Genomic DNA, 61,279 nt, shown 5'->3' on the forward strand with positions numbered 1-61,279 from the left:
CCCAGCAACGATGGCAGCAGTCAGTGCTTGCGTGACATCAACCTGAGACCACATGAGAGCAGTCTGAGACTGGATGGCAGCAGCCAGTGACTGAATTGAAGCACTAAGCCATTGCATTGCGTTGGCCTGTGCTGCAGCGGAGTGCTCCACACTCCTTGCCAGTCCATCAATGCTTTTGGGCACCCTTACCATTGCACCCATGAGCTCAGTGTGCATGCTCAAGGCCTGGCTATTCATTTCCGCGATGATGCGCTCCTCCTCTGCGTCCAGTGCAGCAGGACTCCCTTGCCTATTTGCCCTCCGGGGAGATGGCCCCCCGAGCTTCCCTACCCCCATGGCATTGCTGCAGTCCGCTGGGTTCTGGAGCTTCGTCCTCATCAGACCCTTCCCCCCTGCTCCCCTCCATGGAAGGCATGGTCCCAGTGTGGGCATGGACTCCCTCAGGAGACGCAGGCGGTGAGGCTCCGGCTTCCTCTGCCTCCTCGCCTGGGGCGTCGCTGCCACTGGTTGGTTGAGAGACAGGCTGGTCAGCTGGTGGTTCACTATCTGAAAGCAGGGAGGTACAAGAGTGGCTTTAGCGTCAGGACAGGGGGGCAGTAAGGGAGCAAGGACTAGAGACATTTAGTAAGTTGGATTGAAAGTGTAAAAGGCTGGTGTTGTGAGGGGCAAGTGGAATGAGAGAGGAGAGAAAGCTGATGAACTTACCATTGCTATCCCCAAGGGGGTCGACCTCTCCAGCGGCCACAGCACCTAACACCTGGCTGGCAATGATCCTGTGCACGCGCGCCTCCAAATCGCTGAAGGTCTGCAGCTCAGCCGGTCCTCCTCCCGTGCGTTGTTGCTGGCACCTGTTATGAGATAGTTTGGCCTGCAAGAAAAGGGACAGCGTCTGAGTGAATGTGCAGCCATGTGCTTGCCTGATGTGCCTCCCATAGTTGAATAGCCCTTAATGTATGCAAGGTGTGGCATGTGCGTGTGTGTTTTATGAGATGGCCATAGGTCTTGAATGAGTGTTGGGCATTTGGGGTTTTTAAACCCTCTGGGCACAGAGTGAAGTTGAGATGGAGGGATGGAGAGGTATTGAAAAGCAGCCACTCACCCTGACCAATCGAGTGAGTTCGTTGAACTTCTTCCGACATTGGGTGTGGGTCCTGGGCACCAGGCTCCTGGAGGAGAAGTGCTGAGCCACCTCCCTCCAGACTCTTCTGTATTCGCGTGGCAATGGCCTCCTGCCACTCTGTGGGTAGAGCACTGCCCTTCACCGCTTCACAGTGCCAACCAGAGCCACCAAGGCCCGGTCGCTGAAGCGCTGAGCTCTTTCCCTGGGCCTCTCCATTGTTGGTTCCAGCAGAATTGATGTACAGGTCTGTCCAGGCCAAGATTCAAGACTGCAATGAGCAGGGTGTGGCTGGAGAGCAAGATCGACCCTCCCCTTTAAGAACTGGCCGGCGCCAGTCTGTCTGTGTTCCATAGCTAACTGACATCACCTGAGCTTCGCCAGCGCTCTGAGGTAGCGCCTTGCGCCTCAGCGTTAGCGCCTTAAGACAGGTGTGTAGCGCCTGATTTAGCGCTCAAATCACCTCCAGGGGCGATAGAGGCCAAGTTTGCAGTCGGAAGCGATAGTTAGTGCCAGGCGCTAAACTTTACGCCTGACCAATAATTGCGCCCCAAACGGGGCGATACTGAATTTCCCCCCCCAACATTTTAATTGTTGGAGACAACCAGGATCCATTGCCAAAGTCATCAATTTTTTTAGTAAGCTCTATTCCCAGGGTGGTTAAGTGTCTATTGAATGGAGTCAGCTAGAGTAATGAACCTTTCATATATGTTCTGACGAAAGCGCATCAACCTGAAACGTTAACTCTGTTTCTCTCTCCACAGATGCTGCCTGACCTGCTGAGTATTTCCAGCATTTTCTGTTTTTATTTAATGAACCTTACATCTGTTGCAGCAGGTGGCATGCTAGGATCCAATGTTTCAGTCACTGGAACCACACTGCCATTCTTGATATACAGACAGAAAACTGTATTTCAACCAGCTTGAAAACCAGGCAGGGCAACTGCCCACCTAGCCAGTCAGTTTTCTGGCTGAGATCCACATTTGATATAATTAAGTTTCCATTCATTGCAGCCAGTTTAGTGGCCTTAACTTACAACTAGAAGAAGCAACTTTCCAGGCATTGAAGCCAGATAGGGCCACAAACCTTTATTGCAGCTAACCCACCTTCTAGGATCCACAACCAACCAGAATCTACAACTTTAGGAGCTAAATTTCCAGCTACTGGAGTCAGCCAGCATCTATACCTAGAGGAATTAACTTTCCAGCCATATGGGCAGCTAGGGTCTATAACTAGGATAGTCAACCTTCCAATCATTGGAGCCAGCCTTACAATGGCTATGTAATGCAAGTGGAACTACATTTTTGACCAATAGAGCCAGCTAGGATCTACATCAAGAGTAACTAGCCTTTCAGTCGTTACAGCCAGCCAACCTTCCTTGCAGCCAAGATATATACCTAAGGTAATTAACCTTCCATTCATTTGAGCCACCTTGCCTTCAGGCATTTACATCCAATAAAATCAATCTTAGAAGAATATAAGAATTAGGAGCAGGAGTAGGCCATCCATTGAAGCCACTAAGCCAATGGAGGCGAGGCGAGGCGAGGCGTGGCGTGGTGTTAGAGTAGGATAGTGGTCGATCATGTCAAAGGCTGCAGAGAGGTTGAGGAGGCAAAGTGCACCATGGTTGCAGTCACAGAGGATGTAATTTGTGACTTTGATTAGTGCTGTTTCAGTGCTATGGCAGGGGTGGAAATCTGATTGGAGAGATTCAAACATGGAATTACGGGAAAGATGAGCACGGATTTGGGACTAACGTTCAAGGACTTTGGAGAGGAAAAGGAGGTTGGAGATGGGGCGGGGGTTTGCAAGAAAAGGGGTCAAGGGTGGATTTTTTTGAGGAGGGTGGTGATGGCATATTTGGGAGGGGGAGAGTACTTGCGGAGAGGCAACTGTTTGCATCAGCTAGCAAAATGTATAAACTTTCTTATAATTGCCCTTTGCCATATCCTAAGATCAATTAAAGGGTGTAGATTGGCAGCTTGTGAATTTGCAACTGCTCCCTAAAGTCAGGAGATACCACCACAAAATAAGTGGCATTTTTTAAGAGAACAGAAACAAATATCAAAACATTTGTATATACTATATCTCCCATGGTATGATTGGTAGTAAGTCAGAGAATACACTGTTTAATAAGGGCAATAGCATTATTCTATGTAAAGCACTGTATTATTCTGCAGCTAAAGAAAGACTTGCATTTATATGGCGCTTTTCACGACCTCAGGACATCCCAAAGTGCTTTAGAGCTAATGAAGTACTTTTGAAGCATTGTTATTTGTAATGTAGGAAACACGCAGCCAATTTGTGCACAGCAAGCTCCCACAAACAGCAATGTGAGAATGACCAGATAATCTGTTTTAGTAATGTTGATTGAGGGATAAATATTGGCCACTTGAGAGAGCAAACGGGGCCTCGGTTTAATGTCTCATCTGAAAGACGGCACCTCTGACAGTGCAACATTCCCTTACTACTGCACTAGAATGTCAGCCTAGTCTTTTGTGCTCAAGTCTCTGGAGTGAGATTTGAACCCACAAGATAGTTAGATAGGTAAAAATATATGATGGGTAGTTAAATAGACAGGTAGATGAATATTAGATAATACAGATGGTTAGATAGGCAAACAAATAGATAAATGGTCAGATAGACAGACAGGTGCATTGCCAACTTTCAAAAGGCAATTGGATATATATTTGAAAAGGAAATCATTTGCAGGGCTATGGGGAAAGAACAGGGGAGAGTGGGTCTAATTGGATAGCTCTTTCAAAAGAGCAGGCACAGGCACGATGGGCCGAATGGCCTCCTCCTTTGCTGCATGATAAATCACAGAAATTACCACGGAATCAGGCTGTTCAGCTTTATTACTGCAGACATTATAATTATGTGCATCACTGATACTTTATTATAGTATATCTAGCACTATATATTAATGTACATTACTAACATTACTGTGTATCTGGCACTATATTAATATACTTCACTAACATTATTATAAATCTGACACTATATTAATATACATCACTAACATTACTGCATATTGAGCACTATATATTAATGCATATCACTAATCTTACTGTATACCTCGCATTATATTAATGTATATCACTAATCTTACTGTATACCTCGCATTATATTAATGTATATCACTAATCTTACTGTATACCTCGCATTATATTAATGTATATCACTAATCTTACTGTAAATTTGGCACTATATATTAATGTACATCACTGAAGTTACTGCATATTGAGCACTATATATTAACAATGTACGACAAATTATGAGGTTCTGTAACTTTAATCAAGATATTATTATTATTTATTACATATAACAAAGCAACAAGTGCAAATGGTGCCTGTAGCCCTCCAACATCTCCAGCAGACAGGCCCAATCAATGATTGACAGTGCCTCGGAGCGCGTGCACGCAGAGTGGCGCGGGCACGGGTGGCTTTGGTTAGATCATTTCCGCGGGTGTGGGAGGGCCGTTTCCGGGTGAGAGGGTAGAGCAGAATGGCAGAGGCGAGAGGTGAGCAAGCGGGACGGCAGCTGGGCTGTTAGTGTTTGTAACTCGGGCAGAGAGAGATCGCAGGAGATAAGCGAGAGGGGGCGGGAAAAGATCAGCCGGTAGGAGGCCGAGAATATGGGGCTGGAGAGGAGGTTGCACCGGAGGGCTCTCCATTGACAGGCCTGGTGGGCGGGGCCAAACTCGGCTTTTTATGCAGCCCTCAACATAACGTCTCGGCGATGTAGATTATCGATTAATATAATAGTGACTGTATAGTAATGTAGTGTCCGTGCCTAATACACTATTATAGTTCCAGTGATGTACATTATAGTGCCTAATATAGAGTAATGTAGTGTCAGTGTACATTATGGTGTGGAGATGCCGGTGTTGGACTGGGGTGGACAAATGTAAGAAATCACACAACACCAGGTTATAGTCCAACAGCTTGTGATTTCAAATAAAGCTGTTGGACTATAACCTGGTGTTGTGTGATTTCTTACAAGTGTACATTATATAATGCCTCATATCAATGATGTACATTATAGTGTCTGATACAATAATAGTGTCAGTGATGTACTTTATAATGACTGATGTACAGTGATGGAGTGTCAGTGATGTACATTATAGTGCCTGATATACAATAGTAAGGTATTGGTGTATATTATGTGATGCTTCATATGTATCAGTGATATACATTATAGTGTCTGATATACAATAATAGTGTCAGTGATGTATTTTCTTAATCTATAGTCCCTGATGTACAGTAATCGCACCTGATCTCCAGTGAGCAACATTTTGTGATGGGGGTTAACTGTTAAATGTAGGCATGCTAACCCATAAATGGGGTGCATCAGGGTGCAGGTTTCAGTTCCTAGAAGACTTGGTTTCTTTGGTGTGATAATGGCAACAGTCTTCGAACCATCAATTCAAGATCAACTATTGGAGGGAAAAGCCTGACCTATAACCCACATTAACAGATCAGTTGCAAGTGGAGATACACGAGTCATATCTGTAAACTTGATGCATTCTTTATCTGAAAACAGAAAAAACTGGAAATATTTGGAGAAACAGAGTTCAGTCAGTTGACTTTTTTAGGTCTGAAACATTGACTGATTCTCCACAGATGCTGTCTGACCTGCTGAGTATTTCCAGCTTATGAAAACAAAATCAGATTTCCAGCGTCTTCAGTATCTTGCCTTTTGCCTACCTTCTTTACTGACTTACAGGGGGCTGATTGATTCTTTGTTGACTTAGTTAGAGCAATTGAGGAAGAAAACCTGTTTTTCAGTCGAATAGAGTTTGCTAATTGAGCTGCGATAAAATGTAACAGGCTTATTTATAATAGACTGGTTTGCATACGGGTGTTTTGTCTTTATTGTGATCGTTTGGGCAATCATTTGTTCTGATTGGCTGCTGAACAAGCGTTTGTATGTAATTTGAGGACAGTTAAATGCTGTATATCCTGAATAATATGTGCTGCTGCTAAACTTTATCATGGCCTGCATTAAGCTTAATATGAAACCAATGCTCTTTTTAAAGAAGAAGCATCCAGTGGTTAGTGCATAATTGTCCTTAGTGTCACTTATAATTGCACTTTCAAGGTGTCAACTGCCTAGCCTTTGCCCTTCCATTTGCCACAATATTTCTGGAGCTATCGATCTGCTTAAGCACTCCCTCATCTCCACTTATGATGCCTTTGTACCCAATAAAACCTTTACTCTCTCCCATCCTGGTTGTTCCAACTGGTATTGCCACCACAGTCCTCCAGTTAAATATTGAGAAGACTGAAGCCTTCAGCCTCCGCCAAAAACTCCGTACCCCTGCCGATTCTATCCCCCTCCTCGACCACTATCTAGAGTTGAACCAGAATACTTGCAATATTGGCGTCCTATTAGACCATGAGCTGAGCTTCTAACACCTCTGGACTTGACTATTCCAATGCTCTCCTCCAATCCTCTGCACTCTGTGAACTCCAGCTCACCCAAAACTCTGCTGCACATATTGTATCACACACCAAGATCTGCTGACCCATCACTCCTGTCCTTGCTGACTGACATTGGCTCCTGGTTCCCTAACGCCTCTAATTTAAAATTCTCATCCCTGTATTTAAATCCCTACGTGGCCTCACCCCTCCCTATCACTGTAACCACCCCCCCCCCGAACTCTGTGTTGCTCCAGTTCTGGCCTCTTGTAGGTCTGTGCCTTCAGTTGTGTAGGCCCCACACTGTGGAATTTCTTCCTGAATCCCTCACTTTCATCAAGCTTTTGATTACCCCCTAACATGTCCTAGTTTGGCTCAGCATCCATTTTTGTCTGATTTTGCCTCTGTGAAGCACCTTGGAATGGTTTTCTATGTTAAAGGTGCTATATAAATGCAAGTTGTTATGGTTAGTGCTCCTGGGCTAAGGGAGAAAAGTCAGCCAAGGTTACTGGTCTTGATGGCTGTTGGATGACCTCTATTATGAAGTGTGAAGGATTAGACTTGGTTTTGATTGTCTCCTTGTTGTCTTGCTTACTAACGCTCGTTTTCCTCATCGGCATGCTTTAAAAATGGGCACATGGGATACTGGATGCTACTAAGATACAGGGATGATTGGTTTGGGGACAAATGGAGCACTGTACTTTTTTTGGAAGGAATTCTGGAGCTGACACAAGAATGTCCCAAGAAATGTTTTTCCCCTCCCCCTCCACCCCCCCCCCCCCCCATCCCTACGTTTGATGGCACACAGACCTACTTTGACTGTATGTACAAACAGCAGCTGCTAATGTCTGTCATTTTACAGTTGCTGAATTGAAATCCTGCAAGAATTCCTTTCATAGTTTGAGCTTGCTGGAAAGTGACAGCTGATTTGGGTGCTTGGGATTAAACAACAGGATCAAATCTTCTTTATGATCTTTCCCTTCGGAGGCTGAAATGATTCAAGGCAGCAGTTTTGTTTGTGAACTCTTTAAAGTGGAATGGACTGCACACAGAATCGGGGTCAATACACCCCAGACTCACTCAGTTTTAGTGGTATCCTGTCCTCTAAAATGTAGATGTTAGTTGACCAATAAGTATAATTGCCTCATTATTTTTGTTTTACTTGTTCAATCATTTTACTGAATAAAAATCCTTCACATCTCTGTTTAGTGCTAGTGACCTCAGTTGTTTTTTGTTGTCCTACTATTCAGTGGCAAAGTGAAATAGTGGCATGTTATGACACCGTAGCTGTGTCTGTCTGTGTGCTCAAAACTGCAAGAACAATTTAAGAAAAATGATCTCCTGATAACCCATCAGAGCATTTCTGAACTGAGATCTAAAATGTGACCACCTCGGGACTGTCCTTTGTGGCTCTTTGTGTTTCTTTATTGATGTAATTTTGTGTTTTGCTTTGAAAGCTTAAAAGGTCAAAGTTAAAGAACAACCTGAAACTGAAAATAAATTCTTGTACAGGCTAGGGCTGTTCATATTATCCCTAGTTGTATACAGTGATTGTGCTGTCCTGGATTCAGTGGGTCTTTTGTGACTACCATGATGCACAGTGCAGTATTACAGGATTTATAGCCCACGATGGGGAAATTGTTCAGAACAAGAGTACCCACTAAGGTTTGGGTTTTGTTGCCTGTCGATTTAATCATCCCTCCTATTTAAAAACAAAAACTGGTGGACTGTGCCTGTAACTGCCACAGTGAGGTTCTGTCAGGTGCTCCAGTGAGGACTGAACTGTGACTCAACCATGCTCTGCTGTGCAAACATTTGTCAAATCAATTATTAAGTAATGTACATCGTTTTGGCATTGTTGGAGGTTAAAAAATGTTTCCTGTACCTTCAGGTTAGTTATTGTTTTTCCAAATGTATATATTGGGATGCGGCACCTTCAAATGTTCCAACACTTTTTGGGTACAGGAGCAAATGTGTCTTTAGGCCTGTTTGTAAGTGTCTTTTATACAATGCACTATGATGGAGAGCAGGTCAAGCAATATTGAGAGGGGAAGAAAGAGAAAGGAGAGGGGAATGTACAGTTAGTGTTCTCTTTGTTCCCTTCCAAGATGTCTGATTTACTAGGCCAAATGGTCTTCTGGGTATTTTGTAAATGAACACATCAAAAAATGCAGATTTGCCAGGAAGTATTAAATCTGAACACCATGCCATAATAATGAAGGATGTAACTGTTGACCTGAGGAGTAACATCATTACATGCCACTTGTTTCCATCGTTCAGAATGACTGGCGGAATGTGCAGTGGTACCAACTGCACCAATGAGAAGACTGTCCATCCAATAATATGCATGTGGGAGGACAGCAGCTATCAGAGTTGACACCTGTTCATCCATCATTCTAGTGGATGATTGTGTAGCTTGGAAGAATGTACCACGGATAGTGGATGGCATATCTCTCTCTTCTCTACAAAAAAACTGAGATTTTATTGTTTCTCTCTAGAACAGGGCAAGGATAATGATCAGTTTGAGGTGTTAGATTTGGCTGAATATGCCAAACGACAAAGATGGTGGAACCGATTCTTTGGAAGAAACTCTGGGCCAATTGCTGAGAAATATACAGTAGCAACACAGCTGATGATTGGAGGAGCCAGTGGTTGGTAAGCTTTCCACTTTTAATATTGGCCTTAAGCAGAAGGTACTTTTCTGTTCATTGTGTTTCAACTGGCAACAATTTAAGGAGGGATAGTGGGAAGAGGTTGTGACGTTGCAGATTGTATTAGAAAGATCGTGTTGTCCTCTGATAGTAGATTAACATAGCTAATTGTAAAGAGGTGTCATTGTTGCCAGATGAAGTCACTTCCTTTGCAAGAAACATTGAGACAGAACCTACGTAAATTCATTCTGATGGAGATGTGAAATGGGAGAATTTCCTTTCCACTGCGATGTCCTAGTGAATGGGTTCCGAGTGTAATCTGTCTCTGAACTAAAGAATGGTTTGAAGAAAGTGACTGGAGTATCACATCCATTGTGAACTGCACCAACCGAAATGACTATCAAGGCGGTTCAAATAGCTGTCGGCTACCTGAATAAAATAGAAAGAGACTGTTTTATAACACTGAGACTCAATATCCCCAGTTGGGAGTATCTGGCTGTTCCTTAAATCACTTCTAATTACACAAAATATCTTCTTTTATTGTTGTCCCGGTGTGCTCCCAGTGGATTCCATTAGTAAACTTAGTATTTAGAACAAATTCCAAATCTCTAGCTGGAGAGGAGTGCTTTCAAGACTAGGGATTTTAGTGCTGGAAAATGGAACACTTCCCACTTTTTGTATTTAGTGTCAGCATCAAGCACACTCAGTTCAAGTAGCCAATAATGTGGAATAACTTCAACCTCAATCACCTCCTATACCCGCCATCCTTGACCTCTGATTGAGGCCCTGAATTCGTACTGAATTTTGGATAGTTTGGTGTGGGCCCATGTGGCCACCAGGAACTAGGTTGATTCTGCTCAGTTCAGTTCACTTGGGGTCCTTTTTAGTTGTCAGGTAACTCTTTCACCCTGTTAGTCTAAACTGCATTCAGATTCATTTTCGGTATTGTCCAACTGCAATACACAGACCCGTATTTCCTTGGTTACTTTGTTACTCTCCTGCTGTAACTTGTAAATGTTCAGTTTTCTACAAAAGAACTTGCACTGGAAGCCCTCACTTTCAGCCTCAACTGAATTTAAGATATAATGCCACCTCTTTTAGGAAGAGATGAAGGGCTAGATTTTCAGTTGCTTGCGCCAGCAGTTAGCGCCTTAAGAGAAGTGATTTTCGGGCGCTATGTGTGTAGCGCCTGGGCGCAGCGCAGTTTGCGCCCCGCCCCAAATTAAGTTGCCCGTTAGCGCCGGCGCAAAGTTTAGCGCCCGCCCGGATGCGCGTGCAGAAAATGACGTCACATCCTCGTGCAACGCCCTTTGGCCGCCCCGAATCCAAACTTCAGTCGGACCGCCCCATTGTGCGCCTGGCGTCCAGAGCGTTTGTAAAATGGAACGCAACACACCCTGGGGAGCGCAAATTAAAGGGCACACGTACAAAAGGCACTCTGCATGTGTTGTGTGGAAGTAAGCTATGTGTTGTTCTGAACAGTCTATTTTATTTATGTTTCCGGGCACCAATTCCTCCTCCTCCTCCTCCTCCTCCTCCTCCTCCTCCTCCTCGTCCTCCTCCTCGTTTCTCCCCAGACTTTGCATTTGAAAAAAATACATGCACCCTTCCCCTTTAAGAGCTCACTGGCACCAGTGTCTGCCGTGCGCTGCGCCCGAGCTCGGGTGTTGCGCTCTCCACCGCCGGCTTAGCGCCTAAAGATACTAGTGGAACGCCTCTTTTAGCGCTCCACCAACCTCTTAGGGCGAAGCCACTGAATTTCCGGCAACGGGGCGCTACTTTGGGGCGGGCGATAACTGCGGGCGCTAAGCTTAGCGCCCCAAAACTGTCTATACTGAAAATCTAGCCCAATGAGTCTGCCTTTTTTCTCCTCTGCATATCATTTTTAAATGATAATTTTCTGCCACTTCTCTTTTGCAGGTGTGCGGGATTCCTGTTTCAGAAGGTTGGAAAGTTGGCTGCAACAGCAGTTGGTGGAGGCTTCTTCATGCTCCAGGTGAGACTCGGTCGTTGACTTGGTAAATCAAGTGTCTTCTGTGAGTGATGGAATGATTTACTTCATATCTGAGGCTGAGGTACTTCAGGAAGAGGATACAACTGTGGGGAGGACCTGAAAAGCTGGGTGAATATTTAAACTGGCCTATCATAACCCATGTACCAAGTGCATGTATATTTTGGGGCTTAGATATGTATTTGTTGATCTAGGAATTCAATCCTGTAGAAAAATAAACAATCTTAACACATTTGATAGTTTTTGTGATATTCAACCCACATGTAAACGTAAAACACTTGCAACAATTAGGGCATCGTGTATACATTCGTTCATCCCTGGCTGGCTGTGACAATGCATTTGCCTTATTGTCTTTGAAAGATGCCCAATCAGGTGACTAGCCTGCATGGTGGAGCACAGTTAGTCCTATTAGATTACAGATGTATGATGTGAGTTATTAATTGCATAATATTTTTTGCATGGCATTTATGTCCCCACATTTCATAATATATATCGAGGGGTTTAGAGTGAAGTCTGCACAGTAGGGGTAAATCTTCAGTGGCTTGTAACTATCATCTAAAACCCCCAAATTAAATCACAACATTGGATTTGCTTCTGCAGTGTATTATTTTTTTTTCTGTGGGGTTTTTGTTCTGTTGCTCTACACTGGTGGCAGCTGCCCCAGTGCTTCTATTTCACTATCCATCTAACTGCAGATTTTCCTGTATGCATGGTGAAGCCTGTTTTGTGTGTGCTGTAGTGTTTGAGGGAAGGGAAGGATGAGGCAAGAAAGTAAACAAGCCAACAAACCAAAAACCAGAGTCTCATAGAATCATACAGCACAGAAGGAGGCCATTCAGCCCATTGTGACTGTGCCAGCTCTTTGAAAGAGCAGTGCATTCCAGATCATCATAACTCACTGCATAAAAAGAATTCTCCTCATCTTGCATCTGGTTCTTTAGCCAATCACCTTAAATCTGTGTCCTCTGGTTACTGACCCTTCTACCACTGGAAACAGTTTCTCCTTATTTACTTCTTTCAAAACCCTTCATAATTTTGAACACCTTTTATCAAATCTCCCGTTAACCTTCTCTTCTTTAAGGAGAACAACCCCAGCTTCTCTAGTCTCTCCACATAACTGAAGTCCCGCTGGTACCATTCTAGTAAATCTCCTCTGCACCCTCTCTAAGGCCTTGACATGCTTCTTAAAGTGTGGTGCCAAGAATTGAACACAATACTCCAGCTGCAGCCTAACCAGGCTAGCATAACTTCCTCGCTTTTGTACTCTATGCCAAGGATCCCGCATACTTTTTAAAATTCTTCTCAACTTGTTCTGCCACCTTCAAAGACTTGTGTACGTACACCCCCAGGTCTCTCTGTTCCTGCCCTTTAAAATTATACCATTTAGTTTATATTGCCTCGCCTCATTCTTTCTACCAAAATGCATAATTTCACATGTCTCTGCGTTAAATTGCACCTGTGATATGTCTACCCATTTTACCAGTCTGTCTGTGTCCTCCTGAAGTCTGTTAGTATCCTCCTCACTGTTTACTACATTACCACGTTTTGTGCTATCTGCAAACTTTGTCTATTTGAAAACTTTTTATTCAAGCAGTTGAGATCGGTGTCTGTAAAACTGCAAAGAGAGGCTGCAAAAAGTGTTAAAAGGTGAAGCTAGAAACTCGAGCTTTTGAGAATGTCCAGTTTTCCTCTTTCAGCCAGTGGATGACATAGCATGTCGAGATAAAAGGCCAGGCAGTTGGGGCAACTTCCCCCCCCCCCCCCCCCCTTGTCCTTTCTTCCTTTGCGTTGTGATTTTGTTTGCCTGCGTTTCTCAATCTGTACACCTGCATATAATGTTTGTGCTATCCCCTCTCACCTGGAGAGAGAGCAAAATGAATGTTGTTGAGAGAAGTTAATCCAATCACCAGAACACAAGTAAAAAGGTTTTATTACCACTGCCCCCTTTCTCTTCTGCTGCGGAAACTGTGATGACCAACTTCCTAATAACACATCATTGTTTCTTCTTGGTATGGGGAGGAAGAGAAAAACTATATTGACAAGTGTGTGGCAAGAAACAGGCATACAGACACATTTCACATGGCTTAGTACCACACCAAATGGTGCATTTATCCACTAGGAGAATGTTACTCTAAGTCTTAACATGGAAACCCTGTGGTAAGTTGTGATTGTTAGAGCCTCCTCAAAGGTGGATGTGATGATACTTTAGTTTTCCTTTCAGATTGCCAATCACACAGGGTACATCACTGTTGACTGGAAGCGAGTGGAGAGAGATGTGAACAAGGCAAAGAAACAGTTGAAACTTGGCAAGAATAAGATCGCTCCGGAAGTACATGGCGCGTTTGATGAGGTAGGGAGATGATGACACAGTGGTGTACCTATGTTAATGCAGTACAGTTTCATTAACCAAATAAAAGTCAGGGTGGTGAAAACAATTGACCCTTTTCGGGACTTTCCTTGGTTTTTCAGTTGCACCTCTTTAATGGAGCTGTATGCTTTAATTTTGGTCTAAGTGAGACTTTTAAATTAAAGGTAAGAAACTCTATAGGTTGCTGTAGTTGTGAACTATAAGCAGGAATAGCCTTGTTTAGCTTCCAGATTCCAAAATGGTAGCTTTGATAAAGCTAGGCAGCTAGTTTTTTGTTTCTGTAAGAACAATGTAATTTCTTTTAGTTATGGCCTGGATACCTGATTTTTGTTTCAGCATCAAGTTGCTTTAATGGTGTAATCTTTCCCAAGAGCACTTTGCCCTGTTCACAACCCTGCTAAAAATCGTCCTTAATCTGTGTCGGTCAAGTTCCCAGCTCCCGATTTAAAAAAAAAAAAAAAAAAAAAAAAAAATCTCTCTGCCTTGTCTTTCCCACCACATTAAATACTCAGTAATATTTTCTTGCATATGAGAAGCAATTATACAGAAGGAAACTGCTGGGTATATATTTATTTATATATATATTCACATGTTTTCAAAAGAGAACTATTATGGAAAATATGATGCCATAATTGTGGTGTAATTGGATTCAGTCACGGTCAGTGTGGAGGGGGAGAGCTATAAATACATCTGTGTTTGATGTACAATATGGATACATCAGACACAGTGAGTACATTTATCCCATGGGCAGATCTGAGTAGGTTGCTATAATGTATTGGATATATTTTAAATGCAAAAATCTGGAACAAAAATATACTAATGGTGATCAGTATGTTTGTACCCAGATATATAGTAGCTTTTGTTTTAAACTTGATGACATTGGCCCATAAATTCCATTCCCTACGGGTGTGTACGCGCTGTGTACTCACCCGTAGGGCCAACGGAAGTGCCGGTTTTAGGCATGCGCTGCGCTGGAAAACGGAACTTCCGTTCTTTGAAGAAAGGGCTTCACGGGTCAAACGCCTGCGCTGGAGAGGCAGCGCGTACGGCTGAAACTTCTATTTTTTTCACAGTTGCTTCAGTCCAGGTAAGTCTGAAACAGCTGCGCCTGGAAAAGCAGGCGCAAGGCCTTCTTTTACCAGGCTAACAGTTGAAGAAAGTTTAAAAAAAAAAAAAAAAAATTTCCACTGATTTATCATTTTAAAATACTTTAAAGAAAAGTAAGTTTATTTTTAGCCCCATTTAAAAACTTTAATTATTTTTAACAAAAATTAAAATTTTTGTTTAAAATAGTTAATTTATGTAATTTATAGTCATTTTGAAAATGTGATTTAAAAAAAAATGTATTTGAAGTTTTACTTATGTTTTGGTGGTGATCTCTATTCATAGAGTTGACAGGTCTTCCTGTCAACTCTATGAATGGAGATTCCCTACTCTAATTGGCTTCCCATGGCCCACGTGATCCCAGGGACGCTGTGAACTACCTGTGCCCCTGGGATACGCATGCCCTGCACACCGGCAGTTTGAAGAGGTACAGCAATGGAATTCTGTGCCTCCCGGGAGCCCTCTGGTCCAGGCGGAGATTTTTCCAAATCGCAGCCCCTGCGTACGGAATTTCTGGGCATTGTGTTGACTTGAATTAGTGTCTCCTAATTGTCAGTTAATTCTTCAAAATGTTCCCTCCTGCCCCCCAATAATTGGGAACACTAGAGATTTAACTTTTGTTTTCTTTCCAGTTTCTCTCCTTTTATGTCTAGTCTGTATCCGAATTATCTCCTCTCTGAAGGCCTCCCATTGCTCATTTACTGTTTTACCTGCTAATCTTTGTTTTCAAACCACCTGGGCTCAATCCCTTTCAGCTCACTGAAATCAGTACTCTTCCAGTTAAGTATCTTCACCTTTGATTGTTCTTTGTCCCTTTCCAAAACTACTCTAAACCTGATGATATTTGAGGGGTTTATTTTTTATTTTAAACTTGATTGCTAAGCTTTGCTTGGTTAAATGCTCCCAAACAAAATTTAACAGTTTGGCATTCAAAAAAAAAAGTGATGTGTACATTTGTTATAGCTCTATCACAGATTTATGGTTTGCATCCTGTCAGAAATTACTGTTTTGGGAACAACTTACATTATGGAACAGGGCTCCAAATTTAAGGTGTCCTTTGCTCCTCCACAGATGCTGTGAAATGTTAAAGAATGCTAACCGTTCTATCCTTTTTCTTCCCCCCCCCCCCCCCCCACACAGGTGACTGTGTTTGTGAAGAAGAACATCGTCCTCACAGGGGGTTTTGTTGGCGGCTTCCTAATTGGACTTGCATCATGAAGATTAGTTAAAGATGTTACTTTGATTGAAGAATGAAAGTCCATAATTACTTCGCTCCCTGCCCTCAACCATTGATAGATTGTATGTGTTTGTATGAGTGACGCACAGAGTGCTGAGCTAGTGGCTTCAGTATATTGTACTGGAAGCGATTTGCATTACTGAATTGACTCTTGGCCTCACTATTCTTCATATGTGACTCAGAAGTCCATCAACAATTGCTTTTGCCCTGGTTTATAACCATAATCAAAATGCTGGTAAAATATTATAGTATATTTGGTTGCACTGAGGAGTGGGACTTACATTCACAATATAATCACACATCCTAGTAAATAAAAATCTTGTGACAGCTTGTGCTTGACAATATTGAACATTTTACCACCAAATGTAACTTCTGTGTTTGCATGTTTGTTGTGCTATATGCTACACAATGCTAACAATATGTATTTGCTAAATGTTGAGATGTTTGTGAAGACTGGACACTCCCCACAATGACACTAGAAGGACTGGAACTTATGTCACTTGCTTGTGCTACACCACATGCTGCAGTTGGCAGCATTGCACAAGTATATCAACAGATTCAATGTGATGTTGAGTTTTAAAGACTGGATGCCTGGGAGTATTGCAAGGTTAAAACAAAGTCTTCCGATTTCAGATGACTTTTTATAAGCACTCTTTCTTGTTTTGCTTTGTCCTTTGAGCATCTTGATTTATATTCTAGCTTTTGAAGTTACTCCTAGGTGTCTGCTCTGTCTTATTAATTGCTTTGCCATAAGTGTTTTCAGATCATGTCGCTCATAAGCATGATGTTCTTTCCCAGAGGTTGATGTTTACGGTTCAATTGCTACAGTGCACCTAGGGGCTAGAACTTGTTATGCCTCAGCAGAAGGCAGTAAAAGATTCACAACACTGGGACCTCAAGAACCTGGTGTCATGGTAAAAGGAAAAGTACTGTATGTATTTCTGATGCTATATATTTAGTATGGAGCTATGAATGTCATATTACTGTTTTTTATGACTGTTTTCCACACTTGCACTGCAGTACCACTGCTTCTAAAGCTAAGACTCACTTTTGAGTCAGAAGGTCATGTGTTCATTTCCCGCTCCAGTGACTTCAGCATAAAATCTAGGTTAACTGGAGTGCAGTACTGAGGGAGTGCTGCACTGGTGGAGGTGCTGTCTTTCAGATGAGATGTTAAACCGAAGCCCTGTATTCCTTCTAGGGTGGATGTAAAAGATCACATGGTACTTTTCAAAAAAGAGCAGGGGAGTTCTCCTGGTGTCCTGGCCTATATTTATCCGTCAGCCAGCAACAGAAATACAGATTATCTGGTCACTTACGGGACCTTGCTGTGCAAATTTGGCTGCTGTTGACTACATTACAACAGTGACTTCAGAAGTACTTCATTACCTGTGAAGGGCTTTGGGACGTCCTGAGAACATGAAAGGTGTTATATAAATGCAAGTTTGTCTAAAAAAAACCTTTAAAAGCCTCCTAGTCACTGGGCGGGCTAAGTTAAAATTCCCATTTACTATTTATGAGAATGGAAGGTAGGAGAGTAACATGCATTTTTGGTGTAGGCTATAAAACCCGTACTCTCATATATTTACATACCTGATTGCTGGATGAACTAGTGAATTTGCTTTAAAAATACAGCTATCCACTTAGAGCAGATGGTAGTTTTTGCCTGCAGTACTCAGAATGAACTCCAAACATAATTTTTCACTGACCTAAATTCTTCTGATTTGTTGTTCTGTACGTCTGTGAGTTTCCAGTATTTAATTTCTCATTTACTCATTGACAGAAATTTAGATATTGCCACTTTCAGCGTAGTGGGCACAGTGCATTTTCTGTCCTCGGTTGGTTGGCTATTTGAACTCCACCTCTGCCCCCCCCACCCTCGCCCCCACCCACCAACTCCTTTTCAGAATTTGGATGGAATAGAAACAGAAGTGAATTGAAATGTAAGTTCTGTCATTGTTTGCATCATTAATTTATTACCTGTCTGGGAATTGTGTTTTCAACTTGAGGAAATTTAAGCCCACAGGACAGCTATATCTGTGCCTCCCTCTGCCCACCAAACAAAAAGTGCTGACTGTAATTACAATTCCTAAGTTGAAGACCTTATCCTACCATGGAAATAAGGTTTACCAACAATATTTTTGAAGATGCTTGTTATTTAGTCACTGAGATAGATGATCTGAAATGGGGAGTCTTTTTCTTTAAAGCTTGATGCACCCTTTGCTCCTGATTCTTTGGCAAAATTTCTGAGTGAAGGGGAAGGGTCACTGCAGTAAGTTTACAGAATGTGTCCTAGTCTTCAATCACTGATTCTAAAAAGATAATGCCTTGCAAATTAAGCGTTAAAATGTAATTTTATATTATTTTCCCCATCTACCCCACCACCATGGTTAAGTTTCTGTCCTATTCACAGATAAATATAATTTGGGGGGGCTACAGCTGCAGTCTGTACAGTCATTCAGTAGAAATACAGTATTGTTTTTTCATTTTTAAACTGGTATTTGCTAGTGTTTATCGCCAAATGGCAATATTTTCAGATAGGCAGTTTTCTTTGTGGAAAAAATTAATGTTAGAGATTGTGTTGATCGATTTGTCTCCCTGATTTGAATTTTAAAATGCAGCTGATGGGCAACTTATGATGATGTTGCACTAGTGTATTGTACTGAAATGCATTTGTAAGAGTGCCAAGATGAAGGCAGTGCTATGGCCTGCAATCTGATGTGTTCAAGAAACTGTTGATAATTTGTAGTACAATCTCATGTATGTATAGATTTATTTAAAAATATACACTGTTAATTCTTGCTTAGTTACAGGTATCTGCTTTACTGAATGTTTTGCCACTTTGTGCCTCCTATTTACATTATGTTCACTTTGATTGTACTTTAGGTAATTGTATTGTTTCTTGAAAAACAGTGCACTATTCTGATAACTTGGTGTTGAAAGTGCACCATAAAGGTGTTTTATCAAGTGTGTATCTCATTTCCTTTTGTATTCATCCCCATCTACAGTGAAATCCCAATCGTGCCAGGAGCCCATGTTCATTCATAATGACAATCTAGTGCCAGGCTTCACCAGTGTGGGTCCTGCACCTAATAGCTAATGTGGACAATACCAAGCTGTGAAGTTACCGCAGCAGTCCTGTTTGAGGTTTTTGGACAGTGGTACTTATGATATTCTGATGGGATTGCCACTGGGCTGCCAGAAGTGCTTTTGATGCAGCCTCCTTTTACAGGTAACTCTGGAGAGCTATAAGAAGTGCCAGTAGATCTTGGAGGTAATCCCTGGGATGGTAATAGTAGCTTAAGCAAAGCCAACACCCAATCACAGTAAAAAGGCAATCATACTTCCCATCTGTGTGAGGGGGGTGGAGGGAAAGAATCATAGAATGATACAGCACAGAGGAGGCCATTCAGCCGATCGTACCTGTGCTGGTTCTTTGGTAGAGCTATCAAATTAGTCTCTTTCCCCATAGATCTCTAATTTTTTCCCTTCAAGTATTTATTCAGTGTACTTGGGGATCCAAAAATCCTTGTCAGGGAGGCTTTTTTCTGATGCCTCTACAGCGTCTTGACTCCCTACTACAACTTCCCTACAGTAGGAGGGGATGCCTCCATTACACTGGTGCTTTTCTCTGGTTCAATGTGGTTGTTTTCTCTGGCCAAGCAGAATTCACAGGATCTACTGTGTGACAAGGTACAGAAACCATTGGTAATTGTGGTTAGTGAAGAGGTTTGATCAAGATAATTTTTTTTAAATTAAAGCACTGTCATGCACAGGGCACTAGTATTTTATGCAGATAGGGTAAGATGTGGCAACCGGCAATTTTAAAATTTTCTTTTGAAAGGACATTTAGGTAAAACCATTACATAGGACCGTATACTATTGAGCCCTGGTGTACTGATTCTCTGGATTTACTGAGAGGTCCTGAATGACTCCCCTGCCTGCAAGCATATTACACACAATACCTCATTCCTGAATTCTTTTTATTCATTCTCGGGATTTAGGTATTTCTGGCAATGCTGTCATTTCTTGCCCATCCCTAGTTGCCTGAAGAAGTAGTTGATGAACCTGTTTGAAGCATTACAGGTGGTGAAAGTGCTCCCAGAATGCTGTTGGGTAAGGACCCCAGGGTTTTGACCCAGTGGCCGGGAACAACACTAAGTCCAAGTCCATGTCCATATGGTGTATGACTTGGAGGTGATGGGGTTCCCATGCATCTGCCTGTGTCCTAGGTGGTGGAGGTTGCGGGTTTGAGAGGTGCATCATGAGAAACCTCGGTGAGTTTCTGCCTCTCGAGGAACAAGACGTAATTCTTGCAATCTTTGTCTTCCATGCCATTGGCCATTTATGATTTGGTAGCAAGAGGATGAGAAATGTAGTTTGAGAATAGGTGGAAATAACATGCTGTAAGGAAACTGTCCACTTGTGAGGAGAACCTATTATCTAACTCTGGTATTGTGGGCTGCTGTCAGGAAGGTCACACAGAATAAGCAACACGTGCAGTGGGCTTCTGGATATGATATTGGAGGCAAAAGACTTGGAATCATTTAAGAAGCAGTTGGATGCTGTGATGGGCAGGGATTTATAAGATGGACCAAATTGCCTCCATCATATCTTGTGCCTCCTTCAAGAAAAAGATATAGAAAAGTGAAAAAGAAAACCTGTCCCCAGAACAGGTCTACGCTGGGACGGAGCCTGTTCTACAAAATGCAGCCCAACAGGAAGTTTGCACGTGTAGCATTGGCATAGCTTCTCACAATTGTAGCAATGCCAATCAGACACATTGAGCCTCCATGTACTGGGGAAAGATGGAGCTGTTCTAGTGGGACAGGCTCCACTTAAACCGGGCTGGGATCAGTGTCCTGGCAAATTAAATAATTAGGGTAGTAGATAGGGCTTTAAACTAATGTGGGGGGGGGGGGGTTAGGAGGATTCAGGAAAGGGTAAATTCCTAGTAAGAGAAATGTCAAGGTTGTAGAGCAGAGTAGCTATTTCAATAAAAAATAAGTTGAGTGGGTCAGGAAGGGACAGAGCTTAATAGGGCATTAGTGACATCAGGGGAAAAATAGAAAAAAAGTTAGTTAAAGGTACTATATCTGAATGCATGAAGCATTCACAAAAAAATAGCACAGATAGAAATAAATGGGTTTGATCTAATAGCCATTATGGAGATGTGGTTGCAGAGTGACCATGGTTGGGAACTAAATATTCCAGGATACTTGATTGTTAGAAGAGATAGGCAAAATGGAAATGGTGGCGGTGGGTAGCCCTGATAATAAAGGATGGGATAAATACAGTAGAGAGAAAGGATCTTAGCTCAGAAAATCAGTAGAATCACTTTGGGTGGAGCTAAGAAACAAGGGGGCAGCAAACACTGGTGGGAGTAGGTTATAGGCCCCCTAACAGTAGTTGTAGTGTCGCGTAGAGTATAAATCAGGAAATTAGAGGTGCATGTAACAAGGGTAATACAGTAATCATAGGGGACTTTAATCTTCATATAGACTGGGGAAACCAAATTTGCAGTAATACTGTGGAGGATGAGTTCATGGAATGCATTCAAGATAGCTTTCTAGATCAGTATGTCGAGGAACCAACTAGGGAATAGGCTATTTTAGATCTAGTATTGTGCACTGAGAGGGGGTTAATTAATAATCTTGTAGTAAAGGAGCCTCTAGGGAAGAGTGATCATAATATGATAGAATTTTACATTGCATTTGAGAGTGATTTAGTTAAGTCTGAAACTAGGGTCTTAAATCTGAACAAAGCAAACTACGTAGGTATGAGGGCCGAGTTGGCTAAGGTAGATTGGGAAACTAGATTAAAAGATATGATGGTAGCAATGGCAAACATTTAATAAAGAATTCATAATTCGCAACGAATATACATTCCCCTAAGGAATAAAAACCCCACGGGAAAATTGGTCCAACCATGGCTAACATGAGAAATTAAAGATAGTATTAGATTAAAGGAAGAGGCTTATAATGTTGCCAAAGAGGAGTAAGCCTGAGGATTTAGAATTCAGCAAAGGATGACTAAAAAATTGATTGAGGGAAAAGAATAAGAGTAAACTAGCAAGAAACATAAAAACAGATTGTAAAAGCTTCTATAGGTATGTAAAAAGGAAGAGATCAGCGAAAGTAAACGTGGGTCCCTTACAGCAAAGTCAGGAGAAATTATAATGGGCAATAATGAAATGGCAGAGACATTAAACAAATACTTTGTATCTGTCTTCACAGTTGAAGACACAAAAAATATTCCGGAAATAGTGGGGAACCAAGGGTCTAGTAAGAATGAGGAACTTAAAGAAATTAATATTAGTAAAGAAATAGTACTGGATAAATTAATGGGATTAAAAACTGACAAATCTCTTGGACCTGAAGGTCTTCATCCTAGGGTTTTAAAAGAGGTGGCTACAGAGATAGTGGATCATTAGTTTTGATCTTCCAGAAATCCCTAGATTCTAGAACAGTCCCTGTGGATTGGAAGGTAGCAAATGTAATCCCACTATTTAAGAAAGGAGGGAGAGAGAAAACGGAACTATAGACCAGTTAGCCTGACATCAGCAGTAGGGAAAATGCTAGAATCTATTATTAGGAACGTGGTAACAGGGCACTTAGAAATCCTAATATGAATGGGCAGAGTCAACATGAATTTATGAAAGGGAAATCAGCTTTGACAAATCTGTTGGAGTTTTGAGGTTGTAACCAATGTTCCCTTTAATTTTATATGATAGCAAAATACTGCGGATGCTGGAAATCTGAAATAACAACAGAAAATGCTGGAAAAACTCAGCAGGCCAGGCAACATCCGTGGAGAGAGAAATAGAGTCAACATTTCAGGTCAAAACCCTTCGTCAGGACAAAGGGTTTCGACCTGAAACATTGACTCTATTTTTCTCTCCACGGATGTTGCCTGGCCTGCTGAGTATTTCCAGCATTTTCTGTTGCTATTTCCCTTTAATTTTGTTTGGTCCTGCGTAGCCCCTTTAAGGGACTGCGCGTGCCATTCAAAATACCGTACATGCGTGGTTTTTGTATTGAGAAGCTGGCAAGCCAACAGTGCGGGTTCCCTGGAGCGCTGCGCAGCCGTGCAGCTTTTGGGAAACATTGGCTGTAACTAGCAGGGTAGATGAGGGGAGAACCAGTGGATGTAGCGTATTTTTCAAAAAGCATTTGATAAGGTGCCACACAAGAGGTTATTACACTAAATTAGAGCTCATGGGATTGAGGATTGGTTAACGGACAGAAAACAGAGAGTAGGACTAAATGGGTCATTTTCGGGTTGGCAGGCTGTAACTAGTGGGATACGGCAAGGTTCAGTGCTTGGGCCTCAGCTATTTACAATCTATATTAATGACTTAGATGAGGGGATTGAGTGTAATGTATCCAAGTTTGCCAACGATAACAATAATAACAAGTTGTATTTATTGCCTCTGGAGGGAGCTAAGAGAATATATAGGCAAGTATCACTGCTGCTAGTAAAAATCTATATAGGCATTCGGACATATACAGATTAACAGGAAGCAATTTACATTAATCTAATTGAGGGGTTCAGATGTTCTTGTTTATTCTGAAGGGTGGTTTGTAACAACTGTGATCACTGCATTTGAGTTGGGTGAGGAGTGGAAGGAGGAGCTCCCTTGTTTCGCCTTTGTTTTTCCTAACTTTTCACCCTGTAGGAATTGGTTCTTACTTTACACCGAGGAAAGAGTCCGAGAGCGGGAGCAGTCAAACAACAACAACTGCGAAACCGCTAAAGTGACGTCACAACCAGGGAAGGAGCTGATTGGTAAGTAGGACCTGGTGAGTATTTCTACAGTCCAGTCGTTAAAGTCAAAGCAAGGTCTCTAGTTTAGAGTAAGTAGTGTTTAAAGGGAAATAAGGTCCCTAGCATATTTAATATTCTTTAATTTAAAGGAAGTAAAGGGAGTAAATTAAGGGTAGGGCATGGCAGGGCAGCTCGGCTGCGTGGAGTGCTCCTCCTGTGCTATGTGGGAAGTCAGGGACACTTTTAAGTGTCCAGGGCGAACACATGCAGGAAGTGTCTCCAGCTGCAGCTACTCAAAATCCGCGTTTCAGAACTGGAGCTGTGGCTGGAGTCACTGTGGAGCATCCGCGAAGCTGAAATCTTCGTGGATAGCACGTTTAACGAGGTGGTCACACTGCAGGTAAAGAGTGCACAGGCAGACAGGAAATGAGTAACTGCCAGACAGAGTAAAAGAACTAGGAAGGTATTGCAGGAGTCCCCTGGGCCCATCTCACTCTCCAACAGATTTTCCGTTCTGGATACTGCTGGGGGAGATGGTTTCTCGGGAATGCAGCAAGAGCCAAGTCCGTGGCACTACGAGTGGCTCAGCTGCACAGGAGGGGAGGAAAAAGAGTGGGAGAGCAATAGTGATAGGGGATTCTATCGTAAGGGGAACAGATAGATGTTTCTGTGGCCGCAGACATGACTCCAGGATGGTATGTTGACTCCCTGGTGCCAGGGTCAAGGATGTCACTGAATGGCTGCAGGGCATTCTGAAGGGGGAGGGCGAACAGTCAGAGGTCGTGGTTCACATTGGTACCAATGACATGGGTGGAAAGAGGGATGAGGTCCTGCAACAAGAATTTAGGGAGCTAGGTAGCAGATTAAAAAGCAGGACCTCAAAGGTTGTAATCTCTGGATTACTCCCAGTGCCACGTGCTAGTGAGTATAGGAATAGGAGGATGGAGCAGATGAATGCGTGGCTAAAGAGTTGGTGCAGGAGGGAGGGCTTTAGTTTCCTGGATCACTGGGTCTGCTTCCGGGGAAGGTGGGACCTGTACAAGTCGGACGGGTTACACCTGAACCGGAACGGGACCAACATCCTTGCGGGAAGGTTTGCTAGTACTGTTGGGGGGGGGAGGGAAACTAACTTGGCAGGGGGGTTGGATACGGAGTGGAGCTATAGTAGGGGGTGATGCACAGCCAAATATAGAGGAAAATACAAGTCAGCCTGGAAGGCAGAGCAAATATGTAACAGCACAAGGGAGTATGGCAAGGCTGGATGGCATTTATTTTAATGCAAGGAGTCTTGCGAGTAAGGCAGATAAATTGAAGGTGTTGATGAACACATGGGAGTATGATATTGTTGCCATCACAGAGACATGGTTGCGGGGCAGGACTAGCAGCTCAATATTCCGGGGTATGGAATCTTCAGGCGAGACAGAGGGGGTGTAAAATAGGAGGGGGTGTCGCAATATTAATTAAGGAGTCAATTACTGCTGTAAGGAGGGATGATATCTTAGCAGGTTCCTCTAATGAGGCCATATGGGTAGAACTTAAAAACAAAAAGGAGGCAAGCATATTGCTGGGAGTGTACTATATGCCCCCAAACAGTCAGGGGGAGATAGAGGAACAGATATGTAGGCAAATCTGAGAAGTGTAGAAATAATAGGGTAATAATAGTAGGGGATTTCAACTTCCCCAATATTAACTGGGATAGTCAGAGTGTGAAAGGCTTCGAGGGTGCGGAATTCTTAAAGTGCATCCAGGAGAGCTTTTTGAGCCAGCATGTAGAAAGTCCTACAAGAGAGGGGGCGGTACTGGACCTAATTCTGGGGAATGTAGCCAGGCAAGTGGTAGAAGTGTCAGTAGGAGAGCATTTTGGTGACAGTGACCATAATTCGGTGAGATTTAAGGTAGTCATGGAAAAGGACAAAGATGGACCGGAAATAAAGTTTCTAAATTGGGGACAGGCCGATTTTAATATGATAAGGCAGGATCTGGCCAAAGTAGACTGGGATCAGCTACTTGTAGGAAAATCCACATCAGAGCAGTGGGAGTCTTTCAGAAAGGAAAGAGAGTACAACGCCAACATGTTCCTGTAAAGGTCAAGGGTGGGACCAACAAAACCAGGGAACCCTGGATGTCAGGGATATACAAGAATGGATTAGGGAAAAAAAGGGAGGCTTTTGGCAGATACAAAGGACTAAAAACAGTGGAAGCCCTAGAGGAGTATAGAAAGTGCAGGGAGAGGGAGGGGGGGGTACTTAAAAAAGAAATTAGGAGAGCAAAGAGGGGGCATGAAAAAACACTGGTGGGCAAAATAAAGGAAAATCCCAAGGTGTTTTATAAGTATATTAAGGGCAAGAGCGATAACCAGGGAAAGAGTAGGGCCTGTTAGGGACCAAAGTGGCAATCTGTGTGTAGAGTCGGAAGATGTAGGTGAGGTTTTAAATGAATATTTTGCATCTGTGTTCACTATGGAGAAGGACGATGTAGGCATAGAAATCAGGCAGGGAGATTGTGATATACTTGAACAAATTAGTATTGAGAGGGAGGAGGTACTAGCGGTTTTAGGGGGCTTAAAAGTGGATAAATCCCCAGGTCCTGATGAGATGTATCCCAGGCTGCTGTGTGAGGCAAGGGAGGAGATTGCAGGGGCTCTGACACAAATTTTCAGAACCTCTCTGGCCACAGGGGAGGTGCCAGAGGACTGGAGGACAGCTAATGTAGTACCATTATTCAGGAAGGGTAGTAGGGATAAACCAGTGAATTACAGGCCAGTGAGCTTAACATCAGTGGTAGGGAAATTATTGGAAAAAATTCTGAGGGACAGAATTAGTCTCCACTTGGAGAGGCAAGGATTAATCAAGGATAGTCAGCATAGCTTTGTCAGGGGGAGATCATGTCTAACCAATTTGATTGAATTTTTCGAGGGGGTGACTAGGTGTGTGGATGAGGGTAGTGCAGTTGATGTAGTCTACATGGACTTCAGTAAGGCTTTTGACAAAGTCCCACATGGGAGACTGGTCAAGAAGGTAAGAGCCCATGGGATCCAGGGCAATTTGACACATTGGATCCAAAATTGGCTTAGTGGCAGGAGGCAGATGGTGATGGTCGAAGGTTGTTTTTGTGACTGGAAGCCTGTGTCCAGTGGTGTACTGCAGGGATCGGTGCTGGGTCCTTTGCTGTTTGTAGTGTACATTAATGATTTAGATATGAATGTAGGAGGTATGATCAGTAAGTTCGCAGATGACACAAAAATTGGTGGAGTGGTAAACAGCAAGGAGGGAAGCCTCAGGCTACAGGATGATATAGACGGGTTGGTTAGATGGGCAGAACAGTGGTAAATGGAATTTAACTCTGAAAAGTGTGAGGTGATGCATTTTGGGCGGACTAACAAGGCAAGGGAATACAGAATGAATGGTAGGGCCCTAGGAAGGAGAGAGGATCAGAGGGACCTTGGTGTGCATGTACATTAGATCCCTGAAGGCAGCAGAACAGGTAGATAAGGTGGTTAAAAACGTATATGGGATACTTGCCTTCATTAGCCGAGGCATAGAATATATGAGCAGAGAGGTTATGATGGAGCTGTACAAAATGCTAGTTAGGCCACAGCTGGAATACTGTGTGCAGTTCTGGTCGCCACACTATCGGAGGGATGTGATTGCATTGGAGAGGGTGCAGAGGAGATTCACCAGGATGTTACTTGGGCTGGAACGCTTCAGCTATGAAGAGAGACTGGACAGGCTGGGGTTGTTTTCCTTAGAGCAGAGAAGGCTGAGAGGGGACCTGATTGAAGTGTACAAAATTATGAGGGGGATAGATAGAAAGGAACTTTTCCCCCTAATAGAGGGGTCAATAACCAGGGGGCATAGTTTCAAGGTAAGGGGCAGGAGGTTTAGAGGGGATTTGAGGAAAAACTTTTTCACCCAGAGGGTGGTTGGAATCTGGAACTCACTGCCTGAAAGGGTGGTAGAGGCAGGAACCCTCACAACATTCAAGAAGCATTTAGATGAGCACTTGAAATGCCATAGCATACAAGGCTACGGGCCAAGTGCTGGAAAATGGGATTAGAATAGACAGGGCTTGATGGCCGGCGTGGACACGATGGGCCAAAGGGCCTCTTTCTGTGCTGTATAACTCTATGCATTGATTGCATCCCCACTTTTATAATCAATGTATTAAATGGTTTAAATCTTACACAGAGAGTTTGCCTCCATCATTAGGATGCTCATGGTAATACATGAGATTCACATTCTAGGATTAAATAACTAACAGTTTACCAAGAAATAATGTACAACTGATTGCCAGAAAATTGTCATGTGTGAAATTTTAATACATTATTAAATTCAATTTTTCTGCCATTCTGTACATTTCTGATTTATTATTTGACTGGGAGTGGATTTCAGGACATGTGCTCGTTATACCCTCTTGCCAATCCTGAGTGCTCGGTAATGATGTGACTTAGAGTCAAATGTCTTATGCAGTACCTTGGCAATCTGAAATGGTGAGGCTTGAGCAAAGGGTTTGCACCCACTGGTGGATATCTGTCAGCTTTTCTTTTCTTCTTTCAAAAAGCCTGAACAGCAAACTGATGTCTTTCCATGTGTCTTACAGCACTTGTGCATTTCTTGGATCACGTGCTGACATTTGCTTTCCTGATAATGATGAGCTGTAAAAGAAACATGAAAAACGGTGAATCATCCCGTGATCATAGATGTTCATCCAGTTTGGCTCTCGTACAGGAGCTTCTACCAGTGCCCCCAGCTGGTCCTCTTTGGCAGCAGGGAAAGGAGGGGAAAAACCTCTATCCTCTAGGAGTTACTGTTGATTATTGGTGGTACTTCTGGGGGAGGAGTTACTCAGCTGAACGATGTGATGGAGCTGAAGCTGCGGCACCATGTGTGTTTTAGAAACATAGAAGATAGGAGCAGGAGTAGGCCATTTGGCCCCTCTAGCCTGCTCCGCCATTTAATGTGATCATGGCTGATCATCCAAATTCAGTACCCCGTCCCTGCTTTTTCCCCATATCCCTTGATCCCTTTAGCCTTAAGAAATATATCTAACTCTTTCTTGAATATATTTAATGAATTGGCCTCAACTGCCTTCTGTGGTAGAGAATTCCACAGGTTCACCACTCTCTGGGTGAAGAAATTCCTCCTCATCTCTGTCCTAAATGGCTTACCCCTTATCTTTAGACTGTGACCCCTGGTTCTGGACTCCCCCGCCATCGGCAACATCCTTCCTGCATCTAGTCCCTTTAGAATTTTATAAGTTTCAATGAGATCCCCGCTCATTCTTCTAAACTCTAGCGAATATAATGCCTAATCGACCCAATCTCTCTTCATACGTCATTCCTGCCATCCCAGGTATTAGTCTGGTGAATCTTCGCTGCACTCCCTCCATGGCAAGAACATCCTTCCTCAGATAAGGCGACCAAAACTGCACACAATACTCAATGTGTGGTCTCACCAAGGCCCTGTACAACTGCAGCAAGACATCCTTGCTCCTGTACTCGAATCCTCTCGCTATGAAGGCCAACATACCATTTGCCTTCTTAACCGCCTGCTGCACCTGCATGCTTACCATCAGCAATTGGTGCACAAGGACACCCAGGTCTTGTTGCACTTCCCCTTTTCCCAATCTACTGACGTTCAGATAATAATCTGCCTTCCTGTTTTTGCCACCAAAGTGGATAACCTCACATTTATCCACATTATGCTGCATCTGCCATGCATCTGCCCAATCACCCAACCTGCCCAAATCATACTGGAGTTTCTCTGCATCCTCCTCACAGCACACACGCACACCCAGCTTTGTGTCGTCTGCAAACTTGGAGATATTACATCTAGTTCCCTCGTCTAGATCATTAATATATATTGTGAATAGCTGGGGTCCTAGGACCGATCCCTGAGGTACCCCACTAGTCACTGCCTGCCACTCGGAAAAAGACCCGTTTATTCCAACTCTTTGCTTCCTGTCTGCCAACCAGTTCTCTATCCAAGTCAGTACCTTACCCCCAATCCCATGTGCTTTAACTTTGCACGCTAATCTCTTATGCGGGACCTTATCGAAAGCCTTCTGAAAGTCCAAATACACATCCACTGGTTCTTCCTCATTATTTCTACCAGTTACATCCTCAAAAAATTCCAGTAGATTAATCAAGCATGATTTACCTTTTGTAAATCCATGTTGACTTTGTCTGATCCTGTCACTGTTTCCAAGTGCTCTGCTATTACATCTTTTATAATGGACTCTAGCATTTTCCCCACTACCGATGTCAGGCTTACCAGTCTATAATTCCCATTTTCTCTCTACCATCTTTTTTAAATAGTGGGGTTACATTAGCTACCCTCCAATCCATGGGAACTGTGCCAGAGTCTATAGAATTTTGGAAGATGACCAGCAATGCATCTACTATTTCTCGGGCCACTTCCTTAAGTACCCTAGGATGTAGAATATCAGGCCCTGGGGATTTATTGGCCTTCAATCCCGTCAATTTCCCCAACACCATTTCCCTACAAATACTGATTTCATTCAGTTCCTCCCTCTCATTAGACTCTATGTTCCCCGACATCTCTGGGAGGTTATTTGTGTCCTCCTTTGTGAAGACAGAACCAAAGGCTAAGGGGATTAAGGGTTACGGAGAAAAGGCGGGGACGGGGTACTGAACTGGTAAGATCAGCTATGATCTCAGACGAAGATCAGCCATGATCTCATTGAATGGCGGAGCAGGCTCGAAGGGCCGAATGGCCTACTCCTGTTCCTATCTCTATGTATCTATGTATCTAAAGTATGTATTTAATTGGATAGCAAAATACTGCGGATGCTGGAAATCCGAAATAACAACAGAAAATGCTGGAAAAACTCAGCATGCCAGGCAGCATCCGTGGAGAGAGAAACAGAGTTAACCTTTCAGGTCGAAGACCTTTCGTCAGAACTGGAAAAAAAAAACAGGAAAAAAAAAATTAATTGGTCTGCCATTTCTTTGTTCCCCATTATAAATTCTCCTGATTCTGACTGCAAGGGACCTACGCTTGACTTCACCAACCTTTTTCACTTCACATATCTTATAGAAGCTTTTACAGTCAGTTTTTATGTTCTCTGCAAGCTTACTCTCATATTCTATTTTCCCCTTCTTAATTAATCCCATTGTCCTCCTTTGCTGAATCCTAAACTGCTCCCAATCCTCAGGTTTGCTGCTTTTTCTGGCCAATTTATATGTCCTCTCCTTGGATCTTATGCTATCCCTAATTTCCCTTGTTAGCAATACAGGATATGCCAAATAGAAGGTACAATGGGAGACTAATGGATCATCTCTCCCACTGTTGAAGTAAGTTTTGGGTAAGTGATGGTCTGGTTAGTCTGTAGAAACTCCAAACATCACTTTCTTTTTCCTTTTTCTAAAATTAAAAATCCTATTGTGAAGTATAAAAGTGCTTTGCCTTATCAACTTTTTGGAAGCTATTTGTTATCCTTTGCCAGTCAGTTTTTTGTAAGGGAAACGCACAAAAGTATGAAGTTGTTTTCAGTGTTGGAAACTAAACTTCACACCAGACCAATGTTGTATTGCACAACTGAATTTGTTTTATGTTCGATCATTTACAAGTTGTATTGTAGCTGATAAAATGTCAAACACCATGTGAGGCTGTTCAATAATAGTCAGAACCAAGCTGCATTACCTTAGTGTCTCAATGAGATTAAACAGTTATGTAATAAACAAACTAATTTATGATAGGTGATACAGGATATAGTCCGAGTATCAGACTGAGATGCTTCAAACTAAGCACACTAAAGGAAATGGGAAAACTCCTAAATTTCACCTTGTAAACACTTCTGTATTTCACAGGCCTGTTTCTGGCAGGGGTCTTTGGTAGACATAGCAGTGTGCCTGAAAAAGAAAAAGGGCATATATGGGATTTTTTTCCATTTTTGTACGGTTGTTTCTTTCTTTGGTTCCTCTAAATGGAGAGATTGATCCTCATGGAAAGTACCTGTTTAACAAATCTATGTTAAGCAGCATACACACACAATTGGAGATACAAATGTGCCCAGCTTATTAAACTAGTCTAATAACTGGTCGATCCATCCCTAGAACGTGCTTTTGAAACCAGGCCAAACTGAGACGAAACTCTCCTCTGTTAGCTGAGAGATTGCTGGCACCTTTATTGAGCTTGGGACTAAATTGACAATCTTATCGAGAGAGCCTAAAAGGACAGTTGAAGAGAGAAGTGAAAATGTGTGTATTGGAGGATATTTTTCTGTGCTAGCAGTAAAGATACCTTGGCCTTGAAATTGCAATGTGTATTATGGCGTACTCTCCATCTGCGGGGGTCATAAAAAAGCAATCGCTGGCACAGAGTTGGGCTACTTGCCCTGCGACTGGCCAGCAATTGCCCACATAAGTCTTACAGTTGATGCATGCAGGTGCAAGGCCTGTTTGCATCAGCATAAGGGAATAGCTAAGGCATTAAACATTTTCATATCCTAAATTATGCACATACACTATTAAATGAGTTTATGCAAATATTGGCCTGGATTCGTTTTAATTATGTATAAAATTATCAAAAAATTAAATTTTTATTGAATTTGGTGGAATGAAGGTAATTATGAAAAATTCCAATTCTATTAATTGTATAATTATTACATTTTGGGATTCCATTGCATCTCATTAGGGGATTCCCTTCGTAAATGATTGAAATTGAATTCTGCTTATTGTTTGGAGGACTAGGCCCACATGATCCCAGGTATGCTTCTGTACCGCCTGCGTCCCTGAGATTCGTGGGCCATTACGCTGCCCTCCGCCTCGAGGCCTGAGACCGCATGTTTTCGCAGCCTGGCTGGCAGCAGGTACTTTCGTAATTGTTTTGCGGGTCGGATGCCTACTCCGGATGTACGCCTCCGACCACAATTGTTGGGATAAAATAGAGAGCTCTATCCTACATCTAACCTGTGAATGTGTGGTCTGGGAAACAAAAGTGGGAAAATGTTCCTCTTTTAATGTTTACAATTGGAAACATTGACCCCCAGAGTAGAAAAAAATCTTCCTGTATGATAATTAAGCTAATCAGGTGCAAATGTGACATATTTTGCATGTGTAACATTTTCACGTGTGATACTTTTGGTTGTGATGGCCACATGAAAAATGCAAGACTTTTAAGTATTTGGATATTTAGAGAAACAATAACTATCCAGGGGAGGTTTAGAAGTTGGCTTGTTTTGTTAGAACTAAATAAGGTCATGACCAACACCACAGCACAAAGTTGCCAGTGCTGAAGCAAGATTTCCATGTTTACGTTAGAAATAAGAGAGCTACATTTAACAGTTTTGCCATTCTGTTTCAATCCAAAAAAAACTAAGTGCAAACTAACTGCAAATTTTCAGTTTCTGCTTCACAGTAATGCTAAAGTTTCAGTATCATTCCAGAGTTGGGGCCTGAACTGACTCGAATGATATGGGACTCCCCAGAGTAGGTACTTTGACACTGCATGGAGTGTAACTCAGGTGTCAAACCAGTGGGACACTTTTTAAAGCTATCTGCAGCTAATTTAAATGTTTTAACTACTGGCAGAGAAGAGAACTGAAGTACCAGCCAGGCAGTGTAAACAGGACTGTTTGGAACTGGTAGCTACAGTAAATACAGCATTACATTCTCAACACGTTTGGGACAAAACAGTTCATCTTTGAGTGATGTACAGAAATTTTGAAAATGTAAGTTAGGTACCCAAAGTCCACTTTTTAAAACAGAACTCCCCACTTCTTGTGTCTTATGACAATGAAAACACAAATTTTCAAAGAATTTATATCAGCTCCAAAGGAAACATTAAAACCCAAGTTGGGACTCTATCCCTGCCCAATACTTTGTTTTGGACGTGGCAAAAAATGTCAACTCTATCTTGAACCAGGTTCCAGAACATGCACCATGCTCCATGAATCTATGACATGTCTGCTGATGCCTCAATGTATTGCAATTCCCCCAAGACACTTTCTGTTCCCAACCATGGACCTATTACGTAGTAGTCTCAGTGACTTTGGTTTGAAAATACCTATTTTGGTGTATCTCATTTATATTTAAAAAAGACTTCTATGTGTTTACATCCAGTTTCTCTCTTTGGTCACAGACTCACTCTAAGGTTGACAGATCTACAATCACCAGGATTAATATTCTTGTTCCACTGTCTCTATCTGTACTTCTTAAAATGGCCATGGCTGTGGGGAGGCTTATGCAAACGCAGCTTCCTGGAGTCTCAAGTTTAATTTAGGAGGTTTGTTAACAAGTGCCGCAAACCAACTATTTAAGTCACTTTAACTTACCGTTTCAACTGTGATGTATTTTCCCACAAAGCCGACTGTACACTGGGGATGGGGGTGGGGTAAAATACAACATCGGCGGAGGGGTAAAACGGGCGGTAGTGGATCGGCCGCTATTACTGATATGGTAAATGTTAGTAAATATATAAATTCACAGTTATAACACACTAATGAGCACATGAAGTTTAATTATCAAGATGAACAATTTCTCAAGTATAAGGAGAACCTAATGAAAAAATGACAGTAGTACATTTTAAAATAACAGTGCTTTACGTTTTGGTAAGGAAAATTGTTCTAAAATCAAACAATATTAGAAGACACGTGAATCAAAAATGAAAGCCGACTTTACACTGTGATTAGCCAGATGTCGTCCTGCCCTTTACCTGCGCTGAGGAGCCCGTGTCACCGAATAATCTGTTCGGGTTCATCGCAGACGTGGCTGCAGAGCGAACCGCTGAGAAGTAAATATTAACACCTTCTCAAACCTGCGTTACAACCACAGACGTAAATAATGTGAATTTCTTCAACCGTAAACACATTGCGTTATCCCTGGGTTTTAGTGCCATTGCTGCAATTTCACTCGGCGAACGGCCCGGAACCTAGTGGCGAGGCGCGCTTTCCGCCCGGCGCCGACTGTTTTCTGTGTGGTCGGGCAGGAAGAGGATCCGGTTTGATTAAATTGAGCTTAGATTGGGATTCGCAGCATTGGCCGGGCGGACATGGCGGTGTGCGGGGTCCATCTGGACTCGGATGCGTTCCTCGTATGTTTGAATCACGCTCTGTCCACGGAAAAGGAAGAAGTGATGGGCCTCTGTATTGGAGAGGTAGAGATCGCGCCTTCCCTTAGCAACCGGCCCGGGAGACCGTCACCCTAGCAACCGCGGCCCCCTCCCTCCAGCAACGGGGCCGGGAACTGTTACCCTAGCAACCGGGTCTCCTTCTCCTCCTCCCAGTGATCAAAGCCCTCACCTGAGTAAGAGAGGCCCTGTCTCTGCCTCTCGGCACTGGGGCACTGCCTGAGGGACTGGGCCTGGGGCCATCATGGTAAAGGCTGCTGTATCCTGGACCCTATGGTAAACCAGGACAAGTACTGCCTGAGTTTCTACTGGACTGTCAGTTCTTCAATGAGCTGCTCATGATGGAATCCTCGAGCACAGCAGGAAGCCATTCGGCCCATGGTGCCTGTGCTGGCATTTTGAAAGAGCTATCCAATTAGTCCCACCCAATTAATTCGCGGGAATTAACTACTGGGGTTATGGATATTTCAACAAAGCAAATCTCAAGCTAAAAAACCCAACCCCTGCGGAAACAATATTTCAGTGAGCGAGTGGTTTATCTATGGAACAGGCTCCCTAGAGAGATGGTGGAAGCAGTTATTATTGATTCATTCAAATGCAAATTCGATTTCTTTCAGAAAATAGTATTTTGGGATACAGTATACGAGTAACTTGAGACCTGGTATATGTTAAGTGTAGCATTCTTGGAAGGAACAGGTGACTTTGGACCTATGGTTCCCAAAGCTCTCTACTACTTGTGTTTTCCTCATGCCATGGTGTGGATTAATTACTAGAGAGTAATTGCTATGATTATAGTCAACGACTCCACTATCGTTGTATCCTGCGTCTACCAGGATGATAGAAGGCGAGCTAGATGAACCTTTGTCTTTCTTTGTCAAATAATTCTTATGTTCCCTGCCTGGCTTGCTATCCAGTTTTAGACTTGGGGAAAAGGTGGCAGTCCTCGTACCATCATCCCTCAGTAACTGGACCTCATAGCAGGATTCATAGGTCCTGATGGGATTCTTAGTTTGTGTGTAGTTTTACACTTTTTTTTCCTCCAAGTAATTTTCCTGTGTATTGCCAAAAACAAAATGCAGCCATAAAATAAAGTATGGAAACATTGGTATAGTGGTGCTTGGTGCTATTTTGATAAGTAACATATAGTTGGTTTTGTAGTTGGTTTCTCATTGTTAGTTTGTGTTGAAAAGCTCCTCAGTTACAGAGATTGTATGTGCTTAAAAAGGACTGACTTAGGCTGTAGATGGGGGTAGGGGGAAAATGTAAATAGTATTTTTATGTGCATGGAGAAATCCCAGTGGTGTCTGGGAACCCCACTACTGTGCATAGACCTAGGAATTGATAGAATTACATAGAATATACAGCACAGAAAGAGGCCATTCAACCCAACAGTTCCATGCTGGCGGTTATACTCCACTCGAGCCTCCTCTCATCCTTCCTCACTTAACTATCAGCATAACCCTCTACTCCCTTCTCCCTCATACAAATCATAGACATTTATGGCACAGAAGGAGACCATTGTGTTTGTGCTGGCCAAAAAATAGCTATCCAGCCTAATCCCATTTTCCAGCTCTTGGTCCATAGCCTTATAGGTTACGGCACTTCACATGCATATCCAGTACTTTTAAAATGTGATGAGGGTTTCTGCCTCTACCACCCTTTCAGGCAGTGAGTTCCAGACCCCCACCACCCTCTGGATAGAAAAAGTTCTCCTTGACTCCCCTCTAATCCTTCTACCAATTACTTTAAATCTATGCCCCAGGTTATTGACCTCTCTGCTAAGGGAAATAGGTGCTTCCTATCTACTCCCCTCATAATTTTTTACACCTCAATTAAGTCTCTCCTCGGCCTCCTCTGTTCCAAAGCAAACAACCCCAGCCTACCCAATCTTTCCACATAGCCAAAATTCTCCAGTCCTGGCACCATCCTCACAAATCTCCTCTGTACCCTCTCTAGTGCAATCACATCTTTCCTGTAATGTAATGACCAGAACTGTACACAGTACTCTAGCTGTGGCCTAACTAGTGTTTTATACAGTTCAAGTATAACCTCCCTGCTCTTATATTCTATGCCTCGGCTAATAAAAGAAAGCATCCCGTATGCCTTCTTAACCACTTTATCTACCTGTCCTGCTACCTACAGGGATCAGTGGACATGCACTGCAAGGGGTCTCTGTTCCTCTGCGCTTCTCAGTATCCTACCATTTATTGTGTTTTTTTTTTACATTTGTTTATGGGATCAAGGCATCGCTGGCAATGCCAGCATTTATTGCCCATCCCTAGTTGCCCTTGAGAAGGTGCTGGTGAGCCGCCTTCTTGAACCGCTGCAGTCCGTGTGGTGAAGGTACTCCCACAGTGCTGTTAGGTAGGGAGTTCCAGGATTTTGACCCAGCAACGATGAAGGATCGGCGATATACTTCTAAGTCAGGATGGTGTGTGACTTGGAGGTGGTGGTGTTCCCATGCGCCTGCTGCCCTTGTCCTTCTAGGTGGAAGAGGTTGCGGGTTTGGGAGGTGCTGCCGAAGAAGCCTTGGTGAGTTGCTGCAGTGCATCTTGTAACTGGTACACACTGCAGCCATGGTATGCCGGTGGTGGAGGGAGTGAATGTTTAAGGTGGTGGATGGGGTGCCAATCAAGCGACAGCTTTGTCCTGGATAGTGTCGAGCTTCTTGAGTGTTGTTGGAGCTGCACTCATCCAGGCAAGTGGAGAGTATTCCATCACACTCCTTATTTGTGCCTTGTAGATGGTGGAAAGGCTTTGGGGAGTCAGGAGGTGAGACACTCGCCACAGGATACCTAGCCCCTGACCTGCTCTTGTTCCCACAGTATTTATGTGGCTGGTCCAGTTAAGTTTCTGGTTAATGGTGACCCCCAGGATGTTGATAGTGGGGGATTCGGCGATGGTGATGCCATTGAATATCAAGGGGCAATGGTAAGACTCTCGCTTGTTGGAGATGGTCATTGCCTGGCACTTCTGTGACGCGAATGTTACCTGCCACCTATCAGCCCAAGCCTGAACGTCATCCAGGTCTTGTTGCATGCGGGCATGGACTGCTTCATTATCTGTGGAGTTGCGAATGGCGCTGAACACTGTGCAGTCATCAACGAACATCCCCATTTCTGACCTTATGTTGGAGGGAAGGTAATTGATGAAGCAGCTGAAGATGGTTGGGCCTAGGACATTGCCCTGAGGAACTCCTGCAGCGATGTCCTGGGGCTGTGATGATTGACCTTCAACTACCACAACCATCTTCCTTTGTGCTAGGTATGACTCCAGCCAGTGGTGCGTTTTCCCCCTGATTCCCATTGACTTCAGTTTTACTAGGGCTCCTTGATGCCAGACTCGGTCAAATGCTGCCTTGATGTCAAGGGCAGTCACTCTTCCCTTGCCTTATTAGCCCTCCCTAAATGCATCACCTCACACTTCTCCGGATTGAATTCCATTTGCCACTTTTCTGCCCACCTGACCAGTCCATTGATACCTTCCTGCAATCTACAGCTTTCTTCCTCACTATCAACCACACGGCCAATTTTTGTATCATCTGAAAATGTCTTAATGATGCTTATCTAGCTTCCCCATAAATGCATCTATACGAGTTGCCTCAACAGCTCCCTGTGGTAGTGAGTCCCACATTCTCACCACTGTCTGAGTAAAGAAGCTTCTTCTGAATTCCCTATTAGCTACTTTGCATTTCACCTTTGGAGAAGAGGAATCTGTTTTATGTCATTTTACACCATTCTTGAATAGTCAGTAATGATTTTGCGATTTTATATAGTATTAAAGTTCTAAGAAATGTCTTGATATAGCATTACCTCCAGCAAAGGGATTTCAGTCATCATCTCAGCAGCAGACCAAGGTTACTGATTGAACTCAACAACTGAGTAACTTGGCTTAGAAACTAGCTATTAACCATCAATGTTCACAACTGGTTAAAGGGGTAACAAGGTCAGTTGCCTTTGTAACCAAATCAGAGGACTTAGCTATGTAGCCAATGGCAACCAGGCCTCACCCCTGCCTCTCCCTCCCAGAACAACGATGGGGTTCCCCTTGTCCTCACCTTTCACCCCACCAGCCTCCACATTCAGCGGATCATCCTCCGCCATTTCCGCTACCTCCAAAGTGATCCCACCACCAAACGCATCTTCCCCTCCCCTCCCCTTTCAGCATTCCGTAGGGACCGCTCCCTCCGAGACACCCTAGTCCACTCCTCTATCACCCCCAACAGCCCTTCCCCTTCGCCTGGCACCTTCCCGTGCAAGCGCAGGAGATGTAACACCTGCCCCTATACCTCCCCCCTTCCCACTGTCCAGGGCCCCAAACACCCCTTCCAGGTGAAACAGCGATTTACTTGTACTTCTTGCAATCTAGTATACTGTATTCGCTGCTCACGATGCGGTCTCCTCTACATTGGGGAGACCAAACGCAGATTGGGTGACCGTTTTGCGGAACACCTCCGTTCAGCCCGTAAGGGTGACCCCGAGCTTCCGGTCGCCTGTTATTTTAATTCACCACTCCATTCCCACTCGGACCTCACCGTCCTTGGCCTCTTGCATTGTTCCACGGAAGCTCAACGTAAACTCGAGGAACAGCACCTTATCTTCCGATTAGGCACTTTGCAGCCTTCCGGACTCAATATCGAGTTCAACAATTTCAGATCATAACCTCGGCCCCTATTACATTTTTACTTATATATTTCTTTTCCACCCCTTTGTTTTGGGTCTTCCCTTTTTCCCCCCCCCCCCTTTCCTTTTTTTTCTGTTTCCCACATGGCAGCTGTTTCTCATCCTGCCCGTACACTTCACACCTAATCTGAGCCGTCTTTGTCTCCTCTGTCCTATTACCATCTCGTCTCGTTTTGAATACCTCTTAATGTCTCTTTACTTCTCTTTTGTTCGATCGCAGCCCTGCCTTCGATCTATTTTATTTCCTTTCCAGTTTTGAAAAAGGGTTCACCCGAAACATCGACTTTTAATTTCTCTCCACAGATGTTGCCTGGCCTGCTGAGTTTTTCCAGCATTTTCTGTTGTTATCTCAGTTTATGTTCTCCTTGTTGTCTCTCAATCGCCTGGGTCTCTATCTTCCTCACTGTTCCTTAGCAGCTTGCAATTCTGTACTTGTGTTGGTAGTTTCGTTTATGAGAACATTCAGATATTTGACAAGAAAATATGTAGAGTTGATTTAAAGCTGACAAATGAGAGCCAGAGAACAACACAAGAAATTGATTCAGGGGGTTAATCCCAGATAAGATTTATGATTTGGGTTGGGAGGGTTCGGGGAGGAAGATAATTAGTGAGCGCATTTTGTTTTACTTAATCTTGCATTAATAGTTAAATTCGTGGTTAGGTACCAGGACAGGTGCCACTTTAAATGATGTCTGAAATTATATTTGAAGTCTTGACATATTTCAAGATTCTTATATAAATGTGAAAAATGCTATGTTTATTTAGCTGCACACTAATCATGTGATATTTGGCCCACGAGGGTTTTCGGGTAAAGGGAGTTTTGGTTGAATTAAATGCAAGTGCACTTTCTCAAAACAATTGACGGCAGTTATCAGCTTTAATGGACAACTGAAGATCAAGATTTTAAAAATTCAAAATGTGTCCAAGAGCCACAATAATTTACCTCAATCTGACACTGTTGTAAGTGTAAATAATTTATTTTCAGTTGCTGCTTTACTGAGAGAAGAAATACTTAACTGGAGAAAATGCTTGGAAACCAGCATGGTTGGGCAACTGCTATATAACTATTTCCAGGCATTGCAAGACAACTATAGTATCTAGATTCAATCGGATCAGCCATGACCTCATTAAATGGCGGAGCAGGCTCGAGGGGCCGAATGGCCTGCTCCTGCTCCTATTTCTTATTTATGTTCAATCTAAAAAAGACAAACCCTCTTTGGGAATTTCCTCAGAGCTTCTCCCAATCGTCTGCCTCAACTTCAAGATTGGTTGAAACACAGTTTACCCCGCATAAACAGCGTTCCGCCAAAGTTATGATGGTCGATCGGAGAACCACCGAGAAAATTCCCAGCATCTGTCAATATTTTTGTGTTACGTTTCTTTTTAAAAATTAGAACTAAATGTTTTATTCAGTTTTTTTTTAGTAAGGTGAAGCACGCTACCAGTGGGGAAATAGAACACGTTCCATTTTAGTTATCCAGCGTCAGCATCAAGCACTCCTAGGTCAGGTAGAACATGGATTAAATGCAGAGTTCTCTCTATCCTGCTCCAATTATATGTCTTAATCGGAATCTCAGTAGAACACCCTGTACTACACCAGTGTGACATTTATTTTTCTCGTACTAGTCTTCAGTTTGCACAAACTCATTTCAGTTAGGACCTTCACATTCAATAGAGAGAGAGAGATTTTCATCTGTTCTGTCTGGCTGGATGTGAAGCCAGGTTCTAGAGATGAGAGACAGTGTGCCACCAATTCCCTTTGATAGGCTAGGAACTAAACAGAAGATAATGGAATCTCTTCATTTTTTCCTTAGGTTGACACGAGCAGGATCGTTCACATTCATTCTGTCATCATCCTCCGCCGCTCGGACAAGCGCAAGGATCGGGTGGAAATTTCTCCAGAGCAACTTTCTGCAGCCTCTACTGAAGCTGAGATATCCTTTCAATTACCTCACAATAGAGATTCCTATCAGGACAGGCTCTGAGATTCACGTAGAATCACGATATTGTTGGCCAGCAGTTGCAACATTACCTACTGCAAATGTTGTCAGATAATATTTTTTTCATGTTTTATCAAGATGAGGCATCTAAATACTGGGGAATAAGGATCTTTTGCACCCAGTGTCCTCATTAGGCAGTTCCAGATTGGATACAACACTGGTTAGATGGAGAGTAAAACTCCCCCTCCATCGCCTTGTCAGGCAGCCCCAAGTCAGGTACAGCATTTGTTACCATATTTAATCACGTACAAGGCGACCCACAATTTCCACCCAAAAGAATCCATGACCTCCGTTATAAATTGAAGGCCGAAATGACAAAGCTTCTAATAACCTAAATTCTCCCTTTTCATGTCGGCTGGCAGATCCACAGATACATTGTCCCTCACTCATTTCATGCAGTGCATTCCCATCAGCTTGTTGCTCCACTACACCAGTGTTGTGCTATTTCAGTGACAGTTCTACCTCCTGATTTCAGTCCTGCCTCCTGTTGTTGATTTTGTATTTCTCCCTGCATCTATCCTGCTGGGCTGTCAGAAAATCAGAGGCAGAAGCCTGGACAGGAGTGAGAAGGGAAAGTTGTCATTTAAATATCACAGTACTAGAGCAGCAAAGCAACAGTTGTCAGTAATAGTCGATAAGAATGCATTGATATACTGCTGCTGGGTCCATTGTCTTTAGAGAAATTGCTCCACTAGAGGGAAACCCGAGGAAAGACGGGATCTACTTACAAAATGCCCCCCCCCCCACCCATTCTTGGTTCTAAATAAGGACATAAAAATTTTAGTCTTATACTGTACATGGGTTTATAATAGTGTACACTGGTTTATAAGTTAGATGCAAAATAAAACTCCTAGAAGGTGCAGAGTAAAGCTTCCTCTATACTACTACATCAAAATATGAAACAAACAAATTTAAACCTTTTTTGCCTATTGAACTGGAAGGTACTGGGAGAAGACAGGAAAATATCTTTAAAAAACTCATAACATTCCTTCACCACCTTATTTTTCTATATTTATAAACTAGGAGAAGTTCACTTATTTTTGCTTTGCTTTAAGGTTTTGATGTCAGGGTTCTAGGGAGGGTTGCATTACAACAACAACAACTACTTGTATTTATATCGCACCTTTAACGTAGTAAAACGACCCAAGGCGCTGCACAGGAGTGTTGTAAGACAAAAAAAATTTAGACACCGAGCCACACAAGGCAAAATTAGGGCAGGTGACCAAAAGCTTGGTCAAAGAGGTAGGTTTTAAGAAGTGTCTTAAAGCAGGAAAGAGAGGTAGCAAAGCGGAGAGGTTTAGGCAGGGAATTCCAGAGCTTAGGGCCTAGGCAACAGAAGGCACGGCCACCAACGGTTGAGCGATTATAATCAGGGATGCTCGAGAGCAGAATTAGAGAAGCGCAGATATCTCTGAGTTGTGGGGCTGAAGGAGATTAGAGATAGGGAGGGGCGAGGCCATGGAAGGATTTGAAATCAAGGATGAGAATTTTGAAATTGAGGCATTTTGAAATTGAGGCAGTGCTTAACTTGGGAGCCAATGTAGGTCAGCGAGCACAGGGGTGATGGGCGAATAGGTTGTGGTATTGCAGGATTCTGGAGAAGATGCATTGCGCAAAGGTTATGTGATAAGAGGTTTCATTTATAATCTTTGACAACTTGCACAGGTTAGCTGAAATGACTGGCCGCCCAATGAGAGTGGTAGGATGGTACCATTCTCACCCTCATATCACTGTATGGCCTTCACACGTAGGTAAGTGCATGACTGAACTGTGCATCAAGTAACAGTGGAACTAATGTGTCCTATGTGAGCAGTTTAGAGAGTATGTATCCCTTGTTAGCAGTGTCTTCCCTCCCCTTTGCTCCTTGCTGCTGTACAATTCCACAGGTGTTGACAGCCCTCTGGTACCTTGCTCAAGTAGACATTTTTTATGTATGAGTCAAGACACCGAGATAAGAACATAAGAAACAGGAGCAGGAGTAGGCCAATCGGCCCCTCGAGCCTGCTCCGCCATTCAATAAGATCATGGCTGATCTGATCCTAACCGCCAATCTACTATCACAGAACCATCTCCTGAATCTAACAGAATTAGACACACGAAATAGGAGCAGGATCAGGCTACATGGCCCCTGGGCCCGCTCCGCTACCCACAGGGCCATGTCCGATCCGAACCTAGACTCATGTCCAAATTCCTGCCCGTTCCCCATAACCCTTAATTCCCTTTACTTCGAGGAAACTGTCTATTTCTGTTTTAAATTTATGTAATGATGTAGCTTCTACAGCTTTTTGGGGCAGCATATTCCATGGACCTACCACCCTCTGAGTGAAGTAGTTCCTCCTCATCTCAGTTTTGAAAGAGCAGCCCCTTATTCTAAGACTATTCTAAGAGATAGATTTTAACTTTCACTGCCGGATGGTAAACTTGGCGTTGCGGATTGACTTCAATGGAAAGGAAAATTGGCCGGCGTGTATAATGAGTGGCTAATCCACAATGCCAATTTTACCACTCAGGTGGGAAAGATAAATTCTATCCCATGTGTTTTCAGGCTATTTTCTGTGAAAGGCATCATATCTGAGCCCAGTCGTATTCTAACTGGTTGTCCACATCACGTGCACTTTCCAGCAGGGTTCACTGGATAATGATCAGGCGGTGGAACTCTGGCTGATTTTTTTTCACCCTTCCTAGCCTCATGGTTTAGAACTGAGTTGGAGCATCTTTGTTGATTTCCTAGATTGGCCAACTCAGCACAGAATCTGGAACCTTGTAGTTTAATGGACTCAAGTTATTAAAGAGACACTTGGATGCTTTGACAGGGACCATAGGCTTCCATTTAAAGATGAGCTAGATGGCCAAAAGGCCTTCCTCATTTGTATTTCTCATTTTGGATGGTTTTGCATTTACCCGCTAAGCCATCAGAAAGCTTTTCCCGGTGTCTTTAATTTGTGAGAGATTTTGTAATCTATCATGCAGCATAAGCACCTGTGACCTCAGAATGTTTTGTTTGTGTCTATTAAAAAAGAGAAAAAAATGATTCTTTGTTGTTCACTTTCCGTGCGGTAGATTATTTCACTTCAGGCGTTTTATAGTAACTGTCTGCTGGAGGGCTATCTCCTTGTTATGTTGGCTAATGGGATGTTATGCATTAGGCCAGAATAAGAGTGTACCTTGCCAGTAAAATTTGTGTTTATGCCCCTACTATGCCAATTCAGATCCAAACTATGTTGAAGTCTTTTTGCTGGAATAGTTTGGAGTCCATTTAGCTTGCTTGCAAGGTCAGTATACATATGAATAATCTGTTCAAGAAGCAAAGCTTGATCAATTTGTTACTCCGTTATCTCTGTCAGATGTCCGAACCCAGGCCATGTACCAAATGATGGACCAGGGCTTCGTAGGGCTGATCTTCTCCTGTTTCATTGAGGACAAGAACACCAAGGTCTATACCAGCTTTCTATTCTTTTGTGTGTTAGTGATCTGGTGGCAGTCAGCGGTGGTTTATTGCTTCCTCAAAGGGTGAGAGAGAAAGTCACTGGGCCTGTTGTTGTCCCTTAGTGGCTTGTTATGGAGCAGCATAAGTGCAGCCCTTGCTGGTGTCGGACAGACCAAAATAAAAATGTATTGAAGAAAAATGTCTGTACAGTAAATGACAAGTTACCCTTTTGTAGTGATCATGGCAAGGGATGTCAGTGATCTTAAAACAAACTGCAATGCTGAAAATCTGAAATAAAAATAATAAAAATGCTGAGAATGCATTGCAAGTCCATCAGCATCAGTTCTGAGGGAGTTCTGCATTGTTGGAGGTGCCATCATTTGGAGGAGACATTAAACAGGCCTTTCCAGGTGGATGTAAAAGATCCTACAACACCATCCGAAAAAGAACAGGGAGTTCTCCTGGTTTCCTGGGCAACACTTAGCCCTTAATCAACACATGCAAAAACAGATTAATTGGTCATTCATCTCATTTGGACCTCACTGTGCAAAATTGTCTGCTATGTTTGCTCACAAAAACAACAGTGACAAGACTTCAAAAGTAATTAACTGGCTGTGAAGCATTTTGGAATGCCTTTCACAGCCACTGGATGTCCCAAAGCGCTTTGCAGCCAATGAAGTACAATTTGCGCACAGCAAGCTCCTACAAACAGCAATATGATAATGACCAGATAATCTGTTTTTGTGATGTTGATTGAGGGGTTAATATTGGCCAGGACACCGGGGATAAGTCTCCCGCTCTTCTTCGAAATCCTGCCATGGGATCTTTTACGTCCACCTGAGAGAGCAGACGGGGCCTCGGTTTAACGTCTCATCCGAAAGACGGCACTTCCGACAGTGTAGCACTCCCTCAGCACTGGAGTGTCAGCCTAGATTTTTGTGCTCAAGCCTCTGGAGTGGGACTTGAACCCACTTGAGGCGAAAGTGCTACCCACTGAGCCACAGCTGACGACACGAAAAGCACCATCTAAAAGCAAGTTCTTTTTCTTCTTTCCAGGTGTTGATCGACCTGTAGTGCATTTTTGCTTTTTCTTTATTTGAGTGGCGTCAGAGCTGCGCTGGGGAATATTTTTGCACTCACTGGCAGCAGCAAGTGCTCTTGTGGCAGCTATTGCACAGATTAAAAAGTAGTTCTTTTTGCTTTGCCCCAACATGGCGGCCATAATTCCGAACTAAAAAGTGTACCCTCTACTGCACCAATACAACATTTTCATTTCCCAGGCCAACCCTCCTTGTTGTCTTGATGAGTGTGATTGCCAATTTGTAATAACTTATCAATAGTTTTGTGCTGTAGGCTTAGGTTGTTACTGCTCCAAACTCATTTTACACCCATGACGCTTAGTCGTCAGAGAGGAAAAGACACTTTCAACCCCTCAATCTGGCCTAGATTTGAATACAGGACCATAAAGAGAGAGAGGGCAATTTTCTAACTCGCATTCCAGAACAAGGTTAATTAAAGTCTCTGTTTTCCTGCAAAATCATTACGTTTCCAAGAAGTTAGTGATTAAATTCCACCCAGATTTTGTGGTAGCTGTTACCGTAAAACTACCAGTTTAATTAGCTTCTTGGTTACATTAAGAAGATATTAAAAATTTGCGTGGCATGGTTAAACAGCATATTTTGCCTTTTTCCATGTTTCTTTCAGACTGGCCGAGTTCTCTATACCTGTTTCCAGTCGATTCAAGCGCAGAAAGGTTCTGAGTAAGTATAATGCAGCATACGTAATTCTAGTGAAACATAATGGGGGAGAAATTGGGTGAGTAGCGCCACCTGTTAGCGCCTAAAGAGGCAGTCAGTGGCTGTAGCGCCACTGGCTGCGCCTCCTGCGATATTCAGCAGGGGCGCTAATGGTGACGTTAGCCTGTTGCGCTGCGCCGCCACCGATGACGTCATCGGTGTGCGCAGCGCCCCATTCGCGCTCTGATCGCGATATTTGGTAGCGAACGCCACTGTTGCGCCGTTCGCTACCCGCGCCCGGTTCACGGGGCCTTACTGCGCCGGCAGAGGCGCAAGTTAAGGTGGAGGTACGGGGCGGCCGTTTTTTTCGGCGGCTGCCTGCCAGCACCTCCGTCCCCGGCCTCCAGATTCCCCCCCCCCCCCCCCCCCCCCCCCTCCTCCGCAGCATTGCCGGCTGTTTCCCGAGAGCCCGGCACTTCTCCACAGTGCTGGACTATTTTGTCGGCACTCGCGATCGGGGTTCGCGCTGCTGCAGGCCCCTCCCCCTTAACAATGGGAGGAAGGCCTGCAGTACCGCAGCGTGCCGTACCGCAGCGTGTGGCGCTGCGGCACGTTGCGCTGCGAAATTCACTTTCAGCGCCCTAAGAGGGACGCGGAGCGCCTCGAGCCGCGCCCCGTCTCCCTCTAGGGGCACTGAGGCTGAATATCTGACGATCGCTACTGCTCCGAACACTGCACAAAAATCTGCGCCCAGGCGAACTTGGCGCCAGTTTGGCGCCTCACCCCAATTTCTAGGCCAATGTATACTAAGGACCTTGGTTTGTAATGTGAGGTGATGAATCTTATTATTGTGTGGAAATGTCAAGTGGAAGGAATGGAAAAATCGGAGAGTAGGCCCATCCGTGCATGTGTCCTCGCACTAGTTTTGAAGTAGTTTTCACAGAGTCTTGGAGCTGATTGTTTGCCTTCTCTGCCAGGGGTTGAACTTAGTGTGAGATAACCAATTGGTGGAGAAAACAATTTCAAGTTGGAGACTTGTGCTCAAAATACATAGAAGTTGGTAGGGCTGTAATTTAATCTCTGGGGTCATACAAACATCATAAAGTACTTGAGCTAAGCTGATGGGTTAGGATGTCATGTCACCTGAATGGCATTAACCTTCGATAATTTGGTTACAGGTATGAACGAATAGAAATCCCTATCCACGTAGTGCCACACGAAACCATTGGTAAAGTGTGCCTGGAGTCTGCTGTGGAACTTCCAAAAATTCTTTGTCAGGAGGAGCAGGATGCTTATAGAAGAATTCACAGGTAGAGTAAGAAATGAGATGTAGCTATCAGGATCAGACATTATTTATGTTGTGTGTGTATATACGATCTATTGACCATGAAGTCCTGGAGTTCTGTTGCAACCATTTCATCCGTGGAGTGGGTACATGATCACTGGGGAGAAAGCACTGAGGTCATGCTGTGAAGGAATCTGCATTACAGTGCAGAATAAAGGACTACACTTTATGCCCTCTCCCATGTCATAAAAGTGATTTACGCTATGGATCTGTCAAGCACATTATGGTTCTGTTCATTGGTTTTTATATAAACATTTGTATTTTAGATTTTGTTTTCCTTTTTACAATATTGTTGTGCTTATCAAAATGATGGTGTTAATGCTGGAATGTTAATACTTCTCCCTTTTGGCACCTAATGTCACCATCAAGTACTCCCAAATCAAGTATGACATGGGTCAGATACAGAATAAATTCCCCTGTACTTTGCCCCAACAGTGTGCCAATCCAAGCCTATAAAGAGAACCCTCTACTGCACCAGTGTGACATTTCCCCACATCAGCCATCTACAGGAAACTTTGAGTTTTCCGGAGGCGAACCATCCGGCAAGCTCGAGCCACCGGCAAAAATCAGGAGCCGTTTTTTATTCTTTTCGTTTCTTTTCTTTGCTTTTTTTGAACAGTCAAGCTCTGTAAGGTCTGTAGCTAAGCAACAGCTTCAGCTAGAGACGCTACAGAGACACTTGCTGACTGTTTAGAGGCTGTTGCTAAGCAACAGGGTTTGTTGTTTCAACATTAACTCTGGAGTGTCCGGCAGTTTTGAGGGAACGGCAGCAGCTCGGTCCCGTCGGTGCCGGATAGCACAAAGTTTCCTGTATATGATCTATCTTGGACTGAAATTAGTGCTGAATAAAAATAAATCGGCATCAGATTTAAATTTGAATGTTAGAACCCAAGTTAAATATCTTATGCTACAGATTCAAGCTCACAAGTATGAGGTTGAGACTGCCAAGCCCACTTCATTTAAGACTTTTGATGGCCTTCAGAGAGAGTGAACTTTGACTCCCTCAGAGAGGTGAAAGGACAGCAATCAACTCAGTGGACCACTCGGTCTTTCCCTTCTTCACAATGATCAAGTGCACTGATCCTGGTTCAGTTCCACTTAATTTTTCTTAATTGATGTAATCTGAGCCAATATATATTCCAGAGATACTACGTGCTGGTAACTAGCTCATTACTGTCCACATCAACAAAGCATTTTTCACTCTGAGATTCCTGTGTTTTTAAACAGAATACAGGAAACTGGTTTATCCGGAGGTTCTATGTCCGGAATACTCGATCTAATGGCAAAAATCAGGAGCCGTTTTTTTTTGTTCTCGTTCTTTTTTTTTTCCCAGTCAGGCACTGCAAGGTCTGTAGCTATAGCAACAGCTTCAGTTACAGACGCTTGCAGCTGCAGCCGACTCTTTAGAAGCTGTTGCTAAGCAACAGTGTTTGTTGTCAGATACGGAGATGAAAACCTCCGTATGCTTCAACATTAACTTTGTATGTCCGGCAGTTTTGATAGATCGGCAACACGCCGGTCCCGTCAGTGCCGGATATCACAAAGTTTCCTGTACTTCCATTTGAAGCCATTATTTAGAACCTGTTCTTGTTCTCACACAGTTCATTTGAATACAGTAGCACCACTGTAACCGCTACAGGCATCCGTTTTATTCATATATACACAATCATGAAATATTCCTCCTCCCCTAGAGCAGGAGGCTCAGTTAGTATGTTCCCTCCCCATCCACCTTAAATTTACTTATAGTTTATTGGTGTTCATATTATTGGAAACAGAATAACCGTATTCTGGTGGCTTAGTATATTGTAATGTGGATCCTGCTTCTTTTTTGGTATGATTGAAGTTTGCTAATCTAGTTCACTTTCTTGCTGCCAATAGATTTTTGTACCCAACAGAAGGTTCTCCATACAGCTGTAACTCTTTATCATTTGTTTCAGCCTGACCCATCTGGACCCTATAACCAAGATTCACAATGGATCAGGTAGATAATGGCTCAATGCCTCCACAACCCTTTTATTAAGAAGAAAAATTGCACATTAAGTGGCATAATAGAAGGGTACAGCCAGAGACTTGTGTCTTTGATTCTGGTGGTTGCTGGGCGCACAGAAAGAGTTGGAGAAACAATAATAGGGCGGAGGGAATAATGTGGAAGTCAAAGATTTCCATTTCACAGATTAGCTCTTTTTTTCCCCCCCTTCCTCCCAGTGCAGAGGTATGTTGCAGAGAAGTGTAGAAATAATAGGGTAATAATAGTAGGGGATTTCAACTTCCCCAATAGTAACTGGGATAGTCAGAGTGTGAAAGGCTTCGAGGGTGCGGAATTCTTAAAGTGCATCCAGGAGAGCTTTTTGAGCCAGCATGTAGAAAGTCCTACAAGAGAGGGGGCCATACTGGACCTAATTCTAGGGAATGTAGCCGGGCAAGTGGTAGAAGTGTCGGTAGGAGAGCATTTTTGTGACGGTGACCATAATTTGGTGAGATTTAAGGTAGTCATGGAAAAGGACAAAGATGGACCATAACTAAAGGTTCTAAATTGGGGGAAGGCCGATTTTAATATGATAAGGCAGGATCTGGCCAAAGTGGACTGGGATCAGCTACTTGCAGGAAAATCCACATCAGAGCAGTGGGAGTCTTTCAGAAAGGAAATAGAGAGAGTACAATGCCAACATGTTCCTGTAAAGGTCAAGGGTGGGACCAACAATCCCAGGGAACCCTGGATGTTAAAGGATGTACAAGAATGGATTAGGGAATAAAGGGAGGCTTTTGGCAGATACAAAGGACTAAAAACAGTGGAAGCCCTAGAGGAGTATAGAAAGTGCAGGGGGGTACTTAAAAAAAGAAATTAGGAGAGCGAAGAGGGGGCATGAAAAAACACTGGCGGGCAAAATAAAGGAACATCCCAAGGTGTTTTACAAGTATATTAAGGACAAGAGGATAACCAGGGAAAGAGTAGGGCCCATTAGGGACCAAAGTGGCAATCTGTGTGTAGAGCCGGATGTGGGTGAGGTTTTAAATGAATATTTTGCATCTGTGTTCACTATGGAGAAGGACGATGTAGGCATAGAAATCAGGCAGGGGGATTGTGATCTACTTGAACAAATTAGTATTGAGAGGGAGGAGGTACTAGTGGTTTTAGCGGGCTTAAAAGTGGATAAATCCCCAGGCCCAGACGAGATGTATCCCAGGCTGCTGTGTGAGGCAAGAGAGGAGATTGCAGGGGCTCTGACACAAATTTTCAGATCCTCTTTGGCCACAGGGGAAGTGTCGGAGGACTGGAGGACAGCTAACGTGGTACCATTATACAAGAAGGGTAGTAGGGATAAACCAGGGAATTACAGGCCAGTGAGCCTAACATCAGTGGTAGGGAAATTATTGGAAAAAATTCTGAGGGACAGAATTAGTCTCCACTTGGAGAGGCAAGGATTAATCAAGGATAGTCAGCATAGCTTTGTCAGGGGGAGGTCATGTCTAAAAAATTTGATTGAATTTTCGAGGGGGTGACTAGGTGCGTGGATGAGGGTAGTGCAGTTGATGTAGTCCACATGGACTTCAGTAAGGCTTTTTGACAAAGTCCCACATGGGAGACTGGTCAAGAAGGTAAGAGCCCATGGGATCCAGGGCAATTTGACACATTGGATCCAAAATTGGCTTAGTGGCAGGAGGCAGATGGTGATGGTCGAAGGTTGTTTCTGTGACTGGAAGCCTGTGTCCAGTGGTGTACTGCAGGGATCGGTGCTGGGTCCTTTGCTGTTTGTAGTGTACATTAATGATTTAGATATGAATGTAGGAGGTATGATCAGTAAGTTCGCAGATGACACAAAAATTGGTGGAGTGGTAAATAGCAAGGAGGGAAGCCTCAGGCTGCAGGACGATATAGACGGGTTGGTCAGATGGGCAGAACAATGGCAAATGGAATTTAACCCTGAAAAGTGTGAGGTGATGCATTTTGGGAGGATTAACAAGGCATGGGAATACACAATGAATGGTAGGACCCTAGGAAGGACGGAGGATCAGAGGGATCTTGGTGTGCATGTACATAGATCCCTGAAGGCAGCAGGACAGGTAGATAAGGTGGTTAAAAAGGCATATGGGATACTTGCCTTCATTAGCCGAGGCATAGAATATAAGAGCAGGGAGGTTATGATGGAGCTGTACAAAACGCTAGTTAGGCCACAGATGGAATACTGTGTGCAGTTCTGGTCGCCACACTATAGGAGGGATGAGATTGCTTTGGAGAGGGTGCAGAGGAGATTCACCAGGATGTTACCTGGGCTGGAGCGCTTCAGCCATGAGGAGAGACTGGACAGGCTGGGGTTGTTTTCCTTAGAGCAGAGAAGGCTGAGGGGGGACCTGATTGAGGTGTACAAAATTATGAGGGGCATAGATAGGAACTTTTCCCCTTAATAGAGGGGTCAATAACCAGGGGGCATAGTTTCAAGGCAAGGGGCAGGAGGTTTAGAGGGGATTTGAGGAAAAACTTTTTCACCCAGAGGGTGGTTGGAATCTGGAACTCACTGCCTGAAAGGGTGGTAGAGGCAGGAACCCTCACAACATTCAAGAAGCATTTAGATGAGCACTTGAAACGCCATAGCGTACAAGGCTACGGACCAAGTGTTGGAAAATGGGATTAGAATAGATGCGGCTTGATGGCCGGCGCAGACCCGATGGGCCGAAGGGCCTCTTTCTGTGCTGTATAACTCTGGCCTTGGTTTTCATTGGGCCATTAGGCGGGTTTTTAGGCGTGCGGGGGGTTAAAATCGCAAAACCTAGGGGTCGCGACCCCCCCCCTCCCGGCCTGGTTCCCGCCTCCACGCCATTTTAACGTAGGTGTGTTTGATTGACCCGAATCAGTCCCGCCTGCAACAGTCCTGTTGCAGGCGGGACTGGTCTTTAGGGTTTTTAAGCAGCACTGATTGGCCTTTATAATTCCATTTTAACAGGCCCTTGCCTGTTTAACCCTTTTCCCACACAAAACGCGCCTGGTGGGGATGACGCCTGTGAAACCTGGCGTGAACACTGTTGGCTTGCTGACTATCAGCTGCAGGTCCAACATTAAAGAGGATATTTGATCAGTCATCATTTGCAGGTGGTAGGACTTTGTTGTCTCAGGCCTGGGGGAAATTTTAGAAGGCATAACCACAGCTGTGGAAGGTTGGAGCCTCACACACTTCTCCATTGTGACCTCCTGCGAGACCCCTCTTGCCACCCTCACTCAGCGCTTCCTCAACTGAGGAACCTACCAGATGCATGGGAGGCTTTTTTTCCCTTCCCCTCTTGGCATTAGAGGACCTCCAGCCCCATTTGCGAAATGACACATGCCACAACTGCAGAAGTTGCCATCAGAAATTTTATTTACAATAACCAACTGATGGCATTTTTAAAATAAACACATTTCACCCAAGTGACTACCCTTGTGACTATTAGTGCTTTATTTTCCTCTTACGCGTGCTCCTACGTAGTGGTTCCCCTGTGGCTTCAGCAGATGTGGAGGCCCCTTGCTCACTTTGCTGCTGCTCCTGTCTCGACACCTTTGGTGGGCGTCCTCTGGGATGGCGAGCCTGTGAGGGCTCGCCAGCAGTCTGCTGCTCCTGCGGCTGTGCAGGGGTTGAGACCTCTATCTCCGTTGGGTGTGGACTCCGGCGGGGCTCTGACCGAGGGCTCTGCAGTGGCATGGAAGTGTGAATGCTTGGAGAGGAGCCCCCACTTCCTTGAGGTCTGCCACCAACCTCCCTCTCATGGGTCAGGTCCCCCTCAGTGCCTGCAAGTGGCTTGACAGCAGCTTGCTGCACATCAGGGGGGCCATGGGGACCCGTTTCTACAATGGCAGTCCTACTCAGAGGGCCGGCCATGAAGGTCTGGTTTCTCTGTTCAATAGCTGACCATCGCTCCTTCAGAGATGTCAGTCTATTCTGAACACTCACCATGTTTTCAACACTCTGGCAACTTAGCTCCTCCATGGCCGTAGCCATCCTCTCCTCTACTGTAGCCATCCTTTCCACGGAGGTTGTCATCCTTTCCGTGGTGATGCGTTCATGCGCCAATGACTCCACAAAGGCTCTGCCCATGTTCGCTATGGACTCCTCCATTTGCTCCACACTCGCAGCGACCCTAGAGACAAAACCTGCCAGAGACTCCTGCATCTGTGCCTGGAGTTCCATCACCTCTGATCTTACGGGTGGACCCAGAGGCAGAGGGTCGACATGCAGCTGAGCCGAGCTGGCAGAGTCCTGCGCCCTCCGACGAGGACTCTCCACTGCTGTCCCTGTCTCCACAATCTGCTGATGCTCACTTGTGAGCTGTGATACACCAGGTGACAACTCTACTCTATGTCCCGAAGGTCCCACCGAGGTGTGAGTGTCTGTGCTGGTACTGGGTGCGCTTATTGCTGATGACGCTGCGCCCTCAGAGGTTGCAGATTCCTCTGAGGAGTCTGGCTGCTCAGGCTCTTCCTCCTGCACCGTGGGGATGGGGGCTCTCGATGGTCCTGTGGGGGAGTCAAGGAAAAAGTTAGAGATGTGATGCCAAGGTTACATGCACATTGCATTCTGCAGATGATCATAAGTCCATATGATGTAGCTTCAGAATCATTATCAGCGACTCATGCAATGCCAGAGAGATGGAAAACTATTCTGTCACCAGCTTGCGGGGATGCTCCTGCCTGTCCTTCCCCAACGTCCACATCTCGGTCAGCCCCGGCAATCTCCAGGACGCCTTCCTCCCAGGGGGTGAGCTGGGCTAATGAGGGCGGCCCTCCTCCTGTCCTGGCTCGCTCCCTCCTGTTGTGAGCTCTCTTTTCCTGCAATGAGGGAGACAAGTGGAGGTTGAGTGAGAATGAAGGAGTGAGTGCAGAGATTGCATAGCATAATACTTAGAAGGAGACAAAGATGGAGTGAGGTTGCAAGACCAAGGGCCCTCCCTGTGTGTTGTCAGTTGTGGCCAAAGCATCAGAGTGAGAGGGAGTGTGAGGGCTGCATGGTGGAATAGTTCTGTGAATGTGAGCATAGAGAGAGAGGGAATGGGTAAGGGTGCATGGATGTGAGTGTCTAGTGGGATGTGCAGGAAGAGATTGCTAAAGCTGAGTGCTGGTGAGGAAAGGCAATGGGGATCAGATTGAGGGTGATGGAAACATCATAGAGTACTTACTTTTCCAGTGCGAAGAAGGTCATGGAATCTTTTCCTGCACTGCAACCACGTTCTTTGTGTTAGCCCCAAGGAGTTGACTTGACCTGCCACCTCTAGCCACACAGTCTTGGTCTGGCTGGGAGGCCTCTTCCTCCCTGAAGAAGGGAAGAGGACCTCCCTGTGGGCCCTAGCACCATCCAGTAATGCCTGTAGTGAAGCCTCATCAAATTTGGGCGTAGATCTGGCCCTCCCGCTGGCCGTTCCTCCTGCAGGCTCCTGTGCCATCTTAATGTGGAAGGTTGGAAGCCTGCAGAGGAAGCAAGACTTGCTGTGAACCTTAAAAGCAGCAGCAATGTTGACGTCCTATTCTGCGACTTTCTGATTGGAAATACTCAATTGCCAAGGCTTCCCGCACGCTGGAAATCAATTGGCCAATTGTGTTAAATTTGCATCAATCTCACAGACCCATTTACAATCGTGTCGGAATCACTAAATTCGAGGAAACCGCCAATTCCCCGCACCTGAATGAAAATCAATCCCTCTGACTCTATGCAGGGAGGATAATTAACTTCTATATAGAAGAGACAAAATTACAGACAACATCACTGAGAGAGATGATGTTTAAAGCTTTGCCGCTGGTATTCCTTGAGTACTTATTCATAGTGTTCACAAACATGTACAGCGCTAAGTTTAAGTGCAACTCGAAGGATTAATGCTGCCATAAGCAGACATTTTTTTTTTAAATTGAGGAAACTTTTAGGATACTGCTGTGAGGCTGCCTGATTTGCTGTGACATGGAAAGTTTTACAGTGTTTCTCTGCAATATGATTGGAGCATGTATGGAGCTAGGCCACAGATACACAGGTAGTGTATGTCACATTACAGTTGTAGAATTATAGCTGATAGATAGAACTGGTGGCTCTAGGTCAAAGAGTGGAGTTGTGAAAGCACACATGTTCTGTGGGATTTGCCACCCTGAGCTAGGGCTCATTGTTAACTGTTTGAACGTGTGCCTGTCGACCATTATTGGGTATGCTTTCTTTACTGTTGGTTAACTTCTTACCTGAATACTGTTGTTGGTGCAAAGTGATTATAGTGAACAAAGCTAATCCTTTCTTTGAGTGCTCAGCGTTTCTAAATGGGGCGAAGGGGAAGAGTGCCCTTGTACTTGGGGAGGTGGGGGAAAAGTGCCTGTATACTGTATGGAAGACAGCAATAGAGTCTCTGAGTGGAAGAGAAGGGGAAATTTTGTTTAGGTAGCTAAAAAATTCAACATTTACTAGGGTATCATCCCCCCAGAAATGCATATGCTAATAGCTGCAGGAGGGGTTGGGTCAGCATTTGGAAAGAGTATGCACAATTCTAAATTTGCTGCCTATAGTGAGTTTGAATTTGTGGAGCTCGTGCAGTGTTGGAGAAGTTGAGCGTAGCGGTAACAAAGGCCTGGATTGGGGTTTCACTGGAGGTCGGGGTGATGAGATAGGGACAGACGTAGGCAATGTTACCTGGGCAGAAATAGGTACTTTTGGTGATGGACGAGATGTGGAATGCGAGGGTGATCTAAGATTGTGCACCATAGGGTGCATAACCTGTGCGATGTGAAACATGATATTTTTCCACACGCAAATTGATTCAGTAGATTTTTTTTTTTAAAGGGTAACATTACAGAAGTTAGCTTTAAGTTAGTTTAAAATGGAAAAGAAAGTTGCCAAATCTGTTAGGAAAAACCTGACATCTAGCTAACTTTCTCACTCTCTGGATATACAGGAAACTTTTTTTTATCCGGCACGGGCGGGACCGACGTGGTGCCGGTTCATCAAAAATTCCAGATAACCAAACGCTATAGTAAAAGATAGGGAGCTGAGAGCTCCGTATAAAGCAACAAACCCTGTTGCTTAGCAACAACTGTAGACCAATGAACACAAGTTTCAAACGTCTCTGTAGCTTAGCAACAGCTGCAGCCACACCCTTGCACAGCACAGATGGAAGAAGGCAAATACCAATATGAAGTAAAACCTACTCCTGAACGTAGCCGGTTAACTGAGATTTCTGGTTATTTAGGTGCCGGTAAATCGAAAGTTTCCTGTATGCATCTGAAACTGGGAATTCAGCTGCTCAGAAACAGACCTCTTATTAAATAAATCCCAACGCTTGAATTAAAAGAGGGAAAAAAAGGACAGGAAGGAAGTGTCTGATCCTAAAATAGAGGCAATTTCTGTCCTACCCTGCAGTAATATTCTCATTGAATATGTAAAATTATTGATCCAATTAAAAATGAATGATTGGGTACAAGGCATTACTGTGAATGAGCTCTTTGCCTCGGGTATATATTTGCCTAGATATGAGCAAATCACCGAGTAGGTGTAATTCTGAATATTTTTAATAAGGTGAGCTAGATTCAGGGTTTGGCGTACTTTACCCTAGAGTTTCATTTGTAGTATTTATTTGCTCTGAATTAATTACACATCTTTGGATTCAACTGTTTTATATTTTGGGTACAAAGGTATACACTTATGGGGAATAAGCCCAATATGGTTTGAGAATTTTTAAAATTCCTTGACTGGAAATATTTGCCTTTTCATTTCTCTAGTTTTCACAAAGAATCTGTGCAGCCAGATGTCGTCCATTAGCGGTCCTCTGCTACAGTGGCTGGAGGATCGTCTAGATCAGAACAAACAGCACATCCTGGAACTTCAGCGGGAGAAGGAACAGCTCCTCCAGGAACTAGCGGTCCTAAAGTGAAAGGAATTGTAGGAGCTGAGGGAAGAGGAAATCGTGCACAGATTATTCTTGTGTTACTGATGAGCAAGGAAGCTATTGGACTGCAGCAGAGCTGTGTAGCCAAGCTTTCATGTCATGTTTAAGACCCCTCTCTCACTTTATTGCCCTTGATCTTACATGCCTATCAAGCCAGTCTTATGCCCAAACAAATGGAAGCAAGCACATTGCAGCTTTGGTTGGCTTTTGCGCCAAAGGGGGATTGTTCTAGTCATTGCTGGATCTAGGAGTCCATATTTCAGGAGTCTAGCACTGGAATCAGTGGCTCGATTTACATGAAGTTGTTGCACAGACAAGTTTGCTATCATTCTTTCAATTGCACGATGTGATGGTAGAAGTTGGTTTAACCAATATTACTTATCAAGACCAGGGAATTTGTTGACTACATGATAAATCTGTCAACAAAAAAAATGGCTGCTTGTGTTTTTATTTGTGCATAATGGAAACTGGAAGTTCGGAACAGCTATTAGCCATTAGATGGTCTGATTTTTTTTTTTAATACATGCCAGATGTTGGAAAATTCAAGAACTGGCGGATACTGGAGAACACATCAGCTATATCTAAAGAGGTTAGACAGTTTATTTCTCATTATTCACACTGACTGGAATTGGTGAGTAAAATGGAGAAAATCCTGTGCGTAAACTACTTTCTTCTCAACTTCAGATATATTTAGGATGCTTTGACATTTAGAGCAGAGTATCAGCACATCACCAGTCTGCATTATATTGACTAATTTCTCAACACTTTGGACCTTTTCTATAACATCTGATTGGATCATTAACTTGGACAAACAGCATGTCCTGGAACTTCAACAAGAGAAGCAACAGCTTTTCCAGGAACTAGCTGCTCTAAAGGGAAAGGAATTATAGGAGCTGTGGGAAGAGGGACAGGTTTTGCATACAGATCACTCTTCTGTTACTGATGAGAAGGGAAGCTATTGAACTGCAACAAAGCTATGTAGCTTGACTTGATTGAACACGGGTGACAGCCCCGCCTTACAATCTTCTATCTTGTCTATTTTACTGCTTAAACAACCTTTGATTTCTTAGTCTAAGGCACAGTTTGAATTACCATTTTCACTCGGCTCTGTTTAATGGTATCCGAGCTGGATCTGAATATATTTGACTACTAATATACATCTGGTGAGCTGTTAAACTGATACAGGACCAACAGCCACAATCCAGTTTGAAATGTACTGTGGGTCTCTATAGGGTTTGAATTAATACTTTGTAGAACTAGTTCAACCATCTCCCACGGTGACCTGTGCCGCACTTCTTGGCAGATTGTAGTTTCCACGGATAATAAAAGTTTTGGCTTGCATACTGCCATTGTATTTGCATCTATGTAAGTTGAAAGGTACTAACTGCCCATCTGTGACTTCTGGTAAAGTACACTGACCTCTGCAGATAAACCAAAGCAGCCTTGTAGATATGCACTGATGTGGGTATTAGTAAAATTAGACATTTGTATTTAAGCATCTACAATGTAATTTGTAATTAAACAGTATTAAGAATAAAACCTGCTTTCTACTGATCTGCAATAACTGATATCAAAGCATTTTCTGACTTAAATATTTTGCATCTGTACATATTTATTGAATCTTAAAAAGACGTGTCTGAGGCATGTAAAAAAATCAAAATTTGATTCATTCATCATAAATCGCTTGTCTTGAAAAGGGTGAGGCCGAGAGCAGAGCACGAGAAAAGGGTGGTCTGTGAGCAATGTGCTCCCTAATTTTTTTTCGGTGCGCAGCCCATTCAGTTTCATGCATGTGCAAAATTTACCATCGGAAAAGTCAGTCCCACGCAGCAGAGAGCTGCGCGGCCATGCAGCTTAGAGGAAATGTTGTCTGTGAGGGGCACGGGAGTAAAATCGCAAAGTGACGTGACAGCACAAGGAGGGGCAGTGGCAGGGGTAAGTTACAGGTAAATAATTTATAACTTAAAATCAAGTAATTAGTGAAAAAACTAAAAAATGTAAACTAAGTTGATTAAATGTGTAAACTTTAATTAAATAAATAAAACAAACCAGGTTAGATAGGGATGGGAGTGCAGGAGATGTGCTGCAACTGCAGCATATGGGAGTTTGTGGAGAGCATTGTGATCACTTTGGGTGGAGCTAAGAAACAACAAGGGACAGAAAACACTGGTGGGAGTAGTTTATAGGCCAGCTAACAGTAGTTGTAGGGCCGGGCACAGTATAAATTAGAGGTGGATGTTGATGCGCCTCAATAACTTCAAGACTCAAAGTTAACTGAATAAAACAAGGCTTTTATTAGCAAAGAAAGATGCCTGTGTCTTCACCTAACGTTCTGCTGCAAGACAAGCCTGGGCTTGTCTTAAGTAGGGCCAGGTATGGGCGGAGCCGACACATCCAATGGGGAGAAAGGGGGCAGTGCACTATATACAATACAAGGTAAAACACCGGAGCAGGCAATACAATATATGTAGTTAAATACAGAGTCTGATGAATGACATATTTCATCACATTCACCCCTTCTACAGATTTAGTCTGTCCGGGGGTGTGATAGTCCTCTGTGACCGACGTAACGGTTGCGGTGCCGGCTGGGTGTCCCGGGTGACCTCCTGGGTCTCTGCCGGGGGCGCCACCGGGCTTGTTGAAGGAGTAGGTGGTGGGGGTACCGTTGGCTGGTGTTCTTCCGGGGGTGATGAAAGAATAGTGGGAGGAGTGGGTGGGTAATAGTTGTTGTGGTTGTTGCTGTTGTTGTTGTAGTCATTGTCGTTGTTGCTGTTGTTACCGGCTGGGGCGAGGTCTTTTATGGACACATTGTCCTCCCGTCCGTCGGCGTGCCGGACATACGCATATTGTGGGTTGGCGTGGAGCAGGTGCACTGGCTCCACGAGAGGGTCCGTGTTGTGGCCCCTCACATGCTTCCGCAAAAGTACCGGACCTGGGGTGGAGAGCCATGACGGTATGGATACGCCTGAGGTGCATTTCCGGGGAGAAACAAACATTAGCTCATGAGGCGTGGCATTAGTGGCGGTACACAATAGTGACCGTATTGAGTGGAGCACATCTGGGAGGACTTCCTGCCAGCGGGAGATAGGGAGGCCCTTGGTCCTTAGAGTTAGGGTGACTGCCCTCCATACTGTCCCGTTCTCTTGCTCCACCTGACCGTTGTAGCTGGTGGTACGGCTCGTGGCAATCCCCTTGGACAGCATGTACTGGCGTAGCTCTTCACTCATGAAGGACGCCCCCCTATCCGTGTGGATATAGCTTGGCATACCGAACAGGCAGAACAGGCTGTTGAGGCATTTAATGACCGTGGCGCTGGTCATGTCTGGGCAGGGGAAGGCGAATGGGAAACGGGAGTATTCGTCCACAATGTTCAGGAAGTAAACATTGCGGTCGACGGACGGGAGGGGGCCCTTGAAATCTAAGCTAAGCCGCTCAAAGGGCC

General features: G+C 43.8%; 3 protein-coding genes across 3 annotated transcripts; 2 read left to right on the plus strand and 1 right to left on the minus strand.

Annotated features, from left to right (window-relative positions):
- The first annotated feature begins 4,537 nt into the window (after positions 1-4,537).
- fundc2 (fun14 domain containing 2) lies at positions 4,538-18,879 on the plus strand. The gene is made up of 5 exons (XM_085996468.1): positions 4,538-4,640; positions 9,039-9,195; positions 11,112-11,187; positions 13,424-13,552; positions 15,815-18,879. The coding sequence occupies exons 1-5, from the start codon at positions 4,625-4,627 to the stop codon at positions 15,890-15,892; spliced, it is 456 nt and encodes a 151-aa protein (XP_085852594.1). The 5' UTR covers positions 4,538-4,624; the 3' UTR covers positions 15,893-18,879.
- Positions 18,880-27,973: 9,094 nt separating this feature from the next.
- Positions 27,974-35,130, minus strand: cmc4 (C-x(9)-C motif containing 4 homolog (S. cerevisiae)). Its single transcript, XM_085996494.1, has 3 exons — positions 34,941-35,130; positions 31,484-31,551; positions 27,974-28,332 (listed from the first exon to the last, which is right to left on the minus strand). The coding sequence occupies exons 1-3, from the start codon at positions 35,012-35,014 to the stop codon at positions 28,211-28,213; spliced, it is 264 nt and encodes an 87-aa protein (XP_085852620.1). The 5' UTR covers positions 35,015-35,130; the 3' UTR covers positions 27,974-28,210.
- On the plus strand, positions 34,359-59,401 carry brcc3 (BRCA1/BRCA2-containing complex, subunit 3). The gene is made up of 8 exons (XM_085996481.1): positions 34,359-34,795; positions 41,265-41,384; positions 43,114-43,201; positions 44,795-44,883; positions 46,582-46,637; positions 47,792-47,923; positions 49,896-49,939; positions 57,671-59,401. The coding sequence occupies exons 1-8, from the start codon at positions 34,691-34,693 to the stop codon at positions 57,820-57,822; spliced, it is 786 nt and encodes a 261-aa protein (XP_085852607.1). The 5' UTR covers positions 34,359-34,690; the 3' UTR covers positions 57,823-59,401.
- The last annotated feature ends 1,878 nt before the right edge of the window (positions 59,402-61,279 follow it).

The sequence above is a fragment of the Somniosus microcephalus genome, chromosome 1 (genome assembly GCF_052327205.1).
Source record: "Somniosus microcephalus isolate GS21.2 chromosome 1, FLI_Smic_1.0, whole genome shotgun sequence".
In the NCBI taxonomy this organism is placed as follows: domain Eukaryota; kingdom Metazoa; phylum Chordata; class Chondrichthyes; order Squaliformes; family Somniosidae; genus Somniosus; species Somniosus microcephalus.

Excerpts from the sequence above, each read along its gene's own strand:
- brcc3 (XM_085996481.1), top strand. The coding sequence starts at position 34,691 with ATGGCGGTGTGCGGGGTCCATCTGGACTCGGATGCGTTCCTCGTATGT. Across the intron at positions 43,202-44,794 it reads TGTATGGCCTTCACACGTAG|ATGTCCGAACCCAGGCCATG; the intron begins GTAAGTGCATGA and ends TATCTCTGTCAG. Across the intron at positions 47,924-49,895 it reads GCTTATAGAAGAATTCACAG|CCTGACCCATCTGGACCCTA; the intron begins GTAGAGTAAGAA and ends CATTTGTTTCAG.
- cmc4 (XM_085996494.1), bottom strand. The coding sequence starts at position 35,014 with ATGATGGCCCCAGGCCCAGTCCCTCAGGCAGTGCCCCAGTGCCGAGAG. Across the intron at positions 31,552-34,940 it reads ACAGGGCCTCTCTTACTCAG|GCACACTGCTATGTCTACCA; the intron begins GTGAGGGCTTTG and ends TTTCTTTTTCAG. Across the intron at positions 28,333-31,483 it reads AATACAGAAGTGTTTACAAG|CTCATCATTATCAGGAAAGC; the intron begins GTGAAATTTAGG and ends TTTCTTTTACAG.
- fundc2 (XM_085996468.1), top strand. Across the intron at positions 11,188-13,423 it reads GAGGCTTCTTCATGCTCCAG|ATTGCCAATCACACAGGGTA; the intron begins GTGAGACTCGGT and ends TTTTCCTTTCAG. Across the intron at positions 13,553-15,814 it reads TACATGGCGCGTTTGATGAG|GTGACTGTGTTTGTGAAGAA; the intron begins GTAGGGAGATGA and ends CCCCCCACACAG.